The 72,089-nt window shown below is 37.8% G+C and overlaps 1 protein-coding gene across 1 annotated transcript; it reads right to left on the bottom strand.

Annotated features, from left to right (window-relative positions):
• Positions 1-34,373: 34,373 nt before the first annotated feature.
• On the bottom strand, positions 34,374-59,922 carry LOC124712023 (la1-like protein 13). The gene is made up of 3 exons (XM_047242314.1): positions 59,805-59,922; positions 47,811-47,943; positions 34,374-34,665 (listed from the first exon to the last, which is right to left on the bottom strand). The coding sequence occupies exons 1-3, from the start codon at positions 59,905-59,907 to the stop codon at positions 34,572-34,574; spliced, it is 330 nt and encodes a 109-aa protein (XP_047098270.1). The 5' UTR covers positions 59,908-59,922; the 3' UTR covers positions 34,374-34,571.
• Between the last annotated feature and the right edge of the window lie 12,167 nt (positions 59,923-72,089).

Below are 72,089 nucleotides of genomic sequence, written 5' to 3'. Positions count from 1 at the left end.
ACGGAGAATCATAGGACCTAAAGCACATCACCATCGATTGTGACATTGCAGCATTTATTCATGCTTCTAAAATCTGTTGATCTCATGTTGAGTCAGGTTTATCTATGCTGTAGGCCCACGTTGTATATATTGAAACTCACGGAAAGCTGTTATCACTGGTTCTGGTGTTCACTCAAATGTAGGATCGACGGCGGTGTGCTTTGGGCCTTTATGGATCTCAGTGTCTCATTTGTATTCCGGTCAAGTGACCATGTTGGTCGACATTACTACATGAGTTTAATAATTTCCTCAAACGGCACTTTGAGTTTGGAGTTGGTTGTTTATTGTTCAAGAATCGGCTTTCGTGTGCAGTGTAAACATGAACTATGTTGAATCTACTTCAAATGCTAACAGAAAAGTAAAGCTATGAGGATGTGTTGCGAGTCCTATTTGGGTAGCTCAGTCGGAAGAGCACTTGCCCGCGAAAGGCAAAGATCCTGAGTTCAAGTCTCGGTCCGCTACACAGCTTTTATCTGAAAGTAAGTTTCATATCAGCGCACACACCGCTGCACAGTGAAAATCTCATTCTGGGAACAGAAAAGTAAATTATCAAGAAGCGTTAGCCGCGAAGGAACGAGGGCCTCCGGAAGCAGATCCTTGGACTGAGAAAGCGACGAAATCAAATAAGCGTGACTACTAGCAAACATTTGACAGGGAAGTGCCCAGTTCGCCCAAGTTGTTGTGTGGGTGCAGTGTAAGAATATCTGATTTTCAGCCCGAAAGTAAATTCGTGAACTAATGCATCTTTTACGGATCTTGTACATTTGTCCGAGAATATGGAAAAGCACGAAAACTCCCACTTACACAAAAATGCAAAATGGAGAGTTGCGAAAGCTTACACATTATTTCATTGTTGACCTAAACTGTACTTAATTATTTACAAAGCAACAAAATTCCACAAAACAATTCTTTTTTTTTTTGGCAGATAAATGATCCATCTTATTATTACTATTATTATTAATAATGTTATTATTAGCAGTGGCTGTACTAGTATAAACATGTTGATAAGCATAACTGTTATACTGTAGATCCTATGAAGTTCACACTCTTATTTGTCTGAATCTAAAAAATTGTGATCATCCAGAATGTATACTCACGAGCCACCACTGATCATCATATCTACGAGGGAAGGTCGGTAAGTAACACACGATAATTTTATTACCAAGAAATTTAATAGGTAACAAAACAAAAAAATACAAATGAACTTAAACTCTTTATCTTCTTTTCTACATAATCACCAACGTTCTCAACACATTTCTCCGATCGTGGTACCAGTTTCAGTATGCTCTGTTCGTAGAAGTCCGTTCACCGACGTAGCCAGGATTTTGCCGAAAGGCGGAGAGGAATCCGATTTGTTAAAGAGAACGTCAAGAAGACTCATATTTTTCATTTATTCTGAGAATTTCCATAAAGTACAATAAACAGTTTTATTCGACAATGATTTCGGAGTTTTCGCGAAGCAGCGATTTGATCTTGATACTTGGGTGTGCTGTATTTTGGCAAACCACTAAGAAGCACTCATGCTCCAGTTCTCCCTTCACCCCTCCCTCTCACACCCCAGATCTTTTTTCACCCATTTCTTTCAGTTTGGATTTGAGCTGTGGCAGTGATCAGTAGCAGACGAGTATTAATTTATCGGGACACCGTGATTATTACCTAGAGGGCTTTTTGAAGTAAAGAGATCTCTGTTTGACAGAGAACCTAGGACAATTTTTGGAGGAGAAAATTCAAAGGATCTGGAATCGTTCAACCCAACACTTTCCCAAATTTCCCCGTTTAAGATGCGTCTGTCATTTCTTGCAATGTAGAAAGATCATGACTCCAAACGAGGAGAATCTGGATTATTATTTATTTATCGTGTGTGTTGTAGTACCAGGAGTCTCTGAAGAGATGTTTGACTCACGTTCAATGCAGCACTTTTCATTCAAGCAGAGAGGCTGTTTCTTTAAGGGAATTTGAATCTGTCAGGAATGAAAGGAATTCGTAAGGAATTGGCTGTGGGCTACAGTAAGGGACCACCCCTAGCAGTTGCTTAAATCGGAAATGGGAAACCACAAAAATCATATCCAAGGCTGCTGGCGGATGGATTCGAACCACCTCGTCTTCTGAGTCTAGCCCCTCAACGCACAGCGCTATCCTGGCCGGTGGAGAATCTAGAAACTGGTTGTTGTATATTGTTTTAAAATAAAATAAACTCCATTACGACAAAAGATTAAGTTTTGCATTGTATGTTTTTCCTTTACTTGTGCGTGTTTGATGCACGAAAGCACGCATATTTTAAGTTTTAATTGTGCGTGGAATCGCTGGCTTCAGTTATTATGGTATTACACGAGCGTAAATAGATTTCGGACGAAAAAGGGAGGAAGGGATGCACAGAGCAGTTGGCTCGGACGAATTCAAACAGACCGCTGAAAAAAATCTCTCCACAAACTCTTCACCATCATTCCACAACAGAACTGGTTTTCATAAATGAGTACCGCCTGAATGACAAGACCGACGACATTTTGCCATTTGGGCTACTAATGATAGAATATTTAGCTATTTTGTTTTTTTTAAACAGATGCAACCATCGACGTTTGGGTGATATTTTAGTTGATTAATGAAATTTTTGGGCGACGCAGGTAATCCAAGTGTATTTTTATGGATTGATTTTAATTTCATGTTACATTTATTGATACTCTGATCAGCATGAGCATTATGACCACAGACCTACTATCGACCTAAATCCGCCCAGGCGATAGCAGCATCACCCGGCGAGGAATGACTGCTAGTCAGACACTCGGTGCATGTAGTATCAGGGAGCGTGCTGTCCGTGTGTAGCACCGAGGGAGGATTGTGATGACCCAGAGGCTCGGCACGAGCATTTCGGGAACTTCACGACTTGTAGGATGTCCAAGGAGTGTTGCAGTGAGTGTCTTCAAGACGTAGCAAAACCGTGCCCAGACGTCGTGGGGTTGGGCGTCCACGTCTCATTACAGATGTTGGACGTCTTAGGCTGGACAGATTGGTAAAATAGGACAGTCTACAAGTCATGGCCGGACTAACATAAGACTTTAATCTGGGCAGAGTACAAGTGTGTCTGAACACACAATGCACTGAACACTCCTAACGATGAACCGTGCATGTGCCAATGTCAACACCATGACATCGGTAACTACGACTGAAATGGGCATGTGACCATTCGCACTAGACGTTGGCGCAGTGGCAGAGCACTGCACGGTCTGATGAATCCCGATACGTTCTTCATCATGCTGATGGGAGGGCGCGAATCTTTAGTTTTCCAGGGGAACGGCTCCTTGACAGCTGTACTGTGGGACGGAGACAAGCTGGGGGGGACATTCCCGTGGACATCCATGGGTTCAGTGGAACTCGAGCAAGGCACCATGCTGGTCAAGGAGTATTGTACACTGGTTGCAGACCATGTACACCCGTTCGTGACGATCTTGTTTCCCGACGACAGTGGCATTTTTCAACAAGATAATGCGCCATGTCACAAGGCCAGGAGTGTGATGGAGTCGTTTGAGGAACACAGTGGCGAGTTACAATTGATGTGTTCCGTGTTCGCCCCCTTCACCCCCCCCCCCCCCGCCCCCCAGCTCGTCAGATTTGAAACCGATCGAACACATCTGGGATGTGATTGGACGTGGCGTCAGAGCTTGTTGCCCCCCCCTCCCATAATTTAGGGGAATTAGGTGACTTACGTGTGCGGATGTGGTGCCAGCTGCCTCAAGTGGCCTACCAAGGCCTCACTGCTTCCATGCCACGATGCGTCACCGCTGTTGATGTATCGGCTATCATTTATTTAGGTAGTCAAAATGGTCTGGCTAAATAGTGTATGTACCACTCCACTGCCTTATCAAATACTGAAATAATGCAACTCCAAAGTTCTACCAATCTCCAAATAACCATTCAGTTTTAAAAAACAGCCATAGATCGGTAATTGGGCTATTGTAGTAGTGCGTAAGTGTTTTTAACTTACTATAGCGCTAGTGGACGAATCAGAATTGGTTTTCCTATTATCGCCGTATAAGTGTATATTTTTTTATTTTTATAGTTATATATTTTACGATTTTGGTTGGGGTGACTTTAAATATTGTGGGCTAGCATGAGACTTTTAATTAACTTATAACACTCGTACGGACATCGGCTGCCCCGAAATACGCATGATATAGCTGCCCCGAAGTACGCACGATATAATATTTTTTAAACACAGCGCGCGACTCACCGCCTTCTAATAAATAGTTTGCGTGAGCGCTGCTATTTAGAAAAGAAAATATGCGTATTCTTTCGCAAACTGTAATTATTAATATGGGTCTCAGGGGCTACTAGTTGTTCATGTACCAAATTATACAAAGATTAACTGAGATATTGCGGAATGTAATGCTTTTCAATATTCTTGTTCATTTATTTGCAAGGCAAAACTGGAGATAATCTCGTCTGCTGTTAGGCGGCCAAAATGAAACATACTGAACTCACTCAGTATTCTAAATATTAATAAACCAAATCTATTTTGACTCTTTTTAACTTTGAAATTAATGAAAGATCAAAATTGAGAAGTCTCTCGCATTTACATTTAATATTATCACATGATATTTTAATTAAATAATACAGTCAGCGTAATGGCTGACTAAATCCTGCTAGGGGAGATGAACTCCCGGCACTACGAAGTTCTGTAAAAATTTTGTTAATTATAAATAATGGTTGCAATCATGAGAGGTGACAACTAAGTCAATAATACACACTTTCTAATGACAATTTCTATTATATTTTTTTCAAAATACAGATAAAACGTACGTTAATTATCAGAGAGCACTACAATGGCGGCCTACCGCTAGACGAAACAAAACAGGAGAGCTAGTTTAATCAAAGCATTGTCTCTGATCTTCATGGCCTATGTTACACAGAGATTATACAAAAAAACTGTGATTTGTTAATTACATCGATATTTATGTTTTGATAATAATAACTTACGTTCTTTACTATTTGTTATACATCGCGCACACTTACACAGTCTTGAAATAATTTATAATTCACACGTCTCATAATGAAAACTTCCTTTCCCTTCCGCCAAATGTCCATTTATGTGACGTACCGTCACACTATTCTTTCTTGTGAAAAACTTATCCATAATTAGAAACTGTATCACAACAGCACACCGCACAAAAACAATAAACAGCAGCACTCACATTAAACTCAACTGCAAGTAAGAGCTGAATTGATTAACAAAACAACAGCTGAACGCAGGCAATACAAAAAACGTATTCAGTTGGTTTTGGCTAAAACAGAGATGGGCGATAAACAATAGTTTAAATGTATTGTTGGGCTTGTTGACAACTGACAATGCGTATCCCTTTTTCATCATACGATTGAATACTAAAGTATCTTTCAGTTTCATGGCATGGCAACTAGGTCATGCGCCATTTCATTTAGGTGATAGGTGGGGTCCGAACCCGCTGGACCTACCCTTTGCCTACGCCCTTGGTCCATTTGGTTGGAGTACAGCCATCTGCAGACTTCTGATTTCAGTTCCGCGCCTGTCGCAAAGCGATGGCCGGACAGGAATTTCCTCAAACACTTGAAAGTCCGGCGGTGCAAGATCTGGACTGTATGGTGCATGCTGGAGTACTTCCCAAGTTGGCGATTTTCTCAAGAACAGGTGCAGCAACATGGGGGCGAGCGTTGTTATAAAGAAGTTTGACACTGTCGCCATTAATGTCGTAGTATTTGTCACGGAGGGCGCGGCGTAACTTAACCAGAGTGTAGGCTGCAGCATTCACAGTAGCCCCGTGTTCAGCGAAGCCCACCAGTAACACACTATGCATATCCCAGAACACTGCCACAAGCACTGTCCTAGCTGACTGAATCACTTTGAATAGTTTTAGCATGTTTCCACTTCATAGAGGCCTGCTTGGATTTGGGTGTGCAGTAGTACGCCCAAGACTCATCATGTGTGATGATTCCTTTCAGAAAGTCATGTCCTTCTACAATGTAAAGCGTTAAGGGATCCAAGTTTGTCATTATTGGCTGGCCCCTGTGGTTGTCTGTCAGGTTCGTAGGCATCCAGAGACCAATAAGTTTACGAAATTTCAGCTGTCATAAACAATATCGTACATGGCACCATAGGAAATGTTGAGCTGCGACAATAAGATTCGTAGCTTCACACAGCAGTCGATCAAAATTGCTGCCTCAGTGGCTCAGTTTCTGCTGGGTTGCAGCTGTTACCTGCCGCTCATATCGTGGCGAATTACTAATGTTCACACGGTCCTCTTGGAAGAATGCACACCACCTTGAGATATTGCTACGTTACATAAAGTCGTCCCAAGACACCCATGTCCCTTTGAATTTCACTCGGTTTAAGCCCTTTGGCCCACAAATATGTAACTGCACTTCGCTGCTTTTCACAGATTGACGACAGCAACATGCCTGCCATGTTTGTTTCGTAGACCAGGCTTCTCTCGCTATAAAGATGAAAACAAAACACCCTCTGTAGCGAAAAACTTCAAACTACATAGTCGTGAAACTTCAACGAATGCTGCAATAGCAGGGGAGAAAAAACTTATTGTGCGTTACTTTCCGATCCTCATTCGTATTATTTCTCAGCAGTGTTTTTTGTTGGTGTGCCATGTGTCACAGCGTACTTAATCAAAATTAATGACTGATACATCATTTTCAAGATTTCGTCCACCATTAATGACGAAAAATACACAAATAGTTTAAAGTTGCTGTTTTTGTTAAAAAACTGTGTATTGCAAACATTATGGCTTTTCGTAATAATCAACGTATTATGTTCTCCTGCGAATATACTTGAGTTGTGGACAAACTTTCAGAGCGCACTTTCAGATTTTCAGAGACAGCGCCCGAAGCCTACCTCGGAGTCGTGGCGAATCGTGTCCACAATACAGCCTGCCGACTCCTGTCGTGATCGTAGCACAACACACAACAGAAGCCTTCAACGTAGAATAAGGATGTACGAGCGGCAAAGAGGCTAATCGAAGAACAGGAGGGAATAGCTGAGGAAGTCTTACATCCAGTAAGAAAAAAGATTTTTAGTTCACTGACAGACTGGGAGGCTCTGTTATAACATTTGTCTACAAAACTTTGTCACATTTTACGAAGTGAAAACAAGGTCGTTTCAACAGTTGCAAAGGCAGGCATTGCTGCCAATGTCCTTCAAGGGGGAGGCGGGGGGCAGTGTTGCCAAATCAACTTCTTTAGAGCTCAGGGCTTTTTTCCCAATCATTTGTCTACCTTTCTAGCTTTTTCATGACTATAGGAAAGCATTACAATCCATTTTGATCAAAGGAAAATTATTTGCATTGCAAAGATTTCAAAATACACTTACATACCCCATGAGAAAGTATTCTTAAAATTCATTAAAAGACCAAAAATATGTCTACGATGAAGTATAAACGGCTGAAATCTTCACTGGAAATGCTGTTGCAGCAAAGACTTTATGACGGCTTTGACTCTGCTAGTGACACTTTCAGTGAAGTGTCTGAATGCCAGTGGAAGAAGGGCAGTCAATACCTCCGCGCGACCTGAAACCACAATTGGTGGCGATGGTGGACGCTACAGTTGGAACGAAATCGGCGTTCTAGCTCAACCTAAGGGTATTACAATGGGTTCATGTCGACACTCTATGCAGACAATGTTATTGTCCTCTTTATCTCAAAGGTGCTGCTTCATGAGAGGGTGCATTGTCATGCTGATACAATCATTGTCTCTGAACTGTTACTCGACGGTACGCAATGCTGTAAGATGTGTTCATATCCTTCCGCATTAGCGATTTCTTAAGTGCAATAAGGGGACAACACCCTAACCACGGAGACTCGTCCAAATTACAGCACCACATCCTCTGTACTTCACCGTAGCCGCTACACATGATGGCAGGTAACGTTCGCCAGACATTCGCCAAACGCGAACCCACTGCACAGTGCGGTTGCTGTTTGCGCCACCTCAGGTGTCTCTTACCATTGACCGCAAAGATGTGTGCCTTATAGGGAGCTTCTCGCCCATTGTACCTCATGTGTTGAAACACGCTACGCACCACCACTGTGCCAGTTGAAATACTGCTAGCACTTCCGAACTCACGAGTGATTTCTTCCCCGGTTTCATGTAGCTGTTTACAGCCACTCTCGACAATGCTCAGTGTCCCAGTCTGTCAGTACAGGAGGTCTGCCTATTGTTTGTTTAGCTGTATTTGTTCCTTCGCTTTTCAACTTCACAGTAACATCACCAACAGTCGACGTGGGCAGTTTTAGAAGAACACATTGAATTCGTTCAGCAATAATTCCTTCAGGTTTCAAGGATCCTCTAAAAGGCAAGCAATTTGATAACCAGAATGCAGATGTTGCAAACCTGAAACGAAAAAAGTATGACTCCTGTTCAAGGTCAAAGGACAGGTAAGTTAACCGACGACCAGAACATATCAGAATAAGAATATTGTATAATGAGTGTCATCATAGTAGGAGTTTATTTCTAACAGAGTTCCTTGTACGTACACTACTGGCCATTAAAATTATTACACCAAGAAGAAATGCAAATGATAAACGAGTATTCACTGGACAAATATATTATACTAGAACTGACATGTGATTACATTTTCACGCAATTTGGGTCCATAGATTCTGAGAAATCAGTACCCAGAACAACCACCTCTGGCCGTAATAACGGCCTTGATACGCCTGGGCATTGAGTCAAACAGAGCTTGGATGACGTGTACAGGTATAGCTGTCCATTTCTGTATCCAGAAGGGCCCGTACAGGACATGCAAAATGCGGTCGTGCATTATCCTACTGAAAGTAGGGTTTCGCAGGGATCGAATGAAGGGTAGAGCCATGGGTCGTAACACATCTGAAATGTAACGTCCTCTGTTCAAAGTGCCGTCAGTGCGAACAAGAGGTGACCGAGACGTAACCAATGGCACCCCATACCATCACGCCTGGTGATACGCCAGTATGGCGATGACGAATACACGCTTCCAATCTGCGTTCACTGCCATGTCGCCAAACACGGATGCGACCATCGTGATGCTGTAGACAGAACCTGGATTCATCCGAAAAAATGACGTTTTGCCATTCATGCAGCCAGGTTCGTCGTTGAGTACACCATCGCAGGCGCTCCTATATGTGATGCAGCGTCAAAGGGAACCGCAGCCATGGTCTCCGAGCTGACAGTCCATGCTGCTGCAAATGTCGTCGAACTGTTCGTGCAGATGGTTGTTGTATTGCAAACGTACCCATCTGTTGACTCAGGGATTGAGACGTGTCTGCACGATCCGTTACAGCCATGCGGATAAGATGCCTGTCATCTAAACTGCTAGTGATAAGAGAGTTGGGATCCAGCACCCTTCCATATTGCCCTCCTGAACCCACCGACTCCATATTCTGCTAACAGTCATTGGATCTCGACCAACACGAGCAGCAACGTCGCGATACGATAAACTGCAATCGCGATAGGCTACAATCCAACGTTTATCAACGTCGGAAACGTGATGGTACGCATTTCTGCTCCTTACACGAGGCATCACAACAATGTTTCACCAGGCAACGCCGGTCAACTACTGTTTGTGTATGAGAAATCGGTTGGAAAATTTCCTCATGTCAGCACGATGTAGGTGTCGCCACCGGCGCCAACCTTGTGTGAATGCTCTGAAAAGCTAATCATTTGCATATCACAGCATCTTCTTCCTGTCGGTTAAATTTCGCTTCTGTAGCACGTCATCTTCGTGGTGTAGCAATTTTAATGGCCAGTAGTGTACAATATTGCTACATAGTGAGTTATAAATGATTATTTTACGTTAAAAAATTTTTGGAACTAAAGAAACTAATTCCAAACATAGCTTGCACACAGTTATAACATATACACAACTTAGTTACAACATGCAACAGTGGAGCAGTGATTTCAACAATGTTTATGGGTCTCGAAATAAGTCATCATCATTTTTGCGGAAATACTTTACATTTTATCATTATACATTTTTTAGAATCACCTTGGGGTCAAAAAAGATCCGTATGTTTTTACAGAGCTGATACCATGCGAGGACTAAATGCAAAATTGACAGCACATTGTTGTTGCTCTGTGTGGTAAAGAACTTCTTGAGTTAAGGCTTCAGTTGACGCAAGTGGGCAGCATTTCTCCATACGATCTTTTCACAGAGACAGAAATCGTTGTTCACTTGTGAAAGTGCAGACTTGTTCCAGAGAGTGACTGACAGCTGTCAGCTGCGGCACCACTTATCGGTCCTTTGCAGTTTTCTGTCGTCGCCCTCTCCCCATAAACTACAGCATCTGACGGAGCTGCCGTCGCTCCAGTAACCCGATATTCACTTCTTTTGCAGCTACGCAGAAATTACACCTTTTAAAAAAAACCTTGATTCACATCAGTGGTATTCCTTCAGCTTCATTTGCATTACAAAGAACTGTAAAATTGTCAAGTGAGTCAACTACGGCAACTGACCGAAATCTGATAAAGTCTGTTGCACGATACGATTTGTTCAACAACGATTCGCTGCAAAAGGATGTTGTCTACGAAAGAAGAGATGCTATTCTTCAAGATCTGTGGGACTTGAAATCCATGACCGTAGGTGGCTACATAAGACGAGAAATTGTTATGACCTTTCTGCAGTAATCAACACAGTACTGAATAGTGACTCACGGGGTGAAAATAATCTTAATTGATATCTGAAAATTTAACTTCTTGAATAGGCATCATTATACAAAAACTTAAATTTGTGTCAGTCGAAGAAAACGGAATAGTTGGAGAGGGCACTGGCACCTCAAGGTAATCGCCTTCGCATCTGTTTAGTCATGTAATTTGCCGATTGGAGGTAGTGGACTTAGTGTCTCTTTGTTCTAATGTTAATGATTGCTTACAGAAAATGTCTAACAGTTTCTCCTCTTGCACTTGACTATATAATTTTCTACGAACTGTTTGTTGCTAGAAACAGTAGCATAACTTAAAATATTTGAGATTTATTGAAGTGATGCTTGCTCAGTCTTACAGCATAGTATTTCCTATCACACAAACCTAATTCCATATAATGAGCTACAGTTGAACTCTGTTTCAAGAATTTTTAACTTTGCAGTAACATTTTAACTTTTCACAAAGACCGTTAACAAAAAAATGGCTCTAAGGACTATGGGACTTAACATCTGAGGTCATCAGTCCCCTAGACTTAAGACTACTTAAACATAACTAACCTCAGGACATCACACACATCCATGCCGAGGTAGGATTCTATACAGCTGTACTAGAATACACAAAAGAAATAATCACTAAATTGGAAGAGGGAAAAAGTGTAGTTGGGATAAATCTAGATTTGTCAAAAGCCTTTGACACTGTTGACCACAGCATACTTTTGAAAAAGCTTGAAGCTATAGGTATCAGAGGACCGGTAAAAAAGTGGTTTGAGTCTTATCTGGAAAAGAGGATGCAGGTGGTTGAAATTACAGCACCAAATATTAATCAAAAAATTAAACTAAGATCAGATCCAAGGGAGGTCACAGTAGGAGTACCCCAAAGAAGTGTATTAGGCCCCTTGCTGTTCTTCATTTACATTAATGATATTCAGGTGTCAGAGGGAAAAGCTAGAATCATGTTATTTGCTGATGATACTAGTTTAATAGTTAGTGATATGAAGCAGTCATTGCACAGTACTGTGGACCATGTCCTACAAGATATACAAAAATGGTTTAGTGCTAACAAGCTAACACTGATTGCAAAAAAACTAGTTATGTGCAATATGGAAAAATAAGTGAACAGGATGACCTAAATCCCACCATGGAGGGTAAACAACTTGAAAGAGTACAGTGTGCAAAATTCCTGGGTATGCACATTGATGAGAAGATTAATTGGACGGACCATGTGGTGAGCTGAGCACTAAAACTAAATTCAGCATGTTTTGTGCTTAGAATAATTTCATGAGTTTGTAGTAATGACTGTACCAGAATAGTATATTTTGGCTATTTTCAGTCCATTGCATCCTATGGGATAGTATTCTGGGGAAAAACAAATTGTCGTCTAAATGAGATTTTCAAATTACAAAGACGTGCTATTCGGATAATGACCCACAGCCCACCTCAAACACATTGTAGACCCCTTTTTAAAGCATTGAAAATTTTAAAAATTCCATCATTATACATTCTGAAATGTCTGTTGGTGATCAAAAGAAATCAGGACAAAATGAAAACCAATACAGACTTCCATAATTACGATACACGGCAATGTAAAGATCTCCACATACAAGCTGTAACAAGGATCCGAAGCCAGAAACATGTATGTAATCAAGGCATCAAACTTTTTAATGCAGTACCAAAACATATCAAAGAGCTGGAAAATGAGGACAAATTTAAAACTGTTATAAAGAACCATATGCTTGACAAATGTTATTACAGCATAAGTGAATATCTCTGCGCAACTGTATAACAATATATGTTTAAGTTAATGTGACAAATGAAATTACATCAGTGCATAAGAAAATATGTTATAAAAACACTTATTAGTTGTATATTGTATTAAACATACGATAGATTAATATGAATTCAGCACAGGTACAAATTTTGTAAAGATATTATATAGTTGTTAAAATGTACCCTGACAAATCCTATATCACAGATGTGATCATTGGAATGATAATAAATAAATAAATAAAAACCTGCGACCGCAGCAGCAGCGTGGTCCCGGACTGAAGCTCCTAGAACCGCCTGGCCACAGTGACCGTCACCGTCAACAGTGGTGTCAATATTTTACACAAAGATTTTTTGACTTTATTAAAAGAAATCTGGTTGTTTTGAAGCTGTTATGCAGGGGATGGAAAAAATATGGAAAACCAAAAACACACCACATTACCACGCCTAATGCAGTGTAGGAAAACCATCGGCGCCGAAAGCAGCTGCCCGTCTCTCGGAATGGATAAATACAGTACATGGGTTTCATGGGAGTCTTATACCAGTCTTCCTATCACACATCCTCCTCTCCAAAGCCGACCACAAATTGAGATCTGGTGACTGTGGTGGCTAGGGGGAGATGCGAAAATTCATTCTCGTGCTCGGAAGACCAGTCCTGCACGATGCGAGTTGTGTGAGTAGGGGATCTGTCGTCTTGGAATCGAGCATAACTACTGGGGAACACACACTGTACCATGTGCTGGACCTGATCAGACAGGAAGGTCACATAATCCTTGAGACATTGCAGAGGCCCATGAAATACCACGATGCGGATGCCCGCACCATCACTAAACCCCTCGCCATGTTCCAGTCGTGGGGAAGCAGTCTACATTGTAGGTTTGGGATGGCGTATTCCAGACGTAAATTGGGCAATAATTGGGAAACAGTGTGAAACAAGAATCATCCGACCAAGTGACTTTCTTTCATTGGTCCATAATCAAGGTTGTATGTATTTGGCACCATGTTCTCCTGTTACAAGTTCATGCGGAGTGTCATGGCATGGTGCTAACAGAGTATACTCGTAAGGGGTAATCAGTCACATGAATATACTACCAAAATCCTTGGCGCCTGCTGGTAGAAATCTAAGTCTATCAAGGACAAGGTAGCGGGAGGTAGGAAGATCTAAAATTGCCAGCCAAACATAAGATATGCTGCAGTGCCCAAAGCACTAATATTGCCCCACTGTGATAAGCTGTGTAATGCTACAACTCGCTAAATGAGAGTTGTAGCAGAATCACAGGAAGTTGCTTCTAGGAGTATATGATAATTCTCTAATGGAGTAGTCGATCAAACTTACGAAACTTCTGAGCTGCTGTATCGTTTTAAAATCCTACTATCAGCTACTAGAAGAAATTAGGACAGAAATAAGTTTATTTTAAAAATCTTACATTTCTCTATTGTCTATAAATTTACATTTCTAACAAATATGAAATAAATTTTAATAGAATTGTATATAAGAACAAGAAACTGAAATTGAATTGAACATACGAAAGAACTCTGAAACGTGGTTAGTAGTAAACTACAAATTTAAAAATAGAGTTTCATCAGATGTACTAACTTCAATGAGATCAACAAGTATTGAGGAAGTAAGTAGTGGCTGCCATTCTAATAAAGTTGTCCAAGTTTTCAACAAGCAGTCTCTTTTGAACCTATTTTTTATACATTTCATACTGGAAAAAGAACCTCATACTGATATCCAGAGCTGGACATTGCCTTCACTTTGAGACCAACCTGGACCAAAGTTGGGTATTTTTATTTGCTAACAAGAGAGCAAATGTTTTCAGAATTTGAAGAAAGAGATAAGGTGCTGCTTTATTCTTACCTAATGGTTGACTGTTGAGCGTTAACTTTGGATTTTAGGTGCCTTGTCGCTTCTTTCCTTAGAGATGCTTGCTTTAAATGTTCAAAAATGTAAAACTGTACACTTCACAAAACAAAAAATGTAGTATTCTATGAATATAATATTAGTGAGTCACGGTTGGAATCTGTGAACTCATACAAAAACTTGGTTGCAGCATTTAGTAGAGACATGAAGTGAGACTATCATACAGGCTCAGTCGTGGGTGATGCATTTAGCAGAATTTGCATTGTTGGTAGAATGCTATGGAAATTCAATCAGTCTACAAAGAAGATTCCTCAAAAATCACACGTGCGACCCATCCTAGAATATTGCTTAAACATATGGGATCCATACCAAATAGGACTAGCAGGGTATATTGAACGTATACAGAGAAGGGCAGCACAAATTGTCACATGTTTGTCTGACCTGCCGGAGAGTGTCACCGAGATGTTAAAAGAACTGAATTGGTAGATTTTTGAAGATAGACGGAAACTGTCCCAAGAAAGTCTACTAACAAAGTTTCGAGAACTGCCCGATCGTAAGGTGAGAACGACGTGAACCAAACTCTAAAAATGCTAATCTCACTCTGAACAACTCTGATGCTTTGGGCGTAAAAAATTAATGTAGATATATTATCAATGAACGTTTCAGAACATTAGAGAATAGGTAGTAAATTAAACTCACATTAAGATAGCTTTCTTTTATTGAAGTTGCTTATCAATTTTAATTTATATATTGCTTTCTGAAAATAATTATTTGAGTAAAGATTTATAGGTCTGATTGTTAATTGCAAAGGTTACAGATTTTGAAAATATGGAAAACAGATACTTCCTTTTATTTTATTAAAATTGATTTCATTATCAATAGTAAAATTAATAAAATTGTTAATGTACACAGATCTTTTGTTTGCATGTAACATTTAATAATAAAAATTATTGTATCTAATGTAGACTTCTTTTTGGATAAAATATTTCTGAAACTGTGTCTACTGATTTTCATGGTGTCAGATCGATACCTGATAACATACTGAAATACAATCAGAAAAATGGTATTTCACAGTTAAAAAACTCTATGAGCATTCACAGATAAGAAATTATGGAAAATAAGATGAGAATGTAAGGTTATCAACTCAAATCGAGCTAGAATTTAGACAGTATCGAACGATTCACTACTCGAGCAAAAGTTCCAATAGTTCTAGGTTCATTATGAGTGCTCCAAAGTGACCAGAGTTATCTTTAAAGTGGATGCCTAGTATTTTATCCGCTGGACTTCTTAATGACATAATGATAATGACAATGTTAACTCTGCCATAGCCGGTCCCAAGCCCGGTTGAGAAAGGAGGAGAGGGAGGAGTCACACCTTGTAAAATACCTTGGTTCATCTGACCCGGTTGGTAGTACCTAGTGAGGGTGCTTTGCCAGGATAACGGTGAAGACCTCAATGGCAGTGAAGAAGGGGATGAAGATCATCAGTACGGCGGAGCTGGCAGAAGAGGCGGCCATGCTTTTAGGGTTCATGTAAAAGCTAACTATAGCAAACCCAGACGCTGACGCTTCTGAACCCATAATGGACGGCTTTCTGATCAGTGTCTGTTCCCCATGTTATGGGCGACTGCAATAATTGCCTCAGGAACTAACAATCCCTGTTTCTAATAAACCAGTGGAAACATTGGACAAACAGTTACAAGCTATCATGATTCATGAAAGTATTAACAATAGTACCCCAGGTGGTACTTAATCCACCCACCAACAGGTGGCAACCAGGTCTTTGGAGTCTATGGTACCTGGGCAGTCACAAACACAGAGAAAGTTGGAGTTCTCTGGCAAACTTCCATCCAGAACCATCATTTATATAGGCACACACTAGTTCAAGCAGGAAAATTCCACAACCTAGTACAGGAGTTAGATTGACAAAAAATTCAGATTTTAGCCCTTCAAGAAACACGATTCACAGATAAATCCACAGTAGATTACGGAAACTACAGAATCTTTAAGTATAAAACAGAAAAATGAAAAAACTGGAAAACTGTGGAAAAATATGCTGCCCATAAATTTACCAACAAAAACGGAAAAAGGTTTATCGAACTGTGCCAACAGAACAATCTTAAAATCATGTCAACACTGAAAAACAAAAGACCTGGAGATCCCCAATAAAAGAGCTCAGTGGAGATCAGATTGACCATGTTGCCATCGCATATCCTCTACAGAAGGAAGTTAATTACATACAAGCCCGTAGAGGTGCAAACATAGATTCAAGCCACTATCTAAGACAGATAAAGATGAAATTTACCCTAAAGAGAGTCCACTGCAAGATAGTGTACCAGCAAAAATTTGACACCAGAAGAATCAAAGAAACTAAGCTAATTAAGCTTGGAGATGAACTGGAAAAAGTCCAGGCAGATACTTGGGAAAAATTTCACAGTAAAATAATCCAGAAGGCTAACGATAGAAGAAAAACACAAAACATCCATGGTGGGATAGAGAGTGTGATAAAGCTTTGGAAAAATGAAAAAAGGCTTTTCTTAACTACAGCAGAAAGAAAACGCTGGAAAATCTTCAATACTTTTATGAAACTAGGAAACAAGTGGCGAAAATCATTAGGCAGACCAAAAGAAAATACATGAAAAACCAACTGAACTTAATCAAAGAAAACTTCCACAACTACAATACGTGAGACTTTTACAGAACTTTTGCATAAAAAATTCGCAGATACAGCACACAATATCTATGTTTCAAGAAATCTGACAGAAAACTTGCACTCACTAACCAGGAAACCTGTAAGGAACTCACACATTATTTTTCAACACTCCTTAATTGTCCAGAACCACCTTCGACACTCCCTAATGAAAAACCTATGTCACTCACCCTGAATCATCCCCACCAACACAAGAAGAAATTCACAAACACACAATTAAATTAAAAAAAACAATAGAACATCTGGTGAAGATTGGATTATTGCTGAGCTACTGAAAACTCTAGGACCAAATTCTCTCACAGAGGTAACCCAAGTCATTGCAGATATTTGGGAGACAGGAAAATTACCCCAGGAATGGAAATGTGCACTTATCCATCCATTACTCAAAAAAGAAGACAAATCTGATGTAAATAATTATGGAGGCATATCCCTACTTCAGGTCACATATAAATTTCTATCAGCCTGTATTCTTCAAAGAGCACAAGAGCAACTCGAAAACAAAATTGGTGAATACCAAGGTGGCTTTCGCTCCAGTAGATCCTGCACAGAACAAATTCTCAATCTAAAGACAGTGCTAAAACACAAACCAGTCAGAAACAGCCCAATAATCTGCACATTTGTTGACTTTGAAAAGGCATATGACTCAGTTGACTGACAAGCACTTTTTGGTATCTTTGAAGAACAAGGATTAGATCCGAAAATCCTTAACTTCATAAAATAAACATTGACCAATACTACCTCCAAGGTGAAATATTATGGGACGTCCGAGCCCTTCCTGATCAAAAATAGTGTCCGATAGAGTGATAGTCGGTCTCCCCTCCTATTCAACTTTGTGCTGGACAAGGTCATCCATGAATGGGAAAAGGAGTTGAAGAATAATAATTGCTGGAAACCTATGCAGATGGGGTGAGTCAAGAATGACATAAGAATTTCTTGTTTAGCGTTTGCTGATGACTTAGCCTTACTGGTGGGTGATGAGAAAACAGCAATCAAACAGGTTGAAACCCTTAAAGAATGTACAGAGAAAGTTTGTCTGCAAATATCTTTCCCAAAGTCTGAGTTAATCACCACAAAAACTGACAAAACTTGCCTACAAAATATGGTCATATCAATAGAGTCCCATATTTTAAATACTTAGGTGCAGTCCTTGAACCTACGGGATGAGAGAAAGTAGCACAAAACATTCACTTCCAAAAACTAAAGAGAGCCTATGGGCGAACCTACAAGGTGTACAATAAAAAATGCTTGTCCAAAAACACTAAAATTAGGCACTATAATACAGTATTAAAGCCTGAAGTCTTGTATGCCAGTGAAACCCCAACAGTCCACATGAAAGGTGACCTAGAAAACTTATTAAAGGAAGAATGTAAAATCATCAGAAAGATACTAGGGCCAAAGAAAACAGAAGAGGGCTATAGACTACAAACTCATCAAACAACTGAGAAATTGTCCAACCTTGCAGCAGACATTGGAGAAAAGCGATTAATATGTTATTGGCACATCTCTAGGCTTCCCAAAACAAGACTTATGCACAAAATTCTTAAATACATAGAAGGACTGGAAACTATACCCTGGACACAAGAGGTCAAAAAGAATCACAGAAAGCTCAGATAAATTATTCAGATATTTTGGACTGAAAGGAATTTAAGCAGAAAGTTGACAGATGGGAAGTTAAGTCAGAGAATGAAGCTCTGAAGAAAGCAGGAACAAAATGGACAGAGGAAAGGAAGAGAGCCCATGCAGAAAAAAATGAGAGCAATGTGGAAAAAAAGGAAAAAGAATCAAGAAGCTTTGCTTGATCCAACAGGGTCTAATCACACATAATAATAATATTAATAATAATGCATTTTTCATAATATAGGACACTGAAGAGTTTTCTTAAGCTACTGCTGATTGCTGGACATGTCTGGGATTCTCCAGATGCCTGGTAACCCTACTTACACTGCACCATTAGATGCACTGCACCTTCCACTGGCAAAAATAATGACATGAGATGATCCCATTACAAGGGATACATGTATAGAAAATGTATCATTAAATGATTTACAACAGCCTACAGCATGCAGAGTACCTCCACACAAAAATTTTGAATGTGATTGTAACTGTAGACATAAACTGATTAACTAAGTTAGTGCGTTTTAGTATTGACTATATAAATTGATCTATTGTTCTATGGATGGCTGTGATGTGGGATGTCTTTTATTTGCAGGCACAGTATGCTATGTCAATGGTTGTTAATAACTTTATGATGACTGAACTGACACTGGTAGCAAATAAAGAATTAATAATCAACATCTTTTCACGGCTAAAGTCTAACATTTTTCGTTTATGAAGTCAGGAGCAGGAGTATGCTCCATTAAGAATGTAGTCTTCTATCAGTAGACCTTGTCTCATTTGTTAATGTACTTAGAGTTCCATGACCCTGTGATAAAGCCACTTCAGTGATTTTCATTCTCCGTCACTCATTTTTCACATAGCTTGAGTTCTCTCAGCTGGCAGTTCCCTCCCTCCCTTCAAGTGGATGAGCACTCACTGTGTGTGACCCATCAGGCCTGTGGCCCTATCTCACAACTAAGGTAAAATAGGGTTAGCTATGTCATTACACAGTGAGCTGTTTACTGGTGAGTGAAGGAAGCACATTATATCTGGATGCTCTGTGGGTTTGCATCCCATATGTGAGCATGAAATCTGCATAGTCATACACACAAAGCATATGCCAGTATCATTAGATGAGAAAGTGTCAGTCATATTTGGCAACTCCTGCTGAGCTACCTGAAGTTCATTTGCTATCTTCCTCTTGCCCTACAAAGGACATAAGGCCACACACATTTAGCACATGACTGCAGTGCTCTAAATGTGATCATCTCTACTCTAATGCTAATGTGTATTAACATTCCCAGAAAAATTAAACATAAGCAAAGTAGTATCAATATATTATACAAGAAAAGTATCTAAGATGACCCAAGTAATTACAGGCCTTTATCTTTAATATTTGGTTTTCCCAAAATGCTGTAGATGACTACATGTAATATATTGATCACATTGCTAGAGAAGCATACTATCCTGATTCGACACAACAAGCTTTCCAAAAATAAAAATCTACAGAAACAGCTACCTCAACCCTAACGGAATTGTTATAGATGCATCAGACAAAAGAAACTCTGTACCTGCTATGTTTCTGGGTTTGTATAAAGTTTTTGACACACTCACCAACATAGAATCAACTGAAAAATTCAAATGCTATGGCATATGTGGACATGAAGCACAGTGGATAAAATTGTATGTCAGCAAAAGAAAGCAGTGTGTGACTACAAAGTCTGGCTGCTAATCTGAATCCATGACCAACAAGTATGGCATACCTTAAGATCTGTAATTAGTTCACTCTTTTTCAACCTTTTCATAAACAATTTTGAAGTCAGTGATAAGGGACAAAAATATTGTGTACTGACAATGTAACATTAGTTTATGTAGAAAAAATTGAGAAATATTTAAAGAAGTGTATTTATTTCAGCAAATATCACAGTGCAGTGGCTCATACATAATGACTGAATGAAAAATCTAAAAACGACAGTTTTCATGGAGTTAATATATAGAGAAGATGAAGGACACGTAGATATAGTTATTTGTTTATTCATCTGGGGATCATTTCACAATGTTATAGAATTTTTCATCGTAATATGTTGAGCATAAATAACTACAGTAAATGTATACAGAGAATAGATGTATAAGTATGTTTATGAGGATAGGGAAGATGGTCAGCCATGGTCTATGTGAAGGAACCATCCTGGCATTTGATAGAAATTATTTATGAAAACCATGAAAAACCTAAATCATGATGGTTGGTCAGAGCAACCTCCATCCTCCTGAATGTGAAGTCAGTGTCTTAAAACCCAACTGGCCCATTCATAGATGATACAAGACTGTAAGAAATTACCTCTAAGAATTTTTTGGGAATAAGATTTGACAATAAACTCCAATGAAGACAATAATAAGAAGTATGTGCCATAGATCAAGTTTTGAAATATTTACTATCATACAATTTGCACATCATGACAACAATCAACTGCTATGCACAGTGCAACATACTCTCTTTGAACCATACTTACAGGATGCAATTACTGTTTGGGGAAACTCCAGCAGCAATAACACAAAATCAATTTTTTTGCAATGAAGGCCATTAAAACCATCCTGAGTAAAAAAACAAACTGCCCCATGCAGAATGGTCTTCCAGAATCAAAAACTACTGAAATTTCCATCCAGAAGAACAATTTCCTTAATCAAAGGCAACACATCACTGGAGAAAAATGCAGATTATTCATTCATATGATAGACTGAGACCAGTTGAAAAAGATCTTCTATACTGAGGTGTGCAACTGACATCATGTCTTCTTATGAATCTACAGGACAGAATGAGTGAAAAGACATTCCAGAAACTTCTTAAGGATTATTTAATGTTTAAAGAGTTTCATAATTCAGAGGAGTTTTTTGTGAAATGATTGAGGATTGTTTTATTACTTGTATGTATGTATCATAATCACGTAAATGTTTTATATGCTTAGTATATTCTGTAGGTCTGTTTATGTAGCCATCTGAGTTAGAGCAGTTGTAGATAATTTTATGGATTACATATATATGGAGAGAAAAAATGTATCTAACATTACTGTCACATTCACCAATTAATTGTTTGATATTGTAATACGTAACTTAAATATTGTAAGATTTCAGATTAAGTTGACATGTTGCGTATTACCATAGTACATACTCTGTACATAATGTAATCAAACGGGACCAAATAAAACATTTTGGCTTGTGTAGCAGAATCTTTTTATCTATGCAAAGGCTCTGAAAAGATAAAAGAAAATGCTAACAGGACATTTTTCTGTTTTAGTTCTAGCAAGGTGGAGTCTATGGGATTATATAGTGTTTTACCTGTAGAAAAGACTTTATGGAAATCAAACTGAGCAACAGTTAGAAAGGTTTACTTTTTGCAGAAAACATTCTGTTATATCCCATCTTCTCACAAAGACCTGAGAACACAGGGAAGTAGATCTACAATTAGAGGTTAATTACTTGTCTCCACTTTTGTAAATAGGTACACTGCATATTCCAGTATTTCAGGAAACTACAGCTGACACAGTCAGTATAAGATTTTCATTATTTGGTTGAAGTACCGTTACAACTAGAAAAATTACTCCTTTTCATTGATATAATAATATTTGTAATCTCTTTATCAACTGATTTGGCAAAACTGACTTCTGATTATGGCCTATGCACAGCTTCTCTAAGTAAGTATAATGAATCCCTTTTGATGGTCCACTTCTTGGCTATGTTTTCAGCTACTGTCAGGTGGAATTCATTAAATTTAGTAAAGAAAGATTTGAATCCAACATGATCTCTCTCTGCTACTGTTATGAGAAAGTTGAATTTCATTTGCATTACGAATTTTATTTATGCCTTCTAATTCTCCAAATTGTCTTTGTTTTGTTCATAGAACTTTGAATTTTTTGTGCATAGCACATGTTTATTGCATTTTTGATGCCACAGTGAAGATGCAACATTACCTATGGTTAGTGGTAACAACTGCTGCTAGCAGTCCAGCAGAGGGCCACTGCACAATCTATTAAATGGCTCATCTGCAGAGGGATTTCATTGTACACCATTGAATTATGCTCTGACATAAGCGAATTATGGTTATTAAGGTGACATAAGAGATCAGTCAGTGAAATGTGGATATATAAGACAAGAGCAGCAGCTGAAAATTATGCTTCAGTTGTAAGGTTTTTTTTTTTTTTTTTTACTTTCCAACCACATTGTTGTTCTCATTGTTAGTTCTATGCCTCCTTTGTACTCTTTTAACTCTAAATTATGTGTGATATGTGTTTTCCAAAATGTACTAAATATATATAAATTTATTACATATGGTACATGTTAAAAGAGCATATAAAAGAACAACCCATTAATTCAACGTTTTAGTTTTCAACATAGTATATAATGTTAATTTTATGTGTTTGATAGAAATTTGTGATATTCTGCTGTGCATATTCTGGACAGTATTATGACAATTCCTAAATCATGTAAATGATGATAATAAATGAAATGAAATAACATGAAACTGGTTTTGGGCCCTTACATGGCCATCATCAGATGTGACAACTTTGTGCTGTGACCCTGAGTTATCACACCTGATAATGGGCATGTAAGAGCCCAACACTCATTGTGGTTTAAGCATTGGAAAATAAAAAGAACCTTACAACTGAAATGGTATTTTCAACTTCTGTTATAATACTCATTTGCGGATGTACCTCCAGCAGGATTGTTTCTATAAGACAAGAGTATATTAAGTAATGAAATTGGGAATTAAGGCTATAATTCGTCAGTATATTAATGTATGCTTAGCATACATTTGAATTTCTCTGTTGCTTTGTTCATAGAAAATTGTTTTGCTCTGAATGTTGCACATACTATACACAACGGAACAACTGTAATTGTTCTAGCAGAGCAGTTGCAGGGAAAGAAACAGTTCACTACATCACAGTCATTGTAAGTTGCAATACATTCACAGTTCAAATTCTCAACTTGCAAACTGATAAACCAAAGACTAACTTCTGAATAATGCTATAGGCACATTTTTAACTCAGAACTCAAAAATGTAGGGACCCCAGGCCATTCTAGCCCACCTTACTGCATGGCTACCACCATCATAAAGACCACAATCTCTCCCTTGCATTTCTGTCCTGAGTTTTGTCTCTTGACACACTACTCTAGTCAAATTAATATCCCTAACTTACCATAATTCGTTTACAAAAACTTTTCACAACTGTCAAATATTTCAGCCAAATACCTTACACAGTTTTTCCTATCACATGCTATTATACTTTCATGTTACAATTATTTCTACGTTAACATGTTGCATGAACCAGAACAGCAGTCTCTTGTCAAAACAATTACATGCCTGTTTTGCATTAAGTTATTCAGTTTTCTCTACAATTATTATTAAATAAATTTATTATTAAATAAACATAGAAATTTCAATTGTGGAACCGGCAAGGAAAATGGAAATAGCATTCAAATTTTGTCAGAACATGTACAAATCTAAATCACTCTCATACCAGGCCTAATTCTGACACTACTGCACAGTCGTCAAACCTGAATGTTTATAAGCATCTGATGCAATAGCCAGGAAGGGACTTTCAGACTTGAAAAAGAAAGAAACGAAATTCCTAATAAAGATTCTTGGGCCCAGAAAAGATATCAACTGAATTTACATTCAGCCTAAGATCAAATCAAGAACTTTATCAACGATTTGAAAATACCATAATTAAGAAAAGAAGACTGTCTTTCTATGGACATATTAAAAGAATGGAATCAGAGAGGCTCACCAACAAGATTCTTCTCTTCCAGGAGAACAGGAAGACACAAGTTCCATGGGTGAAAGACGTGCACTGGGATCTAGAAAAATGCAGGATCACAGCAAAAAAAAATTGTGAACAGGCAGATCTTCAGGAAAAAGGTTGCTGATGTAAAGGAATTCTTCGAGAAGAAAACAAGGAAGAACAGAGTATTCTCGGAGAAGAATGTGCACAAGTGAGCCAATGGATGAAGGATTACTGGTGAAAGAGGAAGGAACAGAACTTTGGAAAGTGAGGGAAGTCGTGTAAACATAGTCCATAGATGTCTGTAATGAAAATAAATAAATAAATTAATAAACATAGAAAATTAAGTATCAGTACAAACTGCCCTCACAGAGACTAATAGATTTATGTATCTGTGGATAACTCAATTTTAGGTACACAGTACCACCTGTTATGTTACACAGAATTTTTTAGTACTGTTTATAGTGTATCTTTAAGTCTTGCACCATCTCTAATGACCTCTAGGTTCATGGGACATTAAACTTGAAGTCTTGCATTAGATAAATCTCTCTCGTTCTCGCACAAAACACTTTGATCTTATGTGTTTGTAACCATCCCTCTCATCTTCGGCAGAAGTTGTCCATGACCTGTTGTAAAGGAAAACTGGATTCATTTTGTTGTATGAAGACTTTCCTCTCCTAGTTTATAGCACAAAAAATGTAAAAACTTTCACTTGATGTAAAACATGATAACAGAATAAATCTGCAGGGTATTAAATTTTCAATGGAGAAAGTGACTATGCACACACAACACATATTATTTGGTGCACTGTTCCTCATTTCTAGGTACCCTAGTACTTAATTGATATAAATCTACAGTAATTGGAATAATTCAAGTTGCTTGCATTTTGTGTTCAGTGATTACCAAAGTTATAGGCTTACCAATAGCAAAATAGTATAATTAATCTCAGTGAACTCTTATTCAGTCTATAGTGTGTACACAACAATTTTCTTTTCAGATATCTTCTAAGAAAAGTGTCTCTGACATAGGCATAAAGTAATGTGGCAGGTCATGGAATTTTACCATTCCCGTACATGAATTGACATGACTCTCAGATATTTATTAGCTGAGCAGTATATGATGTGGCTGCATCCTTTTTTAAAAGCCTTTTGTTGATGTTAAGAAGAGTATTGTCATCCAACTTCTGTACAAAGAATCAAAGCAAGTTTACCTATACAACACACAGAAAACATGTAATGTCCCTGATCAGGTACTGTCAGAGGACCTGTAACAGCATTTCCTGTTCTTCAAATATTAACCATTAGCAGTTTTGTATTGAACAGAACAACACTGTTTAAGCTTATATGCACATGTTTGTGCAGTGTTTTTTGAGCATTGGAAATAACAGACCACTGAAATAAAACAGTTTTTTGTTAAAAATGAAACTCCTCCATGTGGAGCATGTGTTGGTCTCACCGCGGACTTCTCATACTGAGCCACACACAATTGATTTTATCAAAGTGTACAGGCCTGAAGATGGCGTTGACGCAATGTTGAAACTAGTAGCAAAATAAATATAAAATCTTAAGTACAGCTGGAGGAGTTTCATTTTTAACAAAAATTATACCTGCTGTGTCCCACCTTCATCCATTTTAAATATGGATGTATGAAGATAAAACAGTTTGTTTCTTGTGATAATGTTTTATGTCTATTCTTCTACTTTCAATTATAGCTATACTGTGTTTTTTTTAACACATTTGTCTATTATGTTACAACACATTTCTGAAATATTTTTATAGATTATTTAGTGTTAAACCATTTCAGCAACACTCATTCTCTCCTACCAAATTTTGCATGGTCAGGTGCTCAGCTTTTACCAATAAGCACAATGTAGATCGTGCTTTCTCAAGAATGGTGTCACAATGTTTCATTGTGTGGCAAAAGTCTAAGCTTCATATCATGATAAGATATATTTTACTTTTTAAGCCTAGTTGTAATGATGTACAATCAATTTTCAGGCAGTTTGTACACTTAGCGCCTGTAATGGCACCCAATGTCAATTCGCTTACCACTTCTCACATGACAAAAAACAGAGTTTAGGGCACAATACTCTTCCCACTTACTGAGAATGACAGTAAGAACATGTTGGTCACTCAGTTAGTTCAAGGGTGTGTGCATGGTTTAAGTACGTGGTCCCAAACTTTTATTTGAGTTTTATAATGGAGAGTACAGTAGTATGGGTAGTATCACTGCTGTCATCTGTGTTTGTAATATTGGTCAGATAATACATCACAAATCAGAGTGCTTGTCATCTATTGAAACTTAAACTAGTATAACAAAATTTTGTTAGACATTACCTTTACATGTTACATAGAAAGTAAATAACATTCATTCCAAGAAAATGTGTGGATATTGCTGTATGTGTATAATCTGGCTTTTGTACAAATTCAGCAAGAATGCGCTCAATGTATCTAGGTGTCGTAAAATCATTTTTGTATTTTATGATGTATGCCTTCACTGGCCTACTAATTGTTATATGTACATTAATGTATTGAACACTTACATATTTCTTGCCAAGTCTGATATTACCTTTTAAATGAAAATATGGTTAAGAGTTTTTAACTTATTCCACACCCATGTGGAACATTTCACTTAGGAACTATGGAATTTACAGTAACATATCTTTTTCTCTTTGTAAATACTGATCATGTGTTCTTGTTTTATGACATGTTCTACAACCTGGAGGATCATCAAACTATGGATCTTTTCAAATGAATAGGATGACTAATTTTTATTTATTTATTTATCAAGCCATCTGTGGACATTTTAAAATGTATGGCTGTTGTCAGTTGTGTACATTGATATATTTATACAGTTTGCTGTCACATGTAGTTAAACATTATGACATATAAGTTATTTACAATCATTTTTACTCCTTATCAAAATATTGTGAAACAAAAGCTATTTACAATCATTTTGTACTAAGGAATTCACTTATAGTGTAAAAGCAGTGTTCCTGCCAAAACAATTTAAGATTTTTCCTAAAGCGGTACACGTTATCTGCTTCTTTTATTTTCTGTGGCAGTTTATTCATTTTTACACCATCATACAAGAAGCTATTTTGAGTTTTATGTTTATTCTTCCTGTCTAGGTGAAGACAGTGACTTGTTCTTGTACTATAGTTACGAAAACTGCTATTTGTACTATAATTTTCTATATTTTTCTTGATGTACACTATGGTTTGGAATATAAATTCACAAAGAACAGTTAGAATTTCTAACATTTTGAAAAGTTCTCTGCAGTGGGCCTGCTTACTGCTTTTTGTTATAATTCTTACTGCTCTCTTTTGCATTTTAAATACTGTTTGTAAATTCTGAGCACTGTTTCCCCAGAAAATAATACCATAACTGATTACTGAATGAACATAACTGAAGTATACAGTTCTCAATCATTCACTACTGCATGCGGATACAAGGACTCTAAGTGCATAACATGTTGTGGATATCTTTTTCGAGAGTTTCATAGCATGTTCATTCCACTTCATTTGGCTGTCAATGTGCAACCCTAAGAATTTTGTGTGGGTACATCATCTATGCAGATGTCATCTAGTTTTAAATTTAAGAGACTCTGTATTCTGTTCATTCTAAAGCATATTGTATTTTTTTTCTTTACGTTGAGAGTTACTTTGTTTTCCTGAGACCATTTGTGAACATGCCTCAGCACTTCAGTAGAATTTTCCAACATTTGTGCTGGTGTCTTACTGGTGATTACTATGTTGCTGTCATCCGAAAACAATATCTTCTCTCCATGGGTGATATGTTGTGGGAAATCATTTATATGCACCAGAAATAATACAGGGCCTAGTACACTTCCATGAGGGACCCCAATATTGATATATTGTGGATCAGATATATGTCTCAATGTACTTTGATCCACTGGAGACATTTGTGATCTCTACTGACTGTACTCTGTTTTCTAGATATGAACAAAACCATTTGAGAGCCACTCCCCTTACTCCTAGTGCCTCTAATTTATGTGACAGCTTCTCGTGGTCAACTGCATCAAATGCCTTAGACAGGTCTAGGAAAAGGCCAGTTACATAGCTGTTCTCATCTAGTGCTTGTAAAGCTGTTTTTGTAAATTGTGCTATTGCAGATTCTGTACCTCTACCAGGCCTGAAACCATGCTGGTCATTGCAGAGGTGGTTGAATTTACTTAGATAGCTCAAAAGCGTGTTTTTCATTATTGTTTCTATCACTTTGGAAAAGCATGACAATAGGGATATTGGTCTGTAGTTCTCAATGTTTTCTACGTCACCTTTCTTGTGAACTGGTAAAATTTTGGCATGCTTCAGATAGTCAGGGAAGCAACCAGTTTTGAAGGATTCATTTATGATTTCTGTTAGTGGAGCTTTGATACCGTTTATGCATTTTTTCAGCGCACACATTGGGATTTCATCTAAACCTGCCAAGTTTTTGTTCTTTAATTGCGTTACAACATTGAATACTTCCTCCTTAGTAGCTGGAAGCAATACCATTGAGGTTGCAATATGCTTCTGTATTGGTTTATTAATACCTTTTGGAACATTTTTCTGTAAGTTAGTTGCAATGCTGCTAAAGTAGGTGTTCACATAATTTGCTAATTCTTTCGGGTTACTTTCTAAGTTTTCCTTGTTCCTGATTTGTGTGTTTGTACCTCTGTGCTGCACAGTTCCTGTTTCTTGTTTCACTACAGCCCATGTAGCTTTACTTCTATTATTGGCTAAATTTATGAACCTATTGTTGGCTGATTTTTTTTGCAGTGTTGAGTACCTTCCTGTATATACTTTTGTAGTTTTTGTAGTAGTGCAAAAAAACTGAATCACTACTGTCCTTTTTAATGGAGTTTAGGTATTTACAAGTTTGAGCACTTTTTCTTATTCCTTTAGTAATCCATTTATTGTTGGTGGGTGTTCCAATGGGAATTAATACTTTGGGGAATGTTTCTTCAAGCTTTAATTTAAACTCAGACATAAAATTGGAGAACTTGCTATTCACTTTAGTTTCTATGTATACTTCTTCCCAACTTTCATGTGCTAACTTCAAGGAAAACTCTTGAAAAGCTGATGGAGAGTAGACTCTTTTATATCCAAGCAGTTTTGATTCTTTTTTTACACAAGCTTTTACTTTTATAATCTGACATAGATGGTCAGACAGTCCCAGATTTTTGACAAGTACATTACAGTTTTCTCCGCCTACATCTGTAGCTACATGGTCAATGGTAGATGACGAATGTGTGGTTATTCTTGTTGCACAGTTGACTAGTGATGATAGACCAAAACTATGTAGGATATTCATAAATGTGTTACTGGTGTCATCTGTTTTATTTGTATTTATGTTAAAGTCCCCACACAAAAGGATATTATGTTTCAGAGTCAACTTCAGTTCTAGGCTCTGTGTAAGTTTTGAAAAGAATATCTCTAAATTACCACTGGGAGAATGATATACACATAATATAGTCAGTTTCTTGAGCATATTTATAGCAACTATCTCTATTGCTGACACTTCAAAGTCTTTGTCTACACTTAGCATGATAATATCATTTCTGACTTTAAATTCAATGCCATTCTTAACATAAATACATGATCCTCCACCTTTCATTGTGTTTCTGCAGTAAGAACACGCTTGGACATATGAGGGTAAATTAATATATAAGATTTAACTTTCTTTACACCAGTGCTCTGTAACACAGATAACAGTTCTGTCTAACATTTGTAACTCAACTTCCAGCTGTTGCACTTTGTTTTTTACACACTGAATATTTTGGTGGAGTACTGTTAGACATGTTACTTATCTTGGTGGCTTCTTTTTTGTCGTATCTGCAATTAAAAAATCCTTGAGATGGGAAGGAGGTGTCCTTTTCCATCTACTTGCTGCTCCATGGATGGTTGTTTCCATGTCTGTTGCTGCTCCTGCTATTGCTGGGATTTCTGCTGTTACTGCTGTCTGTGATGCTGCTGTTGATGGTGATGCTGTTGTTGGCATTGATGTTCCAATTATTGTTTGTACTGCTGCTCCTGCTAGTGCTGGGATTTCTGTTGTTACTGCTGTCTGTGATGCTGCTATTGACGGTGATGCTGTTGTTGGCATTTTTGCTTCGATTATTTTTGTACTGCTGCTTTTTGTGTAACTGCTATTGGTTGTGTTTGTTCTGCTGTTTTTTTTCCATCTTTGATGAGATGGCTTCTCCATTTTGAGTTGATACAATAATAGGCATGATGTTGTTTTTTGTGTACATCATCTCAGCCATCTCATTTATTCTAGAACCTATGAACTTTTTCCCATGAATATTTAAATGCATACCATGCCTGGTGAAGTGTTTCCTTTCGAAGAATTTCACATCTAGAAAGTTTGTGTCTCTGTATGCTTTGCATATTTTGTGAAATTGCCTGTTGGCCTTAATAATTTCCTGGTTAACACATGATGTTTCTATTAGGTCATACCTGTGTGCTATTCCGGTCACTATTATGCTTTCATTTTTCACTGTATCTAGGGTTTTCCAGAGGTCACAGATGGCACTTTTTAGTTCATTGCAATAAACATTGTTTCCACCACCAATTAAAGCTAAAACCCAATTTTCTTGTGTAGTGTTATCTTGCTGTATGTTCCTTATAACTTCGTTCATAGGTGCCCCAGGTTTTACATAGCTGGTAGCCTTAGATTGTGTTTGCTTTGCAAAATTTTTGTGAGATCGCAACCATGACTGTCTGAGTAAACAACTATCTTGCATTTGAGATATATATTTCTGCCATTACTGCCTTTTGGGGCAATGCTATTTCTTATTTTTCGTATATCAGCAATGTCTGTTAGATGGCAATCACTATCATTAAAGCCTTCCTTGTTTGCTTTTACACCGTCTAGAATGGCAAAATTGTTCTGTAGTTTTTTAGACCTAGACCTGTTGTAAGCACTTTTTGATTCACAGTTTTTGTTTTCAAGAGGATTCCTCAATACTTGCTTTAGATTTTCCAGAACTTCTATGTATTTTCTAGCTGCATTTATATCACAGTAACACATTTAGTTCAATTCTGGCATTGCACATTTCCGTTGCTACTTGGAGACCGTTACACAGTAGACCACAATCAGAGTTTAATTTCACAAAACAACTTGAGTGGTACCATTTATGCGTCACTGAGCTTGCTCTAATACCTTTTTCCACTATAATATCACATGAACAACACTTCACTGATGATAATAACTCAAACTTTATGGAGCAATTTACCACAGTTTGTGTATACACCGCCATCTTGCCTTTTTTGCCAATTTAAATAATATGATAGGGGCCCTGCTATAATCAGTGCTTTAGACCCTGTGAAAATTTTAAGTAGCCATGCAAAGAATATGTCTAGGGCAACAACATATTTAGCTGGTGTTACTGTTGTTGAATTGTCCTCTGAACACTCAAGAAATATAATTGCTAGTGATCTGACCCAGTAATCTGTGCTGTAACATGCATTTGGTATAAGAGATGTTAATGAAACTGAAGCAGAGTTTTTTGATATATATTGATGTAAACTTTGTTTTTTGATCTATTTAGCTAATGTTGATATCTAAAAACTGTTAGAGAACCTAGAACCCTCTTTATTATTAACTGATATCAGTTCACAGAAGCCGTTATATAACTCAGGTCTCTATGATTTATTTTCTGAACAAGTTTTAATTTACAAGGGTGGTGATCATATGTCATGCAACTATGCAACTTTTGTCTCTCACTTATCCATTGCTTTTGTTGATAATTGATCACATATCAGTCTGAAACAACTGCCAACCTCATGAGTCAACAATCAACACGTTTAACAGTGACATGTGCCTCATGTTTTCAAGTTATCTACTTTAGGTCTCAGTAGACAGTTACTCAGCAGCAGTACTCTCGTATTCAGTGTTATGCACAACAACTGTGAGAGGACAATGCTATGTAGCAAGCAGACAAAGAACATACAGATTAAAATCCATAACAATGCCCATGGTAAAGCTCGGACCTATTACACATGGTTAGTGCCTTTATGTCATAGCTAGCATAGCTAATTACAGTAACTAAATTAAATGTAATATTTATTAAGTGTTTGGTGAACACCTTTATATTCACTGTAACCAGAATATTTGGTATTGATGACATCTTAATGTCGTGCCTTGGAGTTTCAAGGGGATATTAAGCTGTAATTTTTACAGCATAACACAGCAGTAAGCCATTTCTGTTAGAGCTGAACTCAGTATTGCAGTAAGAAGACTTTCTATTATTCTCATACATTTTAAAGCACTGATTGAGACATAATTTGTTCACCTCAGTCCCCACATATATGATGAAAGCATGCCTGCATTTCAAATTTCTTGAATGATGCAATGATGTCAACTGTGTGTTTGGCTACAACAAATTAACTCTTATTGATTCAGCTGTGGTTCTTAGTGAAAGACTGTATACTTTGTTAATTAAGAGAAGCACTTATTTAACCTAGTTTCACAAACTTGATTTTGTGCTGGGAAATGGGTTTGTAACCTATGCCATACAGTATTAATGAAGTTTGTGAAACAAGGCTAAATAAGTGTTTTACTTGATTAATATAAATTAACTCTCATTGCAATATCTGAATAGTGTTTTATAAAGAGGATACACATTTGTTACACCAATCTTCAGAGTTGGGCAATAAAAGTTGTCGAACATTAAAATAATGAATAATGGTTTAATAATGTGTGTTACCTACAGTTTCATTATGGCAGAGAGAGAATGTGCAGTACTTTTGAACAGAACTAGCTTGCATTAAAAACTACGTGGTAGAGAAGCAACAAAGAGTGAGCAACTTCAGAGACCACAGTACTTCTTTCTCCTGTGTCTGTTTTTTGCTAGAGATATTTGGTGCTGAGACAGTCTGGTACAGATCAGTAATGCTCAGTCACACTGCAAACAAGTTCATATACTAGTTTACTGCAAACTGAATATACAGTTCTTGTGTGTCCTGCCATATCACTATGAGATGATGTTGCAGTCTGGTGGAAGACTGAAACTGTAAATTCAAGAAATATACCAGTACCAGTAAAGCATACTATTTATAACTACTCAAATACTGCACATTCAAAGAAGGTTAATGTTTTTCACTCAGTCCAGATCCTTACACTGTGGCTCCTAGAACTCACAAATTTGATGAAAATAAGAACATCACTCCTTGACAGAGGGGACGAGATGGTTTTCTATGTCTGTAGATTGGACAAGCTGTGGAATCTGAGAACACAATTATTCAGTTTTTTGAGGTTCCTTTATACAAAGGTGATGGAACATAGGGTTCCTGTTTATGAAGAGATGAAATGATTGATACACAACCAAAATGTAACAGAAACAAGTCAGATGAATGTCTCTTCAATTGGAAAACAGTCGTTCCTTGCTGATGCAGGAAAATGATTGATGTCAATTTGTCAATTTTTAACTTCATCCATGAAGCCGTATGCATAAATTAGGCACAGGGAAAAGTCATTTTGAAACTATAACATAAAAAAATATTTTGTAATTCCTTATAATGTACATTGGCCCCTTATATATTTTGTCTTCATAAGCTTTTGTTTTTCCAACAGTGCTATACATAAAACATAGTACTTTACTTGGTATATGAAATCAATGATTAATACGTGATATTTTTAATTTGTTTTTCTGCTATGAATGACTGGTCCAACTGCATGTATAACAATAACAACAACATATATTAGTCACATAATTTAGGAATGATCTTATTTGATATTTTACTAATATGAAGAACATACTTTGAAAGTTTCAGTGCAGTGTCTAAGAGAACGACCAAATAAGCAGAGAATAAGTGTTTAGCTTGTGTATTACATGCTACCCAATACCAAACCATGTATTAAGAAAGCACTTACATCCTTATTTCACTGTGTAAGTAAATTGATTTAGTATTTTAAGTTACTTCTTCTTTTTTAAGGGCTTTCTATAAATTGATTGACTGCTACACAGTTGTGGAAATAAGAGTCCAGCTTTATTTAAATTTTTAATATGCAATAGACAGCAAAAATAATAAAACTAATTCACACACTGCTTGAAAGGAAATCATTAATTATCTAGTTACATAAGAAATGTTGGTTTCCTGATAGCATTATTTACTATGGATACAATTAGCTGTAGTTTGCACATTGGAAATATTGTGATATAATTTTTCTGTCATCAACATTTTGGCACAGGGCAGCACTGTGGATAAGGTGAGTCGGGGTTCGGTGTGTCCAATACACATCCGTTGCCAACAGCTACACTACCACATCTGTAACAAAGGTAACAAAATTTGAAGGAAAATATATTAACCATGATGTAAGACACAAAATACAGAAAGCAGTGAATGTTGTAGACCTGGAACTGGAAATGGTGCTAATGATGACTGATTTGTTGCATGCTGCTCTGGTATCTATTGGTAGATGGAGTTTCACCAGGTGTGGCCTACACCCTAAGAGGTGATGGAAGAGCAAACTGGTAGAGCATGCTGAGGAGAATGTAGTGGGAAGATCTCAGCCACCCATTGTCAAATTACTATTGTTACAGGTTGGTCAAAAGCTAGAGAATATCAGCAGCTGTTTAAATAACACAGACATCAAAACAAATCATTACTAGTGACCAAAAGGCTGTGGTGTTGATATAAACATTGACCCACAAACAAGGACTCTCTCTTCACTTGTGAGTTCTTTGTGCAAAAAGTTTGAATGATTCAGTCTGTTTATGTGACTTGTTGTATAAGCACATCCAGATGCTTGTAGCAAAATATACATCAGTATCGAAATATAAAGTGGAAGTGTGATTTTGGGATAGTAACCCATCACATTCCCACAAGGTAGAATGTATTCTGTACATTCTGTCTTTTGGAATCCTTAACATTGCTGCTTCAAGGTTTAAATAGCAAAACAGGTGAATTAGAAGTGCTGTGCATCAGGGAGCATTGGTTACACTGCACCAACTGCAGATTTTTAAATGCTAAGCTATTTCTGTAAACAAACTTGTATAGAAAATTGAAACAGGTTGAAAACGACTGAGTACTATGTGTGTGTGTGTGTGTGTGTGTGTGTGTGTGTGTGTGTGTGTGTGTGTGTGTGTGTTTGTGACCTAAGAAAAGGGGAACTACCTTCACTTGTACATACATATAATATACAGGTAAATGAGCTCTAAATTCAGTCAATGTGTGAAGCCCTGTTTAGTGACTTCAGTGTTAACTGCATGTACTGAAAGGAATCAACCGATTAACTTATTAATCTCTTACGGTCTGGCGCCAAAAGTACCAGAGTCCTTTAGATATGATCAGGACAGTCAAAAAAAAAAAACAAAAAAAAATACCAGGCATTTATTGGCAAACAAATATAAAACTGTGACACTGAGATAACAGATGTAAATCTTTCAGATTACAAGTCTATAAAATCTGTGCTTAAAGCACACTTAATAATGGCTGCAAGATACCGTAGATGACAACTATATCAGAAGAAGTCAGTTATGAAGACAGTGATAGGATTTACACTTGTATTCTACAAAATTAACCTAGGAAAAAGTGTCCCAAGAAAATTTCAATAAACCATTTCATCCAATTTTTCTGGAATTATAAGCATTGCCTTGATTTAATATTCCCAGTGAAATAAAAGTTAAAGAAGTCAAACATACAGATAATACAAGGCATAAAGAATTTGTTATAAACTCTTAGGAAGCTTAATACAGTGGAAAAACAAAATGCTACAATGAAACTATGGGTCAACAGATATGAGCCACGTTTCTTGCTTCACCAAGTTGTTGGTAGTGTTCAGATATGCTGTCATCCAGGAGAACAGCTGTCTGTCACATGCGATGCATTATGGATTCAGGGCCTGCCATGACCCAAGGACAATGCCAAGGTGGGGTAGCTTATGTGCCACAGTGATACAGACAGCAGAAGCATAGGAGCAACCACAGTGAAGGAGTACCTTTTCAGAGGCCAAACTAACCTGTGGCTCCTGAAGCTGGTTAGCAGCCTTTTCAGCAGTTGCTAGGGAAAAGGAAGAGAAGGAAAAATAGTAGGAGAATGCGGACTGGGGGAAAGGAATGAAAGGGGAAGTGGCCTGACAGAATTTCACACAGAGCATAATTTAATCATTTAACAATGATTAAATTATGCTCTGTGTGAAATTCTGTCAGGCCACTTCCCCTGTCATGGTTTAAGAATGATGAATGAAAATTATGCACATGGAAGAGACATGCGGACACCAGAAGTTTTCAGATTGAGTATGCTATGGTAAGACAGAAATTTCAAAATCATATTTCAAGCTGTAAGACATTTCCAGGGGCAGATGTGGGTTCTAGCCATACTTTATTTGTCATGAACTGTAGACTGTAGCTGAAGAAACTCCAAAAAGGAAGATGGGACTTGCATAAAATGAAGGAACCAGAGGATGCTGAGCACTTCAGAGAGTGCAATATGCAACATTGGAAAAAGATGAATGGTTAGCATTGAGAGATGAAATAGTGAAATCAGCAGAGTATCACATATGTAAAGAGACAAGGCCTTGTAGAAATCCTTGGATAAGTTGGATGTTATTGAATTTAATTGATGAAATGTAAAAGCGAAGGAGGGAAAGAAGAATACAGCCAACTAAAAAATGAGAGAGAAGGGGAGTTGTGAGATACTGAATTTAACTGATAAAATACAAAAATGAAGGAGGCAAAAGGGAATACTGATGTCTAAAGAATGAGACAAACAGGGACTGCAAGATTTCTAAGGAGGAATGGGTAGAGGACAAATGCAAGGGTGCAGAAGCATGCATAACTAGGAGAAAAATAAATTCTTCCCATAGGAAAAATGCATAGGGAGCTTTGAAAATATGATGAGCAACTGTATGAATATCCAGAGCTCACATGGTAAGCCAGTACTAAGAAAAGAAGGGTAGGCTGAAAGGTGGAATGAATATATAGAGGGTCTACATAAGGGGAACAGACTTGGTGACAGTATTATAGAAACGGGGATGAATTAGGTGAAGATGAGATAGGATACTGTGAGAAGAATTTGACAGAGCATTGAGAAACCTATGTGTAAGTAAGAATCCTGGAGCAGACAACATTTCCTGAGACTTAGTGAGATCTTTGGGAGAGCTACCCATGGCAAACTTATCACATCTGTATTACTAGATGTATGAGACAGGCGAAGTGCCCTCATACTGCAGGAAGAGAGAAAGAGTCCCAATTCCAAAGATGGCAGACTTTTATAGGTGTGAATACTGCTGCACCATCAGTTTAATAAGTCATAGGTATAAAATGTTGATGCAAATTATTTAAAGAAGAATGTAAAATTAGGTAGAATCAGATCACAGGAAAGATCAGTTTGAATTGTCTTATAAAATAGGTTGAAGGTAGGCAAACCTATGTTTATAGCACTTGTAGATTTAGAGAAAAGCTTTAACAGTATAGACTGAACTATACTCTTTGAAATTTTGAAGGTAGGAGGGATAAAATGTGTTGTTGTTGTGGTCTTCAGTCCTGAGACTGGTTTGATGCAGCTCTCCATTCTACTCTATCCTGTGCAAGTTTCCTCATTTTCCAATAGCTACTGCAACATACATCCTTCTGAATCTGCTTAGTGTATTCATCTCTTGGTCTCCCTCTACAATTTTTACCCTCCACACTAACCTCCAATAATAAACTGGTGATCCCTTGATGCCTCGGAATATGTACTAGCAACTGATGCCTTCTCCTGATCAAGTTGCGCCACAAATTTCTCTTCTCCCCAGTTCTATTCAGTACCTCCTCATTAGTTATGTGATCTACCCATCTAATCTTCAGCATTCTTCTGTAGCACCACATTTCAAAAGCTTCTATTCTCTTATTGTCTAAACTATTTATTGTCCATGTTTCACTTCCATACATGGATACACTCCATACAAATACTTTCAGAAATGTCTTCCTGATGCTTAAATCTGTACTTGATGTTAACAAATTTCTCTTCCTCAGAAACGCTTTCCTTGCCCACCTGCCGCAAAGAAAATCCTCACAGCACAAAAAAGAGCAATAAGAATCATTTGTGGTGTACCCCCACGAACCTCATGTCGAAATCTTTTTAAACGACTTGAAATACTGACAGCAACATCTCAGTACATATATTCACTGATGTGCTTCATAATAAATAACCCCACTCTGTATGAAACGAATTGCCTACTTCATGAACATAACACCAGAAGAAAAGAGGATTTCCACTGTGAATTAAAGAACTTGACGCTTATTCAGAAAGGGGTAAAGTACGGTGGAACGAAAATTTTCAATTCCCTACCCAACAGCATCAAAAGTATAAGGAGTAGTACATCAGTATTTAAACGTAGCTTGAAAAATTATTTACTTGAGACCTCATTTTATTCATTAGAGGAATTCTTTCAGAGAAATAAGTAAAACCCAGATTGGAAAGATGTTTTTAAATTTTTTGACACTGTTTACTGTAACTAATGTAATAATGCCCTAATGTAAAAATTCCTGTTTTTCTCATTTCCATTTTTGGGTCACTTTTAAACCCAAAGTGGGAAGTTTTGATTACTGTTCAAGGTTAAAATAAATGCAATAATGCCCTAAATATGAAACTGCTATCTTCACATTTATGTTGACTAGTTTTTAAGCTAATAAGTATGACTTTTGTACACTGTTATTAATACTATAACAATGTCTTTATTTTATGTATTTTATTATGTATATTGACACGTTCCACATCTGAGTGACTTGCTCACATGTAAAGATCTATGGAACAAGTATATAAATAAATAAATAAATAAAAAATTGCCAGTCTACATTTTATATCCTATCTACTTCAACCATCGTCAGTTATTTTGCTCCACAAATAGCAAAACTGATCTACTTTAAGTGTCTCATTTCCCAATTTAATTCCCTCAGCATGACCCAACTTAATTCGACTTAATCCTCATCTTTCTTTTGTTGATGTTCATCTTATATCATCCTTTCAAGATACTGTCCATTCCGTTCAACTGCTGTTCCAGGTCCTTTGCTGTCTCTGACAGAATTACAATGTCATCGGCAAACCGCAAAGTTTTTATTTCTTCTCCATGGATTTTAATTCCTACTCTGGATGTTTCCTTTGTTTCCTTTACTGCTTGCTCAATATACAGATTGAATAAGATCGGGGATAGGCTACAACCCTGTCTCACTCCCTTCCCAACCACTACTTCCCTTTCATAGCCCTCGACTCTTATAACTGCCATCTGGTTTCTGTACAAATTGTAAATAACCTTTTGCTCCTTGTATTTGACCACTGTCACCTTCAGAATTTGAAAGAGAGTGTTCCAGTTAACATTGTCAAAATGTTTCTCTAAGTCTACAAATGCTAGAAACATAGGTTTGCCTTTCCTTGATCCATCTTCTAAAATAAGTCATAGGGTCAGTATTGCCTCACGTGTTCCAACTGATCTTCCCTGAGGTTGGCTTCTACCAGTTTCTCCATTTGTCTGTAAAGAATTCGTGTTAGTATTTTGCAGCTGTGACTTATTAAACTGATAGTTTGGTAATTTTCACATCTGTCAACACCTGCTTTCTTTGGGATTGGAATTATTATATTCTTCTTGAAGTCTGAGGGTATTTCACATGTCTGATACATCTTTCTCACCAGATGGTAGAGTTTTGTCAAGGCTGGCTTTCCCAAGGCTATCAATATTTCTAATGGAATGTTGTCTATTCCCAGGGCCTTGATCGACTAGGTCTTTCAGTGCTCTGTCAAACTCTTCATGCAGTATCATATCTCCATTTTCATCTTCATCTACATCCTGTTCCATTTCCATAATATTGTCCTCAAGTACATCGCCCTTGTATAGACCCTCTATATACTCCTTCGACCCTTCTTCTTTCCATTCTTTGCTTAGAACTGAGTGTCCATCTGAGCTCTTGATATTAATTACAAGTGGTTCTCTTTTCTGCAAAGGTGTCTTTAATTTTCCTGTAGGCAGTATCTATCTTACCCCTAGTGATATGTGCCTCTACATCCTTACATTTGTCCTCTATCCATCCCTGCTTAGCCATTTTGCACTTCCTGTGAATCTCATTTTTGAGACCTTTGCATTCCTTTTTGCCTGCTACATTTACTGCATTTTTATATCATCACCTTTCATCAATTAAATTCAATGTATCTTCTGTTACCCAAGGATTTCTACTAGCCCTTGTCTTTTTACCTACTTGATCCTCTGCTGTCTTCACTATTTCATCTCTCAAAGCTACCCATTCTTCTTCTATTGTATTTCTTTCCCCTCTTCTTGTCAGTCATTCCCTAATGCTCTCCCTGAAACTCTGTACAACCTCTGGTTTAGTCAGTTTATCCAGGTTCCATCTCCTTAAATTCCCACCATTTTGCAGTTTCTTCAGTTTTAATCTACAGTTAATAACCAGTAGATTGTGCTCAGAGTCCACATCTGCCCCTGGAAATGTCTTACAATTTAAAACCTGGCTCCTAAATCTCTGTCTTACCATTATATTATCTATCTTAAACCTTTCAGTGTATCCAGGCCTCTTCTATGTATATAATCTGCTTTCATGATTCTTTAATCAAGTGTTAGCTATGATTAAGTTACGCTCTGTGCAAAATTCTACCAGAAGGCTTCCTCTTTCATTCCTTACCCCCATTCCACATTCACCTACTACTTTTGCTTCTCTTCCTTTTCCTACTATTGAGTTCCAGTCACCCATGACTATTAAATTTTTGTCTCCCTTCACTATCTGAATAATTTGTTTTATCTCATCATACATTTCATCAATCTCTTCGTTAGCTACACAGCTGGTTGGCATATAAACTTTACTGCTGTGTCAGACATGGGCTTTGTGTCTCTCTTTGCTACAATAATGCATTCACTATGCTGTTTGTAGTAGCTTACCTGTGTTCCTATTTTCTTATTCATTATTAAACCTACTCCTGCAGTACCCCAATTTGATTTTGTATTTACAACCCTGTATTCACCTGACCAGAAGTCGTGTTGTTCCTGCCACTGAACTTGGCTAATTCCCACTACATTTAACTTTAACCTATCCATTTCCCTTTTTAAATTTTATGACCTGCCAGCCCGATTAAGGGATCTGACATTCCATGCTCCGATACATAGAATGCCAGTTTCCTTTCTCCTGATAACGATAAATACAGGGAGGAAAAAGTTATTTACAACTTATATGGAAACCCCACTACAGTTATAAGAGTTGAAAGTCATGAAAGGGAAACTATAGTTGGGAAGGGAGTGGGACACGGTTGTAGCCTATCGCTGATGTTACGCAGTCTGTACGTTGAACAAACAGTAGAGGAAACCAAAGAAAAATTTGTAAAGGGAATTAAAGTTCATGCAGAAGAAATAAAAACACTGCAGTTTGCTGATGACATAGTAATTCTGTCACAGACAGCTAAGGACTTGGAAGGTCAGCTGAAGAGAATGGGTAATGTCATGAAAAGATGTTGTAAGATGGACATCGAAAAAATAAAACAATGGTAGTGGAATACAGTCAAATTAAATCAGGTGTTGTTGAAGGAATTAGGTTGAGGATATGGACACTAAAAATGATAGATGAGTTTTATTATTTAATCAGCAAAATAACGGATGGTGGTCAAAGTAGGAAAGATATAAATTGCAGACTGACAAAGGTAAGAAAAGTATTTCTGAAATAGACGTATTTGTTAACATCCAGTGTAACTTACTTGTTAGGAGGTCTTTTCTGAAAGCATTCGGTTCAAATGTAGTCTTATTTGGATGTGAAATGTGGATAATAGACAGTTCAAAAAAGAAGAAGATAGAAGTTTATGAAATGTGGCTCTACTGAAGAATGCTGAAGAATACAGGGGCAATCAGGTAACAAAAGAGGAAACAATGAACCAAACTGGGGAGAAAACAAATTTTTGTCACAACTTGACTAAAAGGAGCAATCAGTTGATATGACACATCCTGAGGCATCAAGGAACTGTCAGTTTGATAATGGAAGTAAATGAGTTGGGTAAAAAATGCAGAGCGAGACAAAGGTCAGAATGCAGTAAGCAGGTTCAAACAGGTGCAATTTGCAGTAGTTGGGCATAGGTGAAGAGGCTTGCACAGGATAGGTTAGCATGAGAGCTGCCTCAAACCAGTCTCTGGACTGAAGACAACAGCAACAAAATGGATGCAAGTCAATGAGGGCAGTGTTACTCAATGGGGAACATTCAGCTGGGCTTCCACGGCACCTTGGTAGAAATCGAAGGCACCATGAGAGTTGTGAACTGCTTGAAGATTATTACACACCATTTGCATAAAACAGTCCTATCAGCAAACGATTCTCCTCCTGATGTAATCAAAAATTTTAAGGGAAACTTCATTCAATTGTACATAAGTTCCTTAATCATACTGTAATCATTAGTGGAGATTTTAATCATCCAATAATCAATTGGGATAATTACAGTTTTCTTAGTGGTGGGCATGATAAGACATCCTGTGAAACAGTAGTAAGTGCATTCTTGGAAACTTCCTAGAAGAGAGAGTTCAAAACCCTATTCATAATGAAAATATGATAGATCTTATGGCAACAAACAGAGATGATCTCTCAGAGGAAGTCCACATTGTAATTGATACCAGTGACTAAGAAGCAGTTATGGCAACAGTGAATACCAAAACACAAAGGGTGACTAAAACAAGCAGAAAGATTTATACATTCAGAAAACTAGACTGAGAAACAGTAGTGTCTTACTTCAATGAGGAACTTGAAACTTTTAGCTCAGGACTGTAGCATGTAGAGGAACTACAGCTCAAGTTTGAAAGAACAGTTTACCATATACTGAATAGATTGGTACCCAGCAGAAAAATTAATAATGGGGACAAAATGAGGGAGAAGGAGGTTTGTGAGATGCGGAATTTAATTGATGATGGTATACAGAAACAGAGACTACTGCTTAATAGGTATAAAACATAGCATAGCATTATAGACAGAGAGATACTGAATGAAACACATTTGGCAGTCAAGAGAGCATTACATGAAGCATTCAAAGACTATCTCAGTGGAATACTGTCAGATTATCTTTCACAAAACACAAAGAAATTCTGGTCATATGTTAAGGCTGTCAGTGGAACCAAATTTAGCGTCCAGTCATACCTCATCCAAGAAACAGGAAATGAAACTGAGAATAGCAAAACAAAAGTGGAAACAGTTAACACTGTTTCAAATGTTCCTTTACAAGGGAAATCCGTAATTCTTGACCCAATTTAATTCTCATACCACTGAAAAGATGAATAAAGTGAATAGCCTCTTAGTGTCAGTGGCACTGAGAAACAACTGAGATCATCAAAACTGAACAAAGTCCTGAGATGAAATCCCTACTAGATTCTATATCCAGTTCATGGCTGAGTTAGCCCTCTGTTAACTATAATCTATAATAGATCCCTCGAACAAAAAACTATGCCTAGTAGCTGGAAGAAAGCACAGGTCACACCTATCTACAAGAAGGGTAGGACAAGTGATCAACAAAACTATTGTCCAATATCCAAGACATCCATTTCTTCTAGAATCTTAGAACATATTATGATCTCAAACATAATAATGTATCTCAAACAGAATGATCTCCTCCACACCAGCCAGCATGGATTTCGAAAATATAGATAATATGAAATGCAAACTTGCACTTTTCTCACATGAAATCCTGAAAACCAAGGATCAAGGCAGTCAAGTAAATGTCATACTTCTTGATTTCTGAAAAGCATTTGACTCAGTCCCACATCTAAGCTTATAATCAAAAGTACAATCATACAGAGTATTAGACAATATATGAAACTGGACCAAGCAGTTCTTGGTAGGGAGGACACAACATTTTATCTTGGATGGAGAGTCATCAACAGATGTAGAAATAACTTTGGGAGTGTCCCAGGGAAGCGTGTTGAGTCCCTTGCTGTTCATGTTGTATATTAATGATCATGTGGGTAATATTTATAGTAATCTCAGATATTTGCAGATGATGCAGTCCTCTAGAACAAAGTACTGTGTGAATGAAGCTGTTCAGATATTCAGTCAGAATTTGATAAGATTTCAAAGTTGTGCAGTGATTGGCAACTTACTTTAAATGTTCAAAAATGTAAAACAGTGCACTTCACAAATTAGTATCCTATGAATATAATATCAGTGAGTCACAGATGGAATGTGTAAACTCATAAATATACTTGGGTGTAACACTTAGTAGGGACAAGAAGTGAAACAGTCACATAAGCTAATTTGTGGGTAAAACAGGTAGCAGACTTCAGTTTATTGGTAGAATAATAGAGAAATTTAATCAAAGCTTACAAACCACTCATGCAACTCATCCTATGATACTGGTAAAGTGTGTGGGATCCGCACCAAATAGGACTAGCAGAGTATATTGAACATATACAGAGAAGGGCAGCATTAATGGTCACAGGTTTGTTTGACCGGTGGGAGAGTGACACTGAGATGTTGAAAGCACTGAACTGGTAGATTCTTGAAGATAGACATTAACTACCCCAAGAAAGTCTACTGAAAAAGTTCCAAGAACCGGCTTTAAATGATGACTCAAGAATATACTACAACCATTTACATATCACTCCCAGAGGTATCATGAGGATATGGTTAAATCAATTACATCATGCACAGAGGCATTTAAACAATCATTTTTCTTACTCTCCACATGTGAATTGAACAGCAAAAAAGCCTAATAACCAGTACAGTAGCACATAACCTCTGCCATGAACTTCACAGTGGTTCACAGTGTAGATTTAACTGTAGATGTAAATTTTGTGATCTGTGCATATGGATCTGGTGCCACATACCACCAGAAACCAATCAATTGCTTGCTGAATCCATTCCACACAGAATTACTACTGTAATGTGTTCCATAGAATGACCAACACACTATTGTATATGTTGTCATAATGTTTTAGCTCATTGAAGTATAGTTTTGCATAAGTTGCACAAGCAGTTGTTAGCTAACAGCTGGCCTCTGCCAATCTCTACAAACTGTTTGTGTAGAAGTTTTGTGGAAAATATGAATGTAAGTGAATGTAGGCTCACCACTGACTAGCACATTCCTCCAATTCCACAATTTGCCCTCTTATGATTCATATTGGCATATCTTACATATTTGATATGCATGAAATGAAACCCAAAATGACATACTATGAGTTCTAAGTGAAGTTAATATTCAAAACAAAAACAGAAAAATACACTGTAAGATTCTAAATGTGTCACTATACTGACTGTAAAGAATTTCATTTGGAACTTCCCATTAGGTAAACAATGTTTCAAATGATTTATTTACTATGTTATATGGAGTATACACTTACTGTGTCATGACGAACAGTAGTTTTAATATCACAGACCATCTCATGTTACTGAATTCTTGGGTAATAGCCTTTGGTAAATGCCAAATTCTGACAATGAGAATTGTTCGAAGAAAATATCTTCAACAACACAAACACACAAACAAAAAAACTTTGCATTTCTGTTAGATTTATGTACCAGTTACTGTACAATCAAATTTACTTAGGTCCTGTTGTCTGAAAAATACATAATTTGATTCTTAGATGACGCACAAATTGTACCTTAAAAGAAGGAACATTGTGCTACAAAAAATTGGAATGTAATCCATTATAACTATTTAATGAAGGTGTTCCATAAATGTGAATTCAATGTATTTGAAGGAAAGTGTTGCTTCTCATTTGTTTATGTTATATTCTTTGAAAACTCTGCTCTGTTTCATTAAGTAAATCTGCAATTGTGGAATACATAACTTATGAAGAGTTATTGAACACTATAAATATTAAATGCTTTTTTACTGCAGTAATCGACATGGCACTGAATATTGACTCATGAGGGGAAAAGAATCTAGATTTATATCGAAAATTATTCCCATACCTCCCTGGCTTCAACCTTTGCTAGTCCCTGTCTTACGCTGCATATCCCCTTCCCTGCTCCTACTACAGTAGACATATCCTTTCTATTCCACCAATGCACCCACAAGTCCTTTTCTCTTCTCTATTTCTCTCACCTCCCATCCCCTCCCCTCTCCCCATCCAGCACAGCCTCCCAATGCTACACCTAGCAGGTCTGTCCTGTCCCCAACCTGTCCTCGCATACCCCCAATGGCAACGCTAGCATCTTGTACCACCCCTACCCTGCAACCCTTCCCCCTCCCTGCCACCTGCCTCCTCCTTATACCCATTACCCATCGCAGCAGGTTGTAGCTCATGTCAGATGCATTCACAGTCAAGCATTAGTCCTTGGAAATAGCAGCCATGTTTATGTGAGTTGTTATAGATATGAGTTGTTATAGTGAGAATGTGTGAGAATTCTACTGCTGAGGAAGGATCTTATCTGAAAGCTGAAATATTCTTCTTTTTTTTCTTTGACAGCATTAATTCTGTAAGATTAAAAGTTAAGCTGTTTCCTGTGAACCAGTTGTAAGCCTTGGCCATTAGTTTCCTTCGGGTAAATGTTAGTCACGTTTTTAGTCTCTTTATCAGCATACTTGTATCAGCAACAAGTATCATTGGTTTTGTGAGACCTCAGATGCCCATGGTAAATAATTACTGCCTGTATTTTTGTTGTCAATGTTCCAAAACACTTTCACAAGACTTCCTAACAATTTAATTTGTATTCTTTGTCAAGATAATTCTCTTTTTCAAAAAATCTATCTTTACTTGCCCTTCTTTATTTATTCCATAGTCATTAAGTTTTCTCCCCAAACAACAGAACTCTTCTAATATTTCTCATGAGTCATTTCCTAATCTGCACCGCTGATCCATGCAGGATAGCAAATAATGAAATTTTACTTATTGCACATATGTTTTTCCAGAAGTGCTTTTCTTGCTATTGCCATTCTGCATGTTATGTCTTCCCAACTTTGGCCATAATCAGTTGTTTTGTTGCACAAATAACAAAACTTATCTACAGCTTTCAGTGTTTTATTTTGTAATTTAATACACTCAGCAGTAACTGATTTAATTCAATTACATTCCGTTAGCCTTGTTTTCCTTTTGCTGTTGTGCATCTTATAACCTCTTTTCAAGGTACCATCCAGTCTGTTAAACTGCTGATCCAAGTTGTTAGCATTCTTGACAGAGTTACAATGTTACTGACAAACTGCAATGTTTTTGATTATTTTCTCTGAACTTCAATTTCTTTTTCTAATTTCTCCTTGTTTTCCTCCATAGCACATGCAGTGAGTAGACTGAATAGCACAGTGGATAGACTATAACACTGCTTTGCCTCCTTCTCAATTATTGCTTCCCTTCCATAGGCTTTGACTGTTACAACTGCTGTCTGATTTCTGTACAAGTTGTAGATGACTTTTCACTCCATATATTTATCCCTAATTACCTCAGTCAAAACAATGACTTTCTGAAATCTAAATGGCCTACAGAACTTGAAATTTAGTGAATAATTAACCACTATAGTGTGCATACTAGTACTCACGAGTTGATCATGAGCTCGAAGCCATTGTCAGTGCTGCTACACTGGTAGAGCACACACTCTCCTTTGGCAGGTTCACTGGCACCTGGGGCCAGCACCAGCTGCAGCTCTGGGTCGTAGCACTTCCCCGGGTAATCTGCAGAGTATGAAACATGCAAGTGATTTACAAGTTATTAATTACACTGCCTGGCAACTTGCCAGATAACTGTGACATATTCATATCTGTCTGCAAATTGCTGGGGAAGTATGAGGTAGTCACATCTTTTGCTGTGTCTGTTGTACGTTACTGTTAGAGGGCAATGACAGTCCACCCAAGTACTATACACAACTTTGTTATTGCAGGTCTGTTAACTGGCAAAATATAGTCTGATTGATTTGTGTACCATGACTTGAAGAGACTGTTAACAACAGATGCAGTGATATTGTTGTGAATAGTGTCTAATCTTGTTGGGGAATAGATACAAATTGTCACTAGAAAGCTTAAAATTGTTGACTGGTTTAATAGTCAGCTTATCACCACTGTAGAAAATTGCCATGGGAAAAATAAAAAGCATAACACTGGTCTGCCTCTCTGGGACACTGGAGGAATGGCACCTCTCCCCAGGTGACCACCATATTTGCCGATGGTCATCATCCAGACTGGTGCAGAAATACGATTCGCCTGAACACTACGCAATGCCATTCACCAGCAGTTTGATGCTTCTTGGTCATGGCATTGCTTCAACTGCAGCCATTTCTGTTCTGATGTTAATGGGATTATAATTGCCTAGCCCAGTTGTTGCTAGACTAGAACAGTGGTGTGGGATGACAGGTGATGTTTCACGGAGTCCATTACTGGTACATGGATGGCAGGTACAGATGTGAAAGTGTTACATAGTGCTTGGTGGAAAATATGTTGATTCTCCCTTGTGGTGGTCTGTGTGTAGTTATCTTGAATGGGCTGTGTACACTATTACAGGAGACTAGATATCTCAAAGTGTGTACTTAAAGTACATTCAACAAAATAATCCCTGATTTTCGATGTCTGTTTGTTAATTGAGTATATTTATTGGTTTGTTTTGAAAGCACTAGGAATGTCAATTTCATCCAGAGCATACATTAATTTACTATACCCTTCTCCACCTTATGTATTAGCTTCAAAGATTCCTCATTGTTAAGGGTGTTATGACCATAATTTCTCAGATGTTCACTAAATGAGGATTTGCAATTCTCGATTTTGTTTGCACGCTCTCTGAATTTGGTACATCTACCTGTGTGCCCCAGTCAGAAACTTCCACATTTACCATACTTGATTTCATAAATTCCTAATTGCATAAGTGGTTTTGTTTTGTGGGTGGTGCGCATACCTATTTTCCCTTCCTTGTTTTCTGTATCTGTTATATGCTTCAGTTTATATAACTCTTAGGCAATTTTGTTTTGTTCCATAGAAGCAATATTTGCATTACTCTCTATGCATTGTTTAGTCTTCCTCTTTTTGAAGATGGAGACTATGACAGAGAACTTAGTTTTCAGCTTGTGACTTAGAGAAGGAAGACGTGTCTTGTAAGATGGCCCACTATTATCTGCTATTCACAATTATATGTGGTGTAAATAATTTATTTATTTTAGCATCCATATTATCACATTCATGATATTGGACTTGTCAAGGTATAGAACAGTATAAAATATTACACATTTACATCATGTACAAAATCTTATCATTGGTATCAACACATCTTTGTAACAAAAACATTATTCTGCTTAATTTGATTATAAAATTATATATGTGCATACAGACAGAATAAAAGCTAGCAAAACCCCTTGGTTTATTTTACTAAAACTATTAAATACCAGTACTAACTAGGCATAATAACATATGGCACAATAGCTAGGTGCATAATTAAATATATACATGGACGAAAGAAGTTTGATTTCATCTAGGAATGGTTGATAATTATGAATTTTTGTTTAGTGAGTTATGAAGCAGACCTACAGATTTGAGCAAAATTCCAGATATTCATTAATGCTGTAGAAGCTGTTGTTTATTAGTAGACTTTATAGTCCTTTTCTGAATGTATTAATGTTTGGTATTTTTTTGACGTTATCTGGCAATGCACTATACAGAATTTTTGGTTTGTAAACAGCACTGTCCTGATATATTGATTTTCTGTGCACATCCCTATGATAGTCATCCCTGTTCTTTGTTTGATAATTGTGGATCTCACTATTCAAAGCTGAAACTCGAAGGTTTTTAATGAAGAAGATGCTTTCAAATATAAATATAAGGTCAGGATTTTAATGCCTTAAAGATACATCTACATGGTGCTCTGTAAGCAACATCACTTATTAATCTTACAGCTTTCTTTTGGAGCTTAAAAGACTTCTTTGCAAAATAGGTATTTCCCCAGAACACTATACCATACTTCAGAAGACTATGCATGTATGTGTAATAAGCACTTAACACTGTTTTTGTGTTGCAGCAGTCTTTAAACACTCTTAATACATAATAGTACTTACTTAATTTTTTATTAAGCATTTCTACATGTTTTTTCCATGTTAGATGCTCATCCACCCAAAATCCTAAAATTTTATGTGATTCTTTTGCTGAATTTGGCAATTCGATAATGCGAATTTTACATTGGTCCTGTTTTTGTTCCTTACATCGTTGAAGTTCACCCATACACTTTTCTTGTTATTGACAACTAGACAGTTATCTTTAAACCTTTTTTCTGCCACTTCTACTGTTTTGTCGATTTTTTTATGCATCTCATAATCATTCTTTCCTTTTATAATGACGCTGGTATCATCAGCAGATAATATGGTATCAGCTGTTGAAAACTGTTGTGGTAGGTCATTAATAAAAATCTAGAATGACAATGGTCCCAATACCGAGCCCATAATTAACTCTTTTATATTCAGAATGGTACACATTTCCATCCTGACAAATTTGTACTCATTGTTTCCTATCAGTTAAATATGACTTGAAACAGCCATAGGAAATACCAGGGACACCATAATTATACAGTTTTAAGAGCAGTAGATTATGATTTATAACATCAAATGCTTTAGAAAGGTCCAAAAACAACCCACAGATCAGTTTCTTGTCCTCAATAGCTTGGTAAAAAAGTTTTAGGAAACTGAAGAGAGCCGTCTGTGTAGATTTGCCTTTTCTGCAGCCATTCTGTGTATTTACAAGAATTTTATTTTTGTTTAGGAAGCCTAGTGATCTGCCATCCATTAGTCTTTGAGTTATTTTCGAAAATACAGATAATAATGACAGTGGTCTGAAATTTTTAATGTCAAACTTGTCAACACTTTTACAAACTGGTAGTACTGTGGAGTGCATAAGTTTACTGGGAAAACACCAGTGCATACCCGTAAATTTACTGTTCTCACAGGATAATAAACGAGGAAGGTAATCAAAATTCAGTTTTGTGTCTTCTGTGTATTTTTAATAAATTGGTATCATATTTTCCTAGAAGTCTGTCCACAAAGGAGTGATGATAAAATAGCACAATTACAGTGTTCTTTGTTCCAAGTGGCAGGCTGTACAGCAAGTGATCACTGAAGTTTTCATGGGACAAATGAGATAAAGAAATAAAAAAAAAATCAGCAAGTACAAAAATTCAGTTTTAATGGAATACTACAACGGTCAAAATAAATGTTGCATTTTGCCGAAACTTTACTACTGAACATTGTGGTCCAGAAGTATGTTACGATATCAATACAATGGTTTTATTTATTTATTTATTATCATCCCAATGATCACATTTGTGATATAGGATTTGTCAGGGTACATTTTAACAACTATATAATATCTTTTCAAAATTTGTATCTGTGCTGAATTCATATTAATCTATCTTATGTTTAATACAATATACAACTAATAAGTGTTTTTATAACATAATTTATTATGCACTGATGTAATTTCATTTGTCACATTAACTTAAACATATATTTTATACAGTTGCGCAGAGAAATTCACTTATGCTATAACAGCATTTGTCAAGCATGTGGTTCTTTATAGCAGTTTTAAATTTATCCTCATTTTCCAGCTCTTTGATATGTTTTGGTAGTGCATTAAAAAGTTTGATGCCTTGATTACATACATGTTTCCGGCTTCGGGTCCTTGTTACAGCTTGTATGTGGAGATCTTTACATTGCCGTGTATTGTAATTATGGAAGTCTGTATTGGTTTTCATTTTGTCCTGATTTCTTTTGATCGTCAATGGACATTTCAGAATGTATAATGATGGTATTGTTAAAATTTTCAATGCTTTAAAAAGGGGCCTACATGGTGTTTGAGGTGGGCTGTGGGTCGTTATCCGAATAGCACGTTTTTGTAATTTGAAAATCTCATTTAGACGACAATTTGTTTTTCCCCAGAATACTATACCATATGATGCAGTGGACTGAAAATAGCCAAAATATACTAATCTGGTACAGTCATTGCTACAAACTCTTGAAATTATTCTAAGCGCAAAACATGCTGAATTTAGTTTTGTGCTAAGCTCACCACATGGTCCTTCCAATTAATCTTCTCATCAATGTGCATACCCAGGAATTTTGCACACTGTACTCTTTCAAGTTGTTTGCCCTCCATGGTGGGAATTAGGTCATCCTGTTCACTTATTTTTCCATATTGTACATAATTAGTTTTTTTTGCATTCAGTGTTAGCTTGTTAGCACTAAACCATTTTTGTATATCTTGTAGGACATGGTCCAGAGTACTGTGCAATGACTGCTTCATATCACTAACTATTAAACTAGTATCATCAGCAAATAACATGATTCTAGCTTTTCCCTCTGACACCTGAATATCATTAATGTAAATGAAGAACAGCAAGGGGCCTAATACACTTCTTTGGGGTACTCCTACTGTGACCTCCCTTGGATCTGATCTTAGTTTAATTTTTTGATTAATATTTGGTGCTGTAATTTCAACCACCTGCATCCTCTTTTCCAGATAAGACTCAAACCACTTTTTTACCGGTCCTCTGATACCTATAGCTTCAAGCTTTTTCAAAAGTATGCTGTGGTCAACAGTGTCAAAGGCTTTTGACAAATCTAGATTTATCCCAACTACACTTTTTCCCTCTTCCAATTTAGTGATTATTTCTTTTGTGTATTGTAGTACAGCTGTTTCAGTACTTCTCCCAGCTTGAAATCCATGCTGATTACCGTTTATCAGATTGTGCATATTAAGATAATGTGTGACTCTATATTTCATTAGTATCTCTAAAACTTAAGAGAAAGTTGGGAGGAGTGAGACAGGCCTGTAGTTTTCTATTTTAAATTTATCACCCTTTTTCAACAGGGGAATGACTTGAGAAATTTTCAGTTTTTGTGGAAATACGCCCTCAGCCATTGACAAGTTTGCTATGTGCACCAATGGTTTTGCTATCTGATTAGCTGTTTTCTTTACTAATATTATTGGCACCTCATCTACTCCAGCTGACATCTTGGACTTGAGACTTTTAATCACTTTTAAAACTTCCTTTTCGTTTGTTGGAACTGCCATCATACTGTTGGCTGCCTTGGGTGCTTCCATCTTAATCTGCTCCCCAAAATTCCTGCTTAATATCTGGGGTACATTTAAAAAGTAATTATTTATATAATTAGGCATGGCATATTTATCTACCATTTTATTCTCCTCATCTTTTAGAATAATTTCCTTGTCTTTGGTAGGTACCCCAGTTTCTTTTCTCACAATTTCCCATGCTATTTTAGTTTTATTTCTGGACTGTTTTATTTCCATATTATTACTTAATAACTTTGCATTTGCAATTACTCTGCGGTGTATTTTCCTATACCTCTTTACATATTCAATAAAATCAATATCTGTACACTCCCTCAACTCTGAATTCAGTTTTGTCATGTTTTCACATGATTTCTTAATACCAAGAGTCATCCAAGAACTTGACTTTATGTGTCCAGTAGACTTGATTCTGGTCAGTTTCTTTGGAAAACACATCTCAAAGTTCATCATATAAATGGATGCAAATACACTATATGCCTCATCTGTACTTGACTGTTTCATAACATCTAACCAATTTTCATTTTCTAAGATACTTATGAACTGATGACAGCTGTCCACAGAGAAGTTTCTTTTGTAAATATTATTTACACCTTTATCTTCCTTTGACCTTAAAGGGATTTCAATGGTGAGAGCATTGTGGTCAGACAATCCTAAATCTATGTTTGTTACCTCTATGTCAGTTGCTGAAATATTTGAGAAAATGTTATCTATGAGGCTATTGGAGGTGTTTGTTATTCTAGTTGAATTGTTTATGTGTGGTGACATGTTGAAACTCTTTAATATGTCCAAAAATTGCCTTTTCTGTTGACTTTCAACTAGAAGATTAATATTGAAATCACCGCAAAGAATAATCACAGTTTCTTTTTTGTAAATAGTATTTAGCAACAATTCTAATTTATCAAAAAGACTTCTATGTTTCCACATGGTGACCTATACACTGTTATGACTATGACTTTTTTCATCAGGCCATATAGCTGGACAGCACCTGCTTCAAAAAACTTTTCAATTCTTAAGTTCTCTGCTTCACATCTCTTTTTAAATTCTAACTCTTGTCTAAGGTAAATACCGACTCCACCACCTTTTGCAATTTTCCTACTATAAATATTTGCCAGTTTAAATGGATTAATATGAATACTACTAATTTCTTGGTCCTTACACCAATGTTCAGTAATACACAAGACATCAGGTTGGGTGTTACTTACTGCTATTTCAAGTTCACAATATTTGTTCTTGAGGCACTGCACATTTAGAGTCATAATCTTTAGAACAGGGGAGTGAGCACTGATGGTATTTCTCCTTTCGTTTAACACTGTTATCTCGGAGTTTTCATTATGGCTGGATACCAAAAATCCTGTTGTACCACAGGTTTCTTGTTTCTGTTGCTTTTCCTACTTGAAGTGGATGATGCTGATTGATTGTTTATACTAGCTGTGGCAGCTGATGACATTTTAATATTTACAATAGCAGATGATGATGTTTTTAGTGCTTCAGCAAATGTTGCTCTTGTTAAGGTTTTCATTTCTTCTGCTTCTGCCCTCATTTGGAGTGGGATTTTAGGGAACTTTTCTACTGTTATACGGCTTATTTCTTCTAGTATCTTTTCACCCATCATCTTTTTTCCATAATAGTTCCTGTGCTGTCCATGCCTCGTGAAATGATTTCTCACTGAGCTGTTTGCATCCACAAAAGTTGCACACTTAAAAGCACAGCAGATCTTCCTGAATTTATTATTTGTTGACTTTATTTCTTTATTTACACATGATTCCTCGATTAGATCATGTCTGTGTGGCACACTTACAATGAGAACCTTTAAATTTAGATCTGACAGCTTTTTTAGAGTTGTTTGAAGTGCCCTTGTCGCTAGTTGGCTTTCATTTTTGTATATGTCATTTGCTCCACCTATTAGCACACAGCATGTTCCAGTCTTAACTAAGTTTTCACAATTATTTACTATTTCATTAAGGGGAGCACCAGGTTTGACAATGGCTGTTACTCTGAATTGGGACTGCCGATCATTTATTATTTGTGCCACACCCTTTGCATGCCTATCACCTAATACACAGACTTGATATTTGTTGTTCTCCAGGTGCCCTCGTTCCGTCGTTTTTATAGTACACTTTGAAGAAACATTTCTCTCGTTAGAACACACAGATGATCTAGATTTACTTTCACTTGTCTTAAGAGTTCACATTTCGTCCTGTCGTGTCTTTATTACCCGTTTTCCTTTGCACTCTATTTACTGACGATGTCATACCGCCAGAAAGATTTCGTTTACTACTAGCATAAGTTTTGTTTGAAACGAAAACTGCCGGTGTGTTTTCATTACACTCGTTTTTTAAATCGTCATAATTCCGCTGCTTTATCAGTTCCTCTAACTTATTTACGTAACGATTTGCAAGCACAAGGTCTTGCCGAAGCGATGCAGTAACACTTTCTTCTATGCAGTTATCGTATCTTGACAAAGCTACCGTTAGTAGATCGCAGCATTCCATGCCACAGTCACATTTCGCGTCCCATTCTTCCGTTCCCGCGAAACACTTTGCATGAATCCATTTTTGCGACACTTCACATAACCTGATACATTGCGCGATGTAGTTATTGCACTTTATACAATTTATACTCGATATGTAGCCGTTTACCGTGGAACTATTTATACACACTTCTACACGCGATGACGTTCTAGCGGAAACAGTCCATGTTCTTACAATGAGGGGGACAGTACGCACAGTGTATGGCAACCCTGTCGTCCATAACCACTGCAGTAACTGTGCTGTGTGTCATTACGAAAGTTGTGTTGCTTCAGGGTGGTTCAGACAACAATAGCGTAGCATCAGAGGCTCCGTATAGTTATTATCATACTGCAGGAATAAGACAGGTGGACGGACACAGCGAAAGTTGCTGTGAGTCAAATTGATGTTTCGAGAATCTGCAAAAAGTTTCTGACTGTTGGATCAGTTGCGGATCGTCATAGAACGTGCAACAGGGGTGCAGGATTGATATGTGCATATAACAGCTACGACGGCAGTTCCGAACAGCTAGAGAACTTCAAGTGTCAACAAAATCGATACGAAATGGGCTCGGTGAGCAGGGATTACACCCAGAAGACCTCTCAAGGCTTCTCCTCTAAATCGTGTTCGGAGAGGAACTCGTGTTGCTTGGGCACGAAACCACTCTTTGTGGACTATGCAGCAGTCTCCAGCGTCACAACACTGATATTCGTGTGTGTAGGCAACGAGGACAACCCCAACGGTGTCGTAGACAGCCACCCTTATCAAGGCGGTTCAGTCATGTTTTGGGGTGGAATAATGTATGGCTGCGGGCACCCTTGCGCCAATACAAGAAAGGACGACTTGTGTGAAGTATCGGGGCGACATTCTTGCACGCATTGTGGCTCCATTTGGCAAACACCTTAAAGAGGCATTCACACTGATGAACAATAATGCACTGCCGCACCGTCACAATGTTGTGTAGAACTTCCTAGTGGAGCATAGAATCAGTCGGATGGCATGGCCTCCGTATTCTCCCGATCTGAAGTGCATTGCGAATGCATGGTCCGTTCTAAAACGAGGGTATGCAATCGTTCTGTCCCATCGGCATTATAGAGGTCATTTTCTAGGAGTGGGACAATTTCTCACAGACCTATCCGGACAATTTGGTCAAGAGTATTTCTAACCGCATTCAGAAATCTCCCATTACACGAAGGCCCAATTGGTTGATAAACAGTTATGCAGGATGACACTGAGAAGAAACACATTTGCAATGGGATCTTTTTGTTTTGGTTTATCGAGTGAAAATGTATTTATCTTCTTTGTTTTTGTTTTCTCATCACTGTACTACCTGACAGAACAAAATCAGTTTTGTTTCCTATTATGTTTAGTCTTGACAGTGAGCCAGTATGCAACAGTTGTCGTGACCAATGTATGTTGAGAATTGTTTCTTGGCAAACGTTTAATTTATCTTCGCGATGTAGCCAAGCGGAATGCACTCTAAGGTGACGTAAGTTTACCGTGAATGAAGCCACAGGTAATTGCTAGTAACTATGTGTGTGAATTATTTACTTATTCTTATCACCGAATTATTTACAAGAGGAAACGGATTATAATTTTAAAAAAGGTGACTGATTAAACTTCATGTGCAGGTTCTTGATCTTACCTGAAATGCATGAATTTCATAGTCGCTATTCAGGCTAATCTTTACTTTGATGATCTATGAACCTGCTCCGAATACAGTCGTTCGGATTATTCAAAATAAAGCCTTTAATAATTAGTAATCTTTTGCAATGCCAACTGCCGCCAAATAAGGCGGGTGTTTTTCTCGTACTGAATACGAGAAATGGGAAATGATGCACAGTCTTCGCTACTCTTGTGGTAGTCGAAATTTCGTAATAGTGTCTGGCAAGCGCTATTAAAGTCTTCACCTTTGGCGAGTCGAAGTCAGGACACTGCCATCTTGGGCAAGTCAAAAGTCGGGATTTTTTTTTTTTTTTTTTTTTTTTTTAAAGATAGCACTGGATGTACTATTGTGTAGGATAAAATTGAGTGTTAATGTGTGCTGTATAATTTCCGTAAGAATCAATGCAGCCTGTGTTTAAATTATAGGGAACAGGCCATAGTGGAATCGAATAAATAAATAAAAGGTAGCACTCCATATATTAAGCGTGCAATTTTTACTAACGTTCGTCAATTTTCATCCTTACTCCACAGCTAAACTACAAGTACCAGCATCCAGAATTGTCTCAATTATAAGGAGGCCCAATTGGTTCGTCAACAATGTGGTATGCAAGATGACAGTGAGAAGAAGGTAGTGTGTAATGGTACTTGAATTACGTAACCATTACGGCAACTTATCTGAACCTCTCGATACCAGTAATATTCTACTGTGTTTCTGTAAAGTAGTTGACATATTTCTGAGACTACATTCATATTTGATTTCATTAATGTAGAGGTACTTTGATACATCGATATGTTTATGTTGCAATGATATTATTCTTATGTGAATTCTTTATTTTGGGCGCGAAAGCGGTTATTAGAGAGTCAAGCTTTGGTCGTCATGTTAAAAAGACGCAAATTGTAGTCAGTTTATGAAATGTGAACGTTAACGGTGAGGAAGATATTTTCAAAAAATGGTTCAAATGGCTCTGAGCACTATGGGACTCAACTGCTGAGGTCATAAGTCCCCTAGAACCTAGAACTACTTAAACCTAACTAACCTAAGGACATCACACACATCCATGCCCGAGGCAGGATTCGAACCTGCGACCGTAGCGCCGGCCGAAGTGGCCGTGCGGTTAAAGGCGCTGCAGTCTGGAACCGCAAGACCGCTACGGTCGCAGGTTCGAATCCTGACTCGGGCATGGATGTTTGTGCTGTCCTTAGGTTAGGTTAGGTTTAACTAGTTCTAAGTTCTAGGGGACTAATGACCTCAGAAGTTGAGTCCCATAGTGCTCAGAGCCATTTGAACCATTTTTGCGACCGTAGCAGTCGCGCGGCTCCGGACTGAGCGCCTAGAACCGCTAGACCACCACGGCCGGCAGATATTTTCAAGTATGTTTTATATTGTGAAGTGATGTTGTGCCACGAGTTACGTGATATTGCAACAAAAGTAATAAAAAAGAAGTGTAACTTAAATTCGGAGTGCTGATTACTTTTTTACATCACCATTGTCCTAACTTGCAAAAGTTTAATCTTCAAGTTAGTTGTTAGAGAGTCGGACCTTGAAAAAGTCAAGCCCTGGGCGTCATGTTGGAAAGACGCATATTGTAGCCAGTTTATAAAATGTGAACTTCAACAGTGAGGAAGATGTTTTCAAGTATGTTTTGTATTGTGAAGCGATGTTTTGTGTTACGTGCTATCACAACAAAAGCAATAAAAAAGAAGTGTAACTTAAATTCCGAGTGCTGATTATTTTTTTACATCACCATTGTGCTAACTTTGAAAGATTTAATCTTCAAAAATGGTTTGTGAAGCGCATCTACAAAACTTTTGAATATAGCAGAATAAAACCATGGTCTCTTTGCATCCCAGCTTGGAATCACCACCACCTAGATTTTCGACGATTGAGCCATAATTTTACAACGAGACCAGCGCCTAGTTTATTCATTATTACACGAAACGACTTTATTAACTGTGCTCTAATGACACCTGCCACATAATAACTTTGTTGTTGCCCGAAAATGCAGTATTTAGCAGCGTGAGCAACTCCACAATCATTATTAAATTTTGACCTTTGTTGTGGTAGGGTTCTTATAAGTGGAAGCTTTTGTAAGGTTTTCTTTATGTTTATCAAGTGGAAATGTTTTTATCTTCTTCTTTTTTGTTTGTTTACGAATGCACCTGGCAGGAAAAATAAGTTTTGTTTCCTGTTATTTAGCGTATTGAAAATAAAGCAATATGCAACATTTATTTTGGCCACTGTATATTACGTTGAGTTGTTAGGCACTCAATTATTATTTTTATGACGCGGTCGACGTTGCGACTCACCTGGGCTGGGCGGCAGCCGCTTCCTGGCCTCTGCCGCCTGGGCCACGCCCACCGCCGCCACCAACGCCGCCAGCGCCCACACCACAACCCGGGAAGCGCGCATCTCCCAGCCGGCTGCTCAGCGGATAATGGCCGGCGACCAGGGCGGCGCGCGCTTTTAAGCACGGCGTCGGCCATTACCTCAGCCCCGGTGCTTTCCCGTCCTCTTGTTTTTCCACACACGGCCGCTGACCTTGACAAACTCTCCGCCCCGAGCACGCGTTGACCCGGCAACTTTTAAACCGATCGAGTTCGGCGTCTGTTTTTCTCGGAACGGAAGGGAGAGTTGGTGTATAATAATTAACATCGACATCTGACACGACTGAAAATATACGATAATGGAAGCAAGTCGGTTCCAGTAAACAGAGAGACATAAACGTGCTGTTTGCGAGATAACTCGGACGTGCAGTTACGTCCCGCCACTTAAATGCTGAGATCTAGCTATGGTTTATTTTGAGTGGCATTAATACCAGCCGCCACTAATAATACGGGGTGTCCCAGGAGGAACGGTAAATATTCGGAGATGCGGCAGAAGAACTCATTTCAAACAAAAACCGACATATGGATATACGCCCTATTCCGAATGGTTTCCGAGATAGAACACACTTAGGTGGCGAGCACCAATGAAGAGCTCTCCTGCCAACCTTGCAGAGCTTCTGTAAAGTTTGGAAGGTAGGAGACGAGATACTGGCAGAAGTAAAGCTGTGAGTACCGGGCCTGAGTCATGCTTCGGTAACTCAGATGGTAGAGCACTTGCCCGCGAAAGGCAAAGGTCCCGAGTTCGAGTCTCGGTCGGGCACACAGTTTTAATCTGCCAGGAAGTTTCATATCAGCGTACACTCCGCTGCAGAGTGAAAATCTCATTCTGGAAACATCCCCCAGGCTGTGGCTAAGCCATGTCTCCGCTATATCCTTTCTTTCAGGAGTGCTAGTTCTGCAAGGTTGGCAGGAGAGCTTCTGTAAAGTTTGGAAGGTAGGAGACGAGATACTGGCAGAAGTAAAGCTGTGAGTACCGGGCGTGAGTCGTGCTTCGGTAGCTCAGATGGTAGAGCACTTGCCCGCGAAAGGCAAAGGTCCCGAGTTCGAGTCTCGGTCGGGCACACAGTTTTAATCTGCCAGGAAGTTTCATATCAGCGTACACTCCGCTGCAGAGTGAAAATCTCATTCTGGAAAACAGTGGCTTCTAGTCGACAGTAGTGATTAAGGAGTAAATTGCTACAAGAGTAAATTTTTCGTTCTACATCTACATGGATACTCTGCAAATCACATTTAAGTGCCTGGCAGGGGGTTCATCGAACCACCTTCACAATTCTCTATTATTCCAATCTCGTATAGCGCGCGGAAAGAATGAACACCTATATCTTTCCGTACGAGCTCTGATTTCCCTTATTTTATCTTTGTGATCGTTGCTCCCTATGTTAGTCGGTGTCAACAAAATATTCTCGCCTTCGGAGGAGAAAGTTGGTGATTGGAATTTCGTGAGAAGATTCCGTCGCAGCGAAAAACGCCTTTCTTTTAATGATGTCCATGACAAATCCTGTATCATTTCTGTGACACTCTCTCCCATATTTCGCGATAATACAAAACGTGCCGCCTTTCTTTGAACTTTTTCAATGTACTCAGTCAGTCCTATCTGGTAAGGATCCCACACCGCGCAACAGTATTCTAAAAGAGGACGGACAACCGTAGTGTAGGCAGTCTTCTTAGTAGGTCTGTTACATTTTCTAAGTGTCCTGCCAATGAAACGCAGTCTGTGGTTAGCCTTCGCCACAACATTTTCTATGTGTTCCTTCCAATTTAAATTTTTACTCCTGAGGTAAATTAGTTTACTTCATAGCTGGTTGAGAGCACCATCAAACATTACGCTACTGCTTTATTAACTTAAGGAGGATATAAGGCCAAAATTTACTCCTAAGCAGCAGCAGGTGTAGAGTTAGAGAGTAAATGGTCCAAATGGCTCTGGGCACTATGGGACTTAACTTCTGAGGTCATAAGTCCCCTAGAACGTAGAACTACTTAAACCTAACTAACCTAAGGACGTCACACACATCCATGCTCGAGGCAGGATTCGAACCTGTGACCGTAGCGGTCGCGTGGTTCCAGACTGTAGCGCCTAGGACCGCTCGGCCACCATGGCCGGCAGGTAGAAAAATGGTTCAAATGGCTCTGAGCACTATGGGACTCAACTGCTGAGGTCATTAGTCCCCTAGAACTTAGAACTAGTTAAACCTAACTAACCTAAGGACATCACAAACATCCATGCCCGAGGCAGGATTCGAACCTGCGACCGTAGCGGTCTTGCGGTTCCAGACTGCAGCGCCTTTAACCGCACGGCTACTTCGGCCGGCCGGCAGGTAGAGAGTAAGATATATTCCTTCGTTTCTGCGTGTTAAATATCGAATTCTATGGATCATCTCGGCTACGAAGAAAATATATTCCTTTAAGGCAATTAAACTGTTTATCACACGGTTAAAATCTCTTCTAGCAGGGATACGATGGATGTTATGAGATGCCCTGCTACGATTTGATAAGTACCAGTGCGAAAGAAGTTGCAGCCTAGCAGACAAAGCACGGTTTCTATCAGAATCATGTTTCAGTGACTCAAAAGATTCCTTACGAAACAGAAACCGTTATACATTGCAAGTGGGTCTCTTCTCTCCACTAAAACCCTCATTCTCGGCATGTCTCTCTCTTCCCCCATCTCCATATATTCTTCGTAGTCAAGGTAATCCTTAGAATTTGATATTTAACGCGCTGAAACCAAAGAACACGTCTTAGTCTCTGACTTCAGTTCTACTATTGCTTGGGAATAAGTTTCGGCCTTAGTTTCTTCTTAAGTTACTAGCGTAGTGGCATGCACTTTGAAGTTGCTCTCCGCCAGTTTTAAAGTAAATAAATTTACTTCAGGAGCAAACTAAAAATTTACTCCTGTAGTAATTTACTCCTTTAGTTTGGTACGCTCAGTGGGAAGTTGCCGATTTCCTTCTCTCTTAGGAACTTACTACTTCAGTTTTATTTGCTCTTGGGTGGTGCTCGCCACCCTTAATGTGCATTTGTTTTTGGTCTAGTGCCGCACTTGCCTTAACCACTTGATTGGTCATGGTACTACAATGAAGTGGCCACCAACATCGCCAGATCTTATGCGATTAGATTTTTATTTATAGGTTTGGATTAAGGATGAGGTGTACAGACGGAAGGTGAAGATGCGAAATGAACTGTTTCGTCGCATCTCGGACTCTCTTGCTCTCATTAAGGAACATGCAGAGGCACTCAGACAACCAACATAACATGGTCTCCCAAGGGTACACAAATGCACTGTAGTTGATGGTGGGATACTTAACAATTTATTGTACAACAGCTGTAATCTGAAGTGTACGATAATGCTTACAGGCGAAAGTGTTAAAAACACTTGTTTTTCAATCAATACTCTGTTAAACGCATGTTGTAATGTTTACTAACTGATATTCATGTCTAAACATGACGAAGTATTGAATAGTACAGAAAATAAATAACAACGTACATTAAATGTGTTCTGTACCGGAAATCATTCGGAATAGGGAATATCTCCATATGAAATTTTCTTCTTCAGATGATCGTTCCTGTCATAATCCTGAAGACTATCCATTCCTCCTGTATATAGGGTTTTAAAATAGTATTTCATATTTTGAGAGGTGGGGGCATGGACCAGAACGAGACAAAATGTCCAACTAACATGGGCACTAAATTACAGCTATGAGCATTTGTTCACCATGTAACACGTCGCTACAATAATAATTCGCATGACATATTCACTTCAATGATTTTCGTCATTTTTGAGTATAAACGAAAGGCATGCTCATTATTATAAATTAAAGTTTTGTTACTTGACTGATTCTGTTGCTGGCCTCGTTGTCTTCTTTTCGGGGTATGACTTTGGTCTCCCGATTTCGCTTTACAAACAAAGAAATAAAACAATACTGTTTCCAAGTTTGTTGAGTTGATCGCTTACTATAGTTGGAGTCACGAACGATGGCGGTCGATTTTTGGGTTTTCTGCTTATCTACGTCACTCGTTCTCCGACAACCGATGAGCGTTCAGTACTGTGTCGCACTCTCTGTGAATGTCGCCGCCATTGCGAGCATTAAACGTGATCGTAGCGTGTTGTTTTGTAAATTTTTATTCCATTTATTACGATATGCCACGGCTGATGGTGGTGGTAAGAGAAAAACCTGCACAAGCAAACAAGAGACAATATTTGCAGTATACACGCTATGTTCAAGCACATAGCACGTGTGTGCGCTTACCGCAACCGTCGGTTGCAACCAATGCCATTCCCGTCCGTGCCTCGAGCTGCGGGAACCGCCGTCGTTCGTGGATCGGCCTGTAACTACTAAATGAAACAGTTGATTCATTGAATCTTCTGTATTCATAAATTCGTAGATGACTGGATCACAAAATATAAGTCTCACAAAATGTTCAACGAGATTGCTCTTTCAACAACTGAACATGACTCTTTTTACAACTATATTTCCAATACAGCATCATACAACAAGTCTTCCCATCAAAAGGGAACAAGAAGGACAAAGGTTTTATTATAAATGTAACTCAGTGCTTTAGTCATTGTCACAAAGATTCACTAGAAATGTTTAAAAGTTATCTTACATATTATTGCTATTTAGATATTATAAAACTTAGCGTAAATATTAAGCAAATAACGTCACAAAATTAGCATATTGTGTCTTAGTTAATTTAACTACATAAATATTAAAGACATATTCTATCAAATGATAGTCCACAGGGTATAACGACCGATTTTTTATACAAAATTTCTATGTAAATTTATGTGAAGAGATCGATAACCGCTGATATCGTAGATTTCATAATATGTATTAGGTTTGATTACATCAAAATCTTCGCTACTTTGAAAAGCATCTTTTCTCCCACAAGCTCATTGCTGTGACGAACCGTCTACAGAATGCAGTGCCGGCCGCTGTGGCCGAGCGGTTTTAGGCGCTTCAGTCCGGAACCGCGCTGCTGCTGCGGTCGCAGGTTCGAATTCTGCCTCGGGCATGGATGTGTGTGACGTCCTTAGGTTAGTTTGGTTTAAATAGTTCTAAGTCTAGGAGACTGATGACCTCAGATGTTAAATTCCATAGTGCTTAGAGCCATTTGAACAGAATGAAGTAACCAAATGAGGACACGTTCTTCTGTTATTGTTAGTGCTATTACTGTAAAACGTATTCACAGTTCTGGGTAACTGCAACGCATACATTAGTTCTAATGGAACCGGTTTGTGTTTTCATAATTTCATGAAAAGATTTTACATTATAGTTTTATCTTTGTACTTATCAGTATAATGGAACACTATTACTCCACAGGGACATTTGAACTCTTTGCTGCTTTACATCGATCATAAGCTCACGTGGTCGCGTTATATTTAGCATGGAGTCAAGAATGAGAAGGTGCCACAATTATTCTTCTCACTGTGACAGGCATTTGCTGGGAAGCAGACCCGAGAATCTGCGTTAACACATAACGCTCTCTGATAAGACCTTAATGGACCACAGATGCATCTGTTGTGTTTGAACAGCGTAAAATAACCCAGAGAGACCAGGTAAGTCCCAGTATAAAGCTACCAGATTTTCCACTGGGACATTCAAATAGACACCAACTAACATTTTGCTGGTGGACGCAAATGAAATACCATTAAAAGTATGCATGAAATGCATCACCGCCAAACTCCGGTTGAAAAGTTCCCACATCTTACATGACAGTTTATTAACAAAGATTACGGAACTCACCTCAAAGTGATGCGCAGGCAGGTATTGGTTTCACAAGAAATTTCTGTTTTTAGCAGATTTATACCTAGATATTTTGCGTGAATATGTCGCCACTTCCTCAAATTAAAACTGCTTCAGCACCTTCTACGCTAACACCTTAGTGAAGCTGAACGTGAGTCGTAGCTTCCTTTCATTCGAGGTACCATGAATGACAAAATTTTAGCTGAGAATTTAGTAGCATGGCCATCTTCAAAGCATATTTACAGACGCGATTCTACACAGAGAGACTGGGGTAGGAAATGCACCCGTAGATGGAAAACTAATCGAGGGAGTAAATTCAAGCTCACTGAAATAGGGTCACCTCAGAACTTTCAGCGAGTTTGATGGACTTACACACGCAAAAAAATATCAACAAGAAACAATCGTTACTTTATGTGATTCACGCTCAGAATTGGTGCTGTTAAAATGCTACGATGTCAAAAATACTAAAAATTATCTAGTATATCGCATTACACAAGCAGTTCAGGATCTTTCCCTCCTAAAAAAAAAAGATCATCATATTTTGGGTGAATGTGTACAGAGGAATAAAGTAAAAAGAAAAAGTAAATACTTTGGCGAAGGTAGCTGTATACACTGGTTCAGTGAAATATGATAAAGTGCCAACCGACAACCTACTTCATACCACAAGGACCACAATCACGGCCCGATGGAAAGAAAACCTCCATTGGTTGGACGAAATTAGAGGGAGACGGCATGACGCAATGGTACCTTGGGGCAAAAATTTCGAATACTACAGAAAATTTATGCTGACAATGGCACGACTTCGATATAATCACGGGAGATTCTGGCTCAGCACCCTCTTCATGTGAATGAGGCAGCGAGGAAGACGTTAATCAATTTTTTACGACTGCGACGGAAGCCATCAAAAAACCATGAAACTAATACGGTGACTGATGTTCCCTAGAAATAGGTTACAACAAATATTAAAACACTTTTACTAACGGACGACAAAGGTGTATAAATTCCTACACGGTTTTATAACAGGGTTAAACACAATGTAGGAAAATAGAATAAAAAAATGTTGTAATATAGTAGATATGCTAATTTTCTTAGATCATTGACTGAAGTTCAGTTTAAATTCAGGTAACGATAAGTGTTGTCCCTTATGGTTCTGAGGCTGGCTGTATGGGTGTTACCCAAAACTAGTTAATAAATAAAAAAAATCTTTGCTATATGCAGGTTCCATTAACGCTGCACATATACTACAGGAAAGCGTCATCAGTGTCTTCCAGCGCATCTTCGACCAACATAGAGATTTTCAGAGAGTGTGTGATTACCTAAAGCGTCGGAAAGGATGAATGGACACCACGTTGAGCACCTCATTTAGCGATGCATCGCAAGTGTAGGTCGTGTGCTATTGCATGCAGATAACATTAGAAGCTCTGCTGTTTCATGGAAAGAGAATAAAGTGTTCTCATTTGTTTACTGAATTCTGTAAGTAGTTCGTAATGGCAAAGAGCTTGCAGAACAAGAGATGTGTTTCACGGTAGCGAAGATGAACCAGTGCTCATAGTTATTAAGGTATGCATTTTAGAGCCGATGTTTACTGAATATTTTTTATAGTTTTGCTCCATACTCCTACCTCTCAAAATATGAAACACTTTTTTTAACGCCCTCTATATCCACATATCCACAACTCCCGTTGATATAATGATCTTGCTGCCGTTTGTTGTTCAAGGCGTAGGTCTCGGCTTCGTCTGTTGATTAAGATTTTTGTGGGGTTCTGTACCTCACTCGGTAAAAACGGAACCCTTGTAGGATCACTTTTTGTTCGTCTGTTAAAGACCCCTATTTCTCTGGAACGGTTAGACGTTGAAACTTAAGTCAAATAATAACGTCTATGATGCCTCGGTGGTGTGAAAAAGTAAGCTTCTACGTCAATGCAATCAAAAGATACCCCCATTTATGTCACAGACTTTGAGAATCTCAGACTCACTCATCGAAAATTGTGGGACACTTCCCGTTGGCCTAGAATCATAAAATTTGGCAAGAAGCGGATTTTCACAGTACAAGTAAAGGAAAAAATCGAAAATTTGTTGGTTTGTAGTTGCTGTTATTGCTATGGTTTGCAGTTGAAGGCTGGTCTGATGCCGCTCTCCACGCTATTCTGTTCTGAGCAAGCCGCTTCATCTCCGAATGACTACTACAACCTACATCTTTCTGAATCTTCTTATGGTATTCATCTCTTGGTCTCCCTCTACGATTTTTACCCTCCACGCTGCCCTCCAATACTAAATTAGTGATCCCTTGATGCCTCAGAATATGCCCTACCAACCGATCACTTCTTCTAGCCACGTTGTGCCAATTCTATTCAATACGTCCTCATTAGTTATGTGATCTACCCATCTAGTCTTCAGCATTCTTCTGTTGCACCACATATCAAAAGCTTCTATTCTCTTCTTGCCTGGGCTGTTTATCGTCCATGTTTCACTTCAGTACAATGCTACACTCCAGACAAATACCCCGAAAAAATACTTCTTAATTCTAAAACTTGTATTCGATGTTAGGAAACTTCTCTTATTTAGGTACGCTTTTCTTACCATTGCCAGTCTACGTTTTATATCCTCTCTACTACGGCCGTAAGTTATTTTATTACCTAAAGAGCAAAACTCATCTACTGCTTCCAGTGTCTCATTTCCTAATCTAATTCCGTCAGCATCGCCCGATTTAATTCGACTACATTTCTTCACCCTTGTTTTGCTTTTGTTGAAGTTCATCATATATACTCTTTTCAGGACACTGTCCATTCCGTTCAGCTGCTTTTGCAAGTCCTTTGCTGTCTCTGACATGATCTTATAACTGTCCTCCGGTTTCTATAGGAGTTGTATATAACCTTTCGCTCACTGTATTTTGGCTCCGGTACCTTCAGAATTTCAAAGAGTGTATCCCAGTCAATAATGTCAAAAGCTTTCTACAAATCTACAAAAGTTATATACCTAAGTTTACCTCTTCTTTCTCCTTATCCTATCTTGTAAGATAAGTCGTAGGACGAGCACTGCCTCCTGTGATCCTATATTTCTCCAGAATCCAAATTGATCTTCCCCGAGTTCGGCTTCTACCAGAGCTACCATCCTTCTGTAAAGAATTCGTGTTAGTATTTTACAGCCATCATTTATTAAACTGATAGTTCGGTAACATCCACTCTTGTGAGCACCTGCTTTCTTTGGTATTGTAATTATTATATTATTCTTGCAGTCGGGATATTTCACCTGTCTCACACATCTTGCACGGCAGGTGGAATAGGTTTTTCATGGATGACTCTCCCAAGGATGTCAATAGTTCAGATGGAATATTATTTGCTGCAGGAGCCTTGTTTCGAGTTATGTTTTTCAGCACTCGACCAAATTTTTCTCACAGTGTCATATCTCCTTTCTTACCTTCATCTACGTCCTCTTTCTCTTCTATAATATTGTCTTCCAGTTCATTTCCCTTGTACAGCCCCTTTATATACTCCTTAAAACTTTAAGCTTTCTCTTCTTTGCTTAGTTCTGGTTTACCATCTGTGCTCTTGATATTCAAACAGCTGCTTCTCTTTTCTCAAAAGGCGTCTTTAATTTTCCCGTAGGGGCCATCTATATTTCCCCCAAGTGATACATGCTTCTACATCCTTACATTTGTGCTCTAGCGATTCCTGCGTAGCTATTTTACACTTCCTGTCAATCTCATTTTTTGACCTTCGTATAGTGTATTGCCTGCTTGTAATTTGTACCTGTATCACGTAAAAATACTTTTTTGCCATTTGTTGTCCGTTTTTTCAGGAACGGGCCGAGGTATCAAGTTGAAATATATGACAAATACTAAGATCTACAGTCGCTTGGCGGTGTAAAAAATTTAAGCTTCTAAGTCAATGCCATCAAAAGATAGGGTCATTTATGTCAGATATTTTGATACTTAGAAGCTCACTCATCAAAATTTATAGACAAATTATCTTGAAACATAATGACGTTTTTGCGGAATTTTTGTGTCAGTTTACAAATAGATAAGAAATGTAATGTCCGACATAACATGAGAATCGATGCACAGAAATGTCTCACTGTCTCAGTATTGCCACCTTCACCCTAGACAAAAACGATACAGCATCATGTTGAAATCCTGCATATTTGTAGCTATCTAGTGGCTTGTGACATCATTCCCATAGCACCAAACAAGCCCTACGTCAGCATTACGAAGTGCCTTATGAATCAAATTAAGTTTCATGCAATTTTTAGTTATACTGATGGTCAATTCTGCATACACTTTAACTCACCCAAATGGCACTGGGAGTCCCTCACAAACTGATGAGAGTGTTACAGAACTGAACTTGAATTTTATTTAAGCAAAGTGTTATGGACGTATCTTTATCTGTGTTGTCATTAATGAATAGGTATTTAAAAAACTGCCTTTTAATAAAAATTATTTAACAAAACGGAGAGATTTTCATCTCGTCCTTCTATTGAAATACACCGTCTACTTCAAAGAAGTTTTCAAAGACGTGTCAGAACTGAGAAGAGTAGTGTTCTCACATCAGGCTATGGAGGACTGGTTGATGGAAGCCATACCCCTTAAAACCTGTTATGTCATAGGGAATAAGAAATATACAGGGTGAGGTACCTAAGACAGATCCTCTGAATAGCTCAGCCACTTTTAGTGACATTACATTACAGTAATAATTGTTCCATATCGTGGATACGACATTTTGTAATGATGTGCTAGTTTAACACAAGTTTCCTTACACAATATAATTTACTTTTATTTGCAGTTACTAGTTATCTAAAAATTCATCTATTGAGTAGAAGGAGTTGTCATTCAGAAATTCTTATAATTTGTTTTTAAATGTTGGTTGACTATCTGTCAGACTTTCAATGCTATTTGGCAAATGACCAAAGACTTTTGTGGCAGCATAATTCGCCTCTTTCTGTGCCAAAGTCAGATTTAACCCAGAACAGCGAAGATCATCCTTTCTTCTAGCGTTGTAGCTATGCACTTCACTAAAATTTTTGAGTTGTGATGGGTTATTAACAACAAAATTCGTAAGTGAATATATGGGTTGCGAATGTACTGTGAATGTCCTGAGTTCCTTAAATAAATGTCTGCAAGGTGATCTTGGATGGGCTCTAGCTATTATTCTGATTACACGCTTTTGTGCAATGAATACTTCCTCTCTTAATGATGAATCGCCCCAAAATATGATGCCATATGAAACCAGTGAATGAAAATAGGCATTGTAGGCTAATTTAGTGATATGTGTATCACCAAAACTGGCAATAACCCATAATAGAATAAGCAGCTGAACCTTGCCATTTCAGCAGATCATCAACGTGCTTCTTCCATTTCGATAATTCATTAGTGCACGCAAACAGAAATTTTGAATATTCTGCCTTAGCAGGAGACTTCTGTTCAAAGTCCATATTTATCAAGACATTGTACCATTTACTGTACAGAATTGTGTGCAGTATGTTTTCTCAAAATTGAGTGAGAGTCCATTGCAAACAATCACATCATTTTTTGAAAGACATTATTTACAACTTCCTCAGCTGATACTTCTTTGTTGGGTGTGATTATTATATTTGTATCATCAGCAAAAGAACTAGCTTTGTGTCTTCGTGAATATAGAGTGGCAACTTATTAATATATATTAAGAACAATAAATGACCCAAGAATGGACCCTGTGAGACATCGTTCTTGATACATCCACACAGAGCTCACAGAAAATCCCAATTGGTGATGTTTGATATTCAGAGCATTTAATATTTGATCAGTGAAAGCATATGTAGCATTTTCTGTTGAAAAGCCTTTCTGAAAACTAAGCTGACATTTTGTCAGTACTTTATTTTTACAAATGTGTGATGCTGCTCTTGAATACATTACGTTTTCAAGAATTTTGGATAAAGTTATTAGAAGTGAGATTCGACAGTAGCTATTAGCATCAGACCTATCCCCTTTTTTATGCAATGGTTTAACAATAGTGTATGCCAGTCTATCTGGAAAAATGCCCTGTTTCAGTGACCTACTACTACATATGTGGCTGAGAATCCTACTTACCTGTTAAGAACAAACTTTTAGTGCTGTGCTGGAAGTGCCATCAATTCCATGTGAGCTTTTACTATTGAGTGACTTTATTATTTTCCTAGTTTCAGTAGAAGAGGTGGGTTGAATTTAAGTTTTATCAAATTGCATAGGTATTGCCCCTTCTATATACTGCCTTGCATTTTCTAAGGAATAGCTGGATCCTATTTTCTCTGCAGCACATAACAATAATTATTAAATATGTTCTCTACTTCTGACTTTTTGTTATCAAATTTTTCATTGGGTCTGATAGAAATACAGTCTTCCTGTGCTCTCAGTTGCCCTGTTTCCCTTTTAACATTATTCCAAGATGTTTTAATTCTGTTATCAGATGTGCTAATCTCAGACATAATGCTCATACTTGTGGACTTTCTAATAAATT

This window comes from Schistocerca piceifrons, chromosome 8 (assembly GCF_021461385.2).
Source record: "Schistocerca piceifrons isolate TAMUIC-IGC-003096 chromosome 8, iqSchPice1.1, whole genome shotgun sequence".
Classification (NCBI taxonomy): Eukaryota; Metazoa; Arthropoda; class Insecta; order Orthoptera; family Acrididae; genus Schistocerca; species Schistocerca piceifrons.
The sequence above is the reverse complement of the archived record's forward strand: the minus strand, read 5'-3'. Positions and strand labels throughout refer to the sequence as shown.

Excerpts from the sequence above, each read along its gene's own strand:
- LOC124712023 (XM_047242314.1), bottom strand. The coding sequence starts at position 59,907 with ATGCGCGCTTCCCGGGTTGTGGTGTGGGCGCTGGCGGCGTTGGTGGCG. Across the intron at positions 47,944-59,804 it reads GCGGCTGCCGCCCAGCCCAG|ATTACCCGGGGAAGTGCTAC; the intron begins GTGAGTCGCAAC and ends CATACTCTGCAG. Across the intron at positions 34,666-47,810 it reads TTCGAGCTCATGATCAACTC|ATGTGGTAGTGTAGCTGTTG; the intron begins GTGAGTACTAGT and ends CCTTTGTTACAG.